The sequence below is a fragment of the Pantherophis guttatus genome, chromosome 3 (assembly GCF_059756535.1).
Source record: "Pantherophis guttatus breed Tessera chromosome 3, ASM5975653v1, whole genome shotgun sequence".
NCBI lineage: Eukaryota > Metazoa > Chordata > Lepidosauria > Squamata > Colubridae > Pantherophis > Pantherophis guttatus.
The window spans coordinates 161655290-161716237 of record NC_142065.1 but is presented as its reverse complement, the minus strand read 5'-3'; the positions used below and the strand labels follow the sequence as shown (position 1 = coordinate 161716237).

At 37.1% G+C, this 60948-nt stretch overlaps 2 protein-coding genes across 2 annotated transcripts; one reads left to right on the top strand and one right to left on the bottom strand.

Annotated features, from left to right (window-relative positions):
• The first annotated feature begins 522 nt into the window (after nucleotides 1-522).
• MC5R (melanocortin 5 receptor) lies at nucleotides 523-3919 on the top strand. Its single transcript, XM_034429396.3, has 2 exons — nucleotides 523-749; nucleotides 1450-3919. The coding sequence occupies exon 2, from the start codon at nucleotides 1550-1552 to the stop codon at nucleotides 2525-2527; it is 978 nt and encodes a 325-aa protein (XP_034285287.1). The 5' UTR covers nucleotides 523-749; nucleotides 1450-1549; the 3' UTR covers nucleotides 2528-3919.
• Nucleotides 3920-16073: 12154 nt separating this feature from the next.
• MC2R (melanocortin 2 receptor) lies at nucleotides 16074-38947 on the bottom strand. The gene is made up of 3 exons (XM_034429390.3): nucleotides 38720-38947; nucleotides 35201-35375; nucleotides 16074-20031 (listed from the first exon to the last, which is right to left on the bottom strand). The coding sequence occupies exons 2-3, from the start codon at nucleotides 35219-35221 to the stop codon at nucleotides 19084-19086; spliced, it is 969 nt and encodes a 322-aa protein (XP_034285281.1). The 5' UTR covers nucleotides 35222-35375; nucleotides 38720-38947; the 3' UTR covers nucleotides 16074-19083.
• Between the last annotated feature and the right edge of the window lie 22001 nt (nucleotides 38948-60948).

The window sequence follows — 60948 nt, the reverse complement described above, 5'->3', positions numbered from 1 at the left end:
TTGTACATGGTCCACTCCAACGCAGCATCAGATCAGCGTAGTAAAATTGGAGCACTCTAGCTTAGTCATTAATATATGCTAAATTCCAGGGTTTTCCTTATTAAAGACAGCAAACAAAGCTCAGCCTGCACTGAGGTTGATCAGGAGGCATCTTGTGTATGCTCAGAAGCTGACACTCTGTTATGTGATGTCAGAAAAGTGCCTCGATGCTGTCAAACATGCTAGATCTAAAGGTTTGAGATCTCTGATTCAGATTAAACCCCTGCAGAGTATATATGAGAAAGGCTGTTTTTAAAAACAGAAAACCCAGTTCATTAAAAAAAAATGTTTACAGTTCGGGATAGGAAAAATGGGAACAATATTATAGGGATGCTTTCTAATAACAAAGCAGGCCTGGGAGAAGAAGGGGGTGCATCACCAGTAGCTGCCATGAGGTGGCACTAAGCATTCAAGTCTGCATCTTTGGGAAGTCTTTGCGAAGTTAGGTGAAAGGAGGAGTATAGGAGGAGCTGAAGCATTGAAATCATTTTACTCTTGAGACTATAAAAAGGAGGACCTCAGTAACTAATTTATAACAGCAGCAGCCCTGTCCTTTTGGATATGCATTTCTCTTGACATGGCACTTACACCTGCAAATAACCTAAGAAGCTTTGATGATGTAAGAAACAGGGCAAGAGAAACTTCTGACATCCTGATGAAAACATACGAAATCTGAAGAGAAACAGGATCAGAACAAATAACAGGACTTGGTAAATAGCTAAAATTCTTATCTACTCGCAAATTAAGCCTTTGGGGAATACTGGGATTCTTTGAATATTATTGCTTAGACTAAGAATATAAATATGTTGTCAACCTGAATGGTCTGCGCTGTTTTTGATAATATTGCTGCTGTGTCAAAGAAATTTGAGCTCAAACATCCATAGTGAGGCTAAAATTCTGATGAAACTGATGCATTGTGTTAAAGAATAAGAAAAGCTATATAATACACATTTGAATATCAATATATTATTAAAAGATATGCTGCGAGGAAGCTGACATACAAGTATCATTCTTTCATAGACTGAAAGATCGAGGAAAATATTTAAACCTTTTGCTTTATGGTTTAGTAGACAATTAAAAAGAAAATCACGCTGTGTATAATTTAGAATAGCGAGGCTGATCCATTATGCAGTATTATTTGCTAATCTAGCAATGTTAGCATATTAATATTTCCTCAGATCCATAAAAAAAAACCATCCATCAGTTGAAAGTAGTTGGATTTAGGGGAAAGGAAGGAAATCTTTTTTTGGGGGGATAGACGAGTGGGAGATATATTGATCACCATCATTGCCTTTGGATTCTTGTATTCCATATTTATTCCTTTCTTCCTAACCTTAAGCTCAGAAACAATGTCTTGAGATTCTACTTCCTCTCTTGGTATCAGATTACTTTTGGTCCTTCTCTTTGCAGGAACTTCCGCATTTCTGGAAATTGCCTTTCCAAGGTTATGTTCTGACAAGCCTCTCAGATGGAAAAGACCATCTTAAAAAAGGCATAATTGCTAACAGAGATGAATTTGTCCAACCATCCCAACACGTTAGACTCTAACTTCACTGCTCTTGGGAACAATTTGGCCATTCCCAGCACCGGGACCAATCCATCAACATGTGACCAGGTGGTTATAGCAGCTGAAGTATTTCTCATGCTTGGCATTGTAAGCCTTCTTGAAAACATCCTTGTCATCTGTGCCATATTTAAGAATAAGAACTTACATTCTCCTATGTATTTCTTTGTATGTAGCTTAGCAGTTGCTGACATGTTGGTCAGTGTGTCAAATGCCTGGGAGACGATAACTATATATTTGCTAAACAACAGGCATCTTATTATCGAAGATGTTTTTGTACGTCACATAGATAATGTTTTTGATTCAATGATCTGCATATCTGTGGTGGCTTCCATGTGCAGTTTGCTAGCTATCGCCGTTGACAGGTACATCACCATCTTTTATGCCCTCCGTTATCATAATATCATGACTGTGAGAAGATCGGGACTCATCATTGCATGCATATGGATTTTCTGCACTGGCTGTGGAATCATCTTCATCCTTTATTATGAATCAAAGTACGTAATCATGTGTCTCATCACAATGTTTTTCATAATGTTGTTTCTCATGGTTTCTCTCTATATACACATGTTTCTTTTGGCTCGTACTCATGTTAAGAGGATAGCAGCTTTGCCAGGATATAATTCTGTCCATCAAAGGACTAGCATGAAAGGAGCTATCACTTTGACAATACTACTGGGCATCTTCATTGTATGCTGGGCTCCCTTTTTCCTCCACCTCATCCTGATGATCTCCTGCCCTCAGAATCTCTACTGTGTTTGCTTCATGTCTCATTTCAACATGTACCTCATTCTCATAATGTGCAATTCAGTGATTGATCCCTTGATCTATGCTTTTCGGAGCCAGGAAATGTGGAAGACTTTTAAGGAGATCATATGCTGCTATAGCATAAACATGGTCTGTGGATTACCCAGCAAGTATTAGAAAACAGATATGGATCCCATACTGTAAGAACTTTTGAGAAATAACACTTAGCCTAAATGCAGTTACCTGAAAGCTCATTCAGTGATGCTTATTTGTGAGTAAACATGCATAGGATTGTTAGTTTACAAACTAAATTATTGATTTTATCTTGTTCCTTATGAACTGCTACACTTCTAACTTGTGATCCTTGTTGACAGTCTGTGTGGGAAACGAGCATTTTTTTCGTGTTTGTATTGCCATTTTTGGATGATTTTATCTTCCTTGAGCAAGCATGAATATGGTATGTGTTAATTATTTATAAAGATGCAAACAGTTGTTTGGTTTGGTGGGTATATAGAGTAAATTGTCTTTGTACTGCTAGCAATCCAGATAAGTCTTTTAAACAACCAATACTTAAGAATCACAAAATGTCTTTGCTGAACTCTATGTACAAATGCAATTTGCATATAATTTATAAAGAACTCAGTTATTCATGGGAAAAGAAGCCAAAGTATTAAGAAAAGCACAATAGATTACTCAATGTAAGTACAATAATTTAATATTTGTTTAACATTTTTAAAGATACCTAACTCTATGACTATGGGTCATATAAATTATTTCATATTTACTGATATCTCTTCTATTGTGTCCTTTTCTTTTTCTTTGAAAAATAGCTAAGAATAACTTGCCCTCTGATATTTATAGGATAGGTGTGTCTTAATTGAATAGTGAGGGTTAAATGGGAATGAATGCTGCAGGTGGTCAGTGGTCTTTGGCTTGATTGTATGTATTTACACCCATTGCTGCTATACTGCTGTTTCTCCTGAATGAACCCTGATGGCGCAGTGGTTAGAATGCAGTATAGCAGGCTAATTCAGCTCACTGCCATGAGTTTGATCTTGACCGACTCAAGGTTGACTCAGCCTTCCATCCTTCAGAGGTTGGTAAAATGAGGACCCAGATTGTTGGGGGCAATATGCTGACTCTGTAAACTGCCTAGAGAGGGCTGTAAAGCACCGTGAAGCAGTATATAAATCTAAGTGCTATTGCTAAGTGCTATGTCATATGTCTGGGATAGACAGCATAGGACAGAATTCATCAAAGTCAATTGAGGCATCTTAAAGCTTCTTCATTGCTTTAGCAAGGAACATCAGATTATTTAGATGCTGCTGTTTATTCGTGGTAAATCCCTATTATTACTACTATTTTTAAAAGCAACAATTTATAATTGTGCTAAAATAAGATGCACCTTTTATTTATCATTCAACAGTCAATTTAAGCATACTTGGCCCAATGACGACCTACTACTTTTAAGTGTGCATTTCCTATTAATTTGAATGTGGGCTTCTTGAGCCAGCATTTACAAAAATGAATTGATTTTCTTTGAAAATAAAGATATTTTGAATATACAAAGTGTTGAACTTTGTCCAACTTTATACATACACTAGAAACAGAGATAGATATGAAGTGTGCCAAAATCAGAAAGGGAAGTAGACTATATTGGGAAAAGTGCTAACATTGGAAGCAAGTCTTTGATTGCAAAAACTATACATTTTATTGGAGATGATGGCGAAGTCTGAATGATGCTGAGATCCAAGCATGATTTATATTGTTTCCCCTAAAAACATATACATATACATATACATATACATATACATATACATATACATATACATATACACATACATACACATACACATACACATACACATACACATACACATATACATATACATATACATATACATATACATATACATATACACATACACACACATACACATACACATACACATACACATACACATACACATATACATATACATATACATATACATATACATATACATATACATACAGTGTTTTTCTATCGAGACACCTGGTCTATCCCAGCATGTGGGAGGGAGCAGCGAAATATAAATTTGATATAATGTCACATTTAGAATATCTACGTTATGATTAAAGTGAAGCATTTTTATAGTTCTACTGATTTCAGTGATAAAATTAAACACATGGTGATTTCGGTAACAAATTTGATTGGATTTAATGTTGGCTGGATTAATATCCCAGATTTTTAATTGCTCAAGGAAGACAATTTTAAAATCCATTTTCCTATTCATCAGCATGCATTTCACAGTCAGCTTAACTGACTAGGATGTTGCTAGATTTGCAGTTGTTCCAAGGTCAATGTTCAGAAATAAGTTCTATTTTCTTCTAAGAAATGTACAGCAAGTTCCACTGTTATCCTTGGATGTCATTTCAGAAAAATGTGGATCAACAACTTGTAGAATTAATACACTTATTGTAGAATAAGTCACAAATGTTTTTCCTTAAAAACAATGTAGTAATTGCCAGATGTTGGCATGGAAAATAAGTGTTATCTAATAATTGCTTAGTAGGTTGTGGGAATGTGTAGCTATAACACATGTTGGTTATAGTATTCCAAGACACTAATTAGCAAGCTAATTAAATATGGGATAATATGACAATAAATGAATGCCTTCACTGGTCATGTTCAAACAGCAGCTAGACATTAATACATTCTTCTTCTTCTTGTGCCATATCTGACATCAGACGTTGATGATCATGTTGGCAATCCTATTTTTATCAAGAGCCGCATGAAAAAGTGCTGTTGAGTTTTGTCCAAACCAGTCCCTGATAATACATTGGTCTGTTTTAATTCTGGTTCCTATTCTAAGCAGAGGGCAATATACGATAGAGGGTCACCCAAGTCTATGATTCCATTTTTTGTTGAAAATACACCAAGTCCTGTAGGAAATGTAATACATCTGTAAGATATTTTTCTGATTATAAATTTTAATGTAACAAATTACCTATTTTATAATTTGCATTTGAAATATTCTTTTAGTTTTAATGCAGAAAGGTAAGGTAAATTTAGAAGAAAGTTTTGCAACTCTACAGAAGTTCTTATTGGAAACTGTTTTATTCAAATCTCCTTTCAATGAAACATTTGGTTGAAAACAAAAAATATGAACGAAGTATTACCAAAAAGTACAATTAAAAATTTAATTGTACTTAAATGAGCAAAGAAATACAATGTTTTAACAGTATATATAACATATATAGGTTCACTCAGATTCAGTAACTTTTTATGTACTGTATATCTCCTAATGTGTTTGTGATACTGAAATGCAATAGAAGCAGGTGGATTACAGTCTATTCATATTTTCAGCCTTAAGACCATATGTAATAATATTATTTTTTTTCCCGATGGTACCCCAAGATTATGAATGAAATACATTCCCATAAAAGCAGAATTATCCTACAATGTTCAGCATGGCTGGAAATTTGAGGAATAGCAGTTCCAACTTATTTGCCTAGGAAAAGCTGCTATAAGTGATTCTTCAGATTCAGTTTGCTTTTAAATAGATTACCATATCCAATTACTGACTTAATGAAGGATTTTGAATAGTCTTGTTTTGTTGAAATGTAACTCTTATTGAAATGATTGCATTATCTCAAGCCCTACTCTGAAAAGGAAATTATATACTGCTATGCAAATAAATACTTTGTGTTGTAGTAAATTTCATTATAGGATGAAGATTGAAGAATTTATAATAATACAGTAATGTCTCAAACAGAAGGCATTATTTGAGTTGTTGTAAAAGGAAACCATGCATACTCAAAGGCTATTCAATTTTCATGTGATATGGACTATGTTGTAAATTGGAATTGCCACATGGGAAATGTGAAGCTGTATAAATTTGCTGAATGTATGTTGGTTAATTTTTTTGGAATTTTACTTGAAATAAACATGCAGGCATTTGAGCTAATAATTAAAATAATTGGAATGGAATTACTTCTGATTTGCATTATTTTGCCTGATCAAGGATGGCTCCTCTTAAAGTCACTGGTAAACAAGTTTTTAAAATTTCATTTTCAAATTTTAGTAAAATGTCTGTGAGGAGTAAAATTTCAAACTTTCTTGGTTCAATTTAAATACATGCGGTAAATGGATCCATTGATTTTGGGTTTCATTCCTGAATACAAAGAAATAATTATTAAAAATCACATAACAAATTAGAAATCAGAAAGTATAAATTGACCAAAGATTGGTTAACAATAACAATAGAACTTAAACACATGGAAATATAGGTACTCCTGGTCAAACTGTATGCTTTACCGAATCCCTAAATGAACAGAACACTCCCTGCCTAAATCTTAAATGCAAAATTTTCTTGCAGTTTTGAATGCAGATTCACTATTTACGTGCACTTGACTTCTTAACGACTTCACAATTAAAAAAAATGCAAATATAGAAAGCAGAATCTGGGATACTATTTTTAGTTAGGGGTAGTCCTCAATTAATGCTGGCAATTGGGACCAGAATTATCATTGCTAAGTGATGTGGTTGTAAAAACAATGTCATGTGACAACACCAGTTAGCAATAGCACTTCCAGCACTTCCAGTTGCTGTTAAGTGAATCACTGTGGGTTGTTAAGTGAGGATGTCACATGGTTGCCATTTATAACCTTCTACCGTCTTCCTCATTGACTTTGCTTGTGGGAAGCTGGCGGCGGGGGGGGTTTGCAAATGGTGATCATGGGTTCCTTTAACCATTGTAAGTGTGAGCCAGTTGCCAAATGCCCAGATTATAATCATGTGACTGCAGGGGTACTGCAATAGCCAAAACCACAAGGAGTAGTCGTAAATACCACATGTTCCACATTGTTATAAGTTCGAATGGCTGCTGAATGAGTGATCAGTAAGCAAGGAGTGTCTGAAGTACAAGTAAGCCTCGTCTTATGACCACAACTGAGCCCAAAATTTCTGTCGCTAAGTGAGACAGTTGTTAAGTGAATTTCTTCCCATTCCCCCTACCTTTCTTGCCACAGTTGTTAAGTGAATTATTGCAGTTGCTAAGTTACTAACAGGGTTGTTGAGCAAATCTGGCTTCCCCATTGATTTTGCTTTCAGAAGGTCACAAAAGGCCCTGAAGGTCACATGACCCCGGGACATAGCAACTGTCATAAATATGAACCAGGTGCCAGCATCCAAATTTTCACCAAGTGACCATGGGGATGCTGCAATGGTCATAAGTGTGGAAAACAATCATAAGTCACATTTTTCAGTGATCTAACTTTGAACGGTCACTAAAGGAACAGTTGTAAGTCAAGGACTACTTATACTTTCTAAAAGCTTCACTGTTTGAGATTTCCTCACAAATGTTATTTGCAACTGGGATCTACAAAGGCCATTTACAAACCTCTCCTTTTCTTCCTGTAAGTATTTCAAGGCTGATTTGGAAGTAGGTTTTAGATTGCGTATTGCTGAACTATTTAGCCTCTTTCCAGCTTCAGTTCCTTCTCTGAGTAGAACAGGGGTGTGAAACTTGTTGCCTGTGGGCTGGATGCGTCATGCACTAGCCACCCCCACCCCCATTTTAATAAAGAGGAAAAAAGTCACAATACGTCATATGACGACAACCTGATGATGCAAGTTTGACACCCCCGGACTAGAAGATTAGCTTTGAGAATATGTTGGTATTTAGTTGAAATCATGTAGTTTTTGCACCCATACAAAATGCTTTTAATGTTATTGACTGCCACATAACCACCAACATAATAGAGCCCCATCAAAATTTTAAAATATTCTACTCGTTGAATGCTACTTTTTTTGTCTCCAAAAAAATTGATGATCTTTTGCAGAGGTCATCAATTTAATTTTTGCTTTATAAGTCTACAGTACTTTATCCCAAAACATTTCAGGCTTATCAAAGTGATATTTGTGGGACTTAAATGATGACCTGTGATGAGGTTGTTAAAAAGTTTGTGTCTGAAATTTTCCTATGTAGATTGTTGGGTATGCAATGCTGCCTTGTAGATCTGCGACCAGCTACCCTAATCTCAGCTAAATTTTTCATCAGGGTGTTGGAAGAAAACAATGGATTCAGATCTAAGCAGGTTTCACCAACTCTAACAGATATTTTTCTTGATGGCATACATCAGGGGTGTCAAACTGGTGGCCCACGGGTGCAGGCCACGCCCACCCCAGCTCCATGAAGGGGAAAAGTGTCACAATACATCATGTGATGGCAATGTGACGCCACGAGTTTGACACCAGTGGTATAGATCTTGCTCTGACTCAAGCTGTTTCAAGTAACTTCAGTTTTTAAGAATGCTTATCACAATTTAAATGCCTAGTTGGGAACAATTAGAGAATTTCTTTTATAACCTTTCCTTGTTGTGTGAGAGTTAATTAACTTCACGTTCAAATGCTCTGACAGCTGCTTAGAGGAGTCCACAGTGGTTGAAAGCAGACAGAATAATAATCACAACCTGAGAGATTAGAAGGGTCAGAGAATTTGTTCACCTGTGAAATTATCTTCATCTGACTAATTATAGGCCTAACAAGTTAATTACCATTTTGGGTCTTTTTAAAATTTTACATATGCCAAAATATCACTACACCAACTGGAAGCATGTTCAAACATCTACACCATATTCATCATTTTCTTATTTTGAATTAATAAACAGATGCCAATACATAAAGGATGCATTCACATTTGCAGAAATATGTCATGTGTAACTTTGTTTTTTATCATGCAGCAGTTACATTAGCTTTTATTTACTTATGTATTCATTGAAACTTAGATTTTGACCAGGGACTTCTACATTTTTGCAGGTAATTCAAGATTCTAAGGATAAATTAAAAAGCTAAACACAAACAGATTCTGAATTTTGGAAATAAACTACAGATAAAGAAACCGCTTGATATTTCTGGTTAATACTCTTGTTTAAGCAAAATAATAAATTGGTAGTTTGTAATATATTTAGCTACATCATATTGAAGGGTTAAATTCAATGTACTTTGGTACCACTTTATCGACCATAAGAGGACAGTACAGTAGGGAGAAAATAGAATGTTAAGAATTTACTTTGTGTACTTTCTATTTCTACTATTGTGCCTACTCTTTGTCTGAAGATTGCTAAAGTGAGGCTGCTTCCTTTTCTTTGTAGGTGTGTGTGCACACGTACATACACAGAACTCTTCTGCATAATATACAAAGGTAGCTTGATGCTAGGCTTTGTGTATGTTGATGTTTACGCCTTGTAAATAAATATGCTTTCTGTTATAGCTATAAAATCTCTTTCACTAATCATTGTTCAGGTCAGATTCTCACTTCTCGGGAACACTCATGTGCACAAAGAATGTGTCGACTATCAGTATATTAGTGTTTCAAAAATAATATTAAAATAAAGAAAGTTGATCCGATGCTCATGCTGCTGCATTCTTTGATCAGTAATGTACATATTGATAGGAATCAATGCCATGAAGAGTAGCCTATTTTTATTACAGGTAAAAAATTACAGATCAGAGCAAAATGCAACGTTTCATCCATTTTTAATGCTGCTCCCCCTGTGTGAGTCAATACATAGCATATAGCTTACTATAGGTAACATAAGTACTATAGGTACTATTATGAAGTCCACTCCCAGTCATGAAGTTTTCTTGACTGACTTAGGGCTGCTCATTCTCCTTTAGCACAACTCACAGGGAGGTTGCAGGAAAGGATTTGGAGGAAGAGCTGTGTGCATTGTCATGTGCTCCCGGATGGATATAATACCAATGAAATCATGTATTTTGAAAGTATAATGAAAGACTTTAAGACCAATCTGCTGTCCCTGCAGGACTCCATAAAGAAACATCCAAATACAATAAAATCTGTAACAAACTATAATGAGATCAAAATAACACATGCATCCTGACATCATCATTCCCAAATAGTATTTATTTTTCATATCTTTGAACTATCCATCTCCTGCAGAGAGGCATTCTGGATGGTGTACAATAAAACATTAAAATATAACAACAGCATTAAAAAATATAAAATTTAGAAGAAGGCTGGGATGTTTAAATGCATCTGCTTTTAAGTTAAATATGCTTATGTAACAGCGAGCATGTGTGCATGGATGGCTATCTCGCTTTTGTTTGACCACGTCCAGCAAAAAGAGGTCAGTCACTTCTGAGTAACTGATTTAATTGTGAAACTAATGAAGCCATTTTCCCCAACTTTCAACAGGAATTTGCTTTCTTCTTGGTACAATTCATTATTTTGTATCCTAATTTCTGGGGTGATATTTACAAAGCTGGATAATCATTTTGATTTCCTATTTAATACCTGGATTTCAAAGACAGCACACTTGGCTACGGAAACTCTTTGTGAGGCTAATGGGATTTAGTCTGATCAATTTAAAGGTTTGACAACATGTTACAATATAGTTGCCAACACTTCAGAATCAGAAATAGGGACATGATTATTTCAACACTTTTCCTTTTCTTTCCTCCCTGCATCTGTGCAAATTCCCACTGTCTCAAGCACTATGTTGATACAGAGCCAACCAAATGAGTGATACAATTAATTATTTTATTATGGAAAAGCCTTGAGGACATTAGAGTTTTCATGGTACCAAAATTAAAGTGTATATAGAAAAAGAAAAAAAATAAAGAGCATCAGTTACAATACATATGCTTTTATATATACATCGGTTATATGCTTCTCCCTGCATGGCTACTTAGAAGCAAGACCATCAGCTGAAAAAGCTACAATTCTGCTTTTTTGGCCTTTTATGTTTAGAAGTAATTATGTAGACAAGTCCATGTGCCTTTCTAGACAGAATTTTAGAAGGTAACTCTTAGGCAACCCGGTCCCAAGCCATGTAGGGCAGTGATGGCTAACCTTTTTGCCAGGAGGGGGGCGGGGGAGGTTCATGCGCATGGGTGCCCATAATTCTATGTGTCCTGCCCCACACATGCACGTGTGACCCCCCTTCCCCCCCGCTCCTGGCATGCGATGGCCCAGTAGGCCCATTTTTCTTTCTCACCTAGCTTCAGATCCTCTCTATGCATCTGGGGAGGGCAAAAACAGCCTTCCCCACCCCCTCGGAGGTCCTCCAGAGGCCCAAAATGGTTCGTTTCCCAATTTCCGGTTGGACAAGAAATGACTTTTTTGCTGTACCCAGCTTCCAGAGCCTCTCTAGGAGTCTCTGGAGGCTGGGGACAGCAAAAAACATCACTTCCTGTCCAACCGGAAGTTGGGAAACGGGCCGTTTTGGGCCTCCAGAGGACCTGGGGAAGGCTGTTTTCGCCCTTCCCAGATGCATAGAGAGGATCTGGAGCCAGGTGAGAAAGAAAAACAGGCCTTCCCCACCCATCCCAGGCCTTCCAGAGGCAGGAAACAGCCTGTTTCTCTACTTCTGGTGGGCCCAGAAGGCCCAAAAATCAGCTGGCCGGCATGCACATGCGCACCGGAGCTGAGCTGGCATGCCCACTGATATGGCTATGCGTGCCACCTGTGGGGATTTTCCCCCACCCTAAGGCCAGCTGCTGTTGGTGTAAAAGTGGCCTCTGGAGTTGTCTGGGGCAATCTCTCAACGAAGCCATAGGTTTGCCATCACAGATGTAGGGTTTTAAAGATGAAACCAGTGTCTTGAATTGCATCCAGAAACAATATCTTCCTTTGCTGGCCGCGTTCTATTAAGGCTATGCTGAAGAGGCATTCTGCTTATATTTGTTTGCATGTGAGTAACCTGTCATTGTGATTCAAAAGACTGCTTGATTGGGGTCATTGGGAAGAGCTAGTTCACACTCAGATGAATGAAATCAGAATTTAAAGTTGATACTACAATCAATTACTTATAGACTCCTCTGTACTAGATGTGTTGAAACAGAGAATAAACAGCCATATTTCAAAAATACTTTTAGCAGGATATATACATTGATTCAGATTTCTGTTCTGTTCGATTCAGTGTCCTAAAACTGCTTTGGTTTTGTGTCCTCCTTATGGTTTGGTTCTCTGAGTCCTCAAGAGATAAAAGGGCTGCAGCTGAGGTGGTGAGATGGGTTTCCAAACAAGAACAAATGGTATGAGGCCAACATGAATGACCTTGCTGCCCTGTCCAATTTGTAACTTGCTTAGCATCCTCTTCAGTGTCCAACATGAGATTCCATACAGAGTCCGTACCGAGCAACGCCTCTGTATTTGCATAATGCCATTACCTTTTCATTTTATCCCACATTATACCTCTTAATATAAACAATTAACTATAAACAATTTCAGTCTCTCTGAAGTCTCTGCAGCCTTTTGCCCATTTGGAAATTTTGATAGAATATTATGGGCATTCTCGGAAAAAGAGCATCAGGTTTGATATGGTCTCTCAGGAAACACCTACTGTATTTTCTAGTAGTCAAACTAGTGATGTTTTACTGTCTCACTCTTTCTCAACTCCCAGGATGGTCTCTACAATCCACATTTCTTCTTGCCTTTTTTCTGGACAGATAGGGACCCATCTAAAGAAAGCACTGGCTTGTAATCATGTCAATTTCTTAAGAAATCTTGCAGTGCCCAGAAACTTAGAGCTGGCATTGATTATACAGCATAACCCATTAAAAAAAAAAAGTGAAAGGACTTAAAAAAAATGTCAAGCATGTGCTAGGGAAAATGTCATTAGTGCATTGACCTATTAACATTAGTTCTTCCAATCACTGAAAATCTTGTCATTCTGCACTCTTTTATGTAACTATTCTTATAATAGTCAAATCTGTGAAAAAGTAGATAGTACTGTACTTCTCTATTGATGGCTTTACAGGGAATAGGACAATTATGTGAATTAAAGAAGTGTCTACTGCAATCACACCAATTGCTAATATCGACACAGCTTATTCTCAGTAGATGACATATTGTGTTTGAATACTGTTCAGAGTTTTGAAAGAAAAATATAGTGATGATTTCCATGAAATATCTTGGTAAGATTAATTAGAAGGGTTCAGGGAAGTTTCACAGGAGATAATCCATTCATTTAGAGCTTGATGACGTAATTAAACATGTATTTTTGTTAATAACAAACTCAAATCAGTCCAAGCAGAAAGGAAAGAAGGAAAGAAAGAAAGAAAGGTGCTAAAGATAACTTCATTGCCTGAATATTGATCTTATGATTTCAGATAATGTTACTTCAGTGATTGCCTCCAATTTGCAACATAATAGAAGGCAAATCTTATTCATCTAAAATTGCATCTAGAAAGTATCATCACAGTAAAGCTTACCAAGACATTTGACATTAATGGTTCAAGGAACCTCAAGATAGCCAGCTCTTTTGGCATTAAAAACCTCACTCCAGTAGGACCCACCATCTTTAACACATAGGCCAACATTTGAAGGAAAGACCAAAAAAAGAAAGAAAGAAAGAAAGAAAGAAAGAAAGAAAGAAAAAGAAAGGGACTAGTTGTTTAATTGATTTGGAAAACAATTTTTGATCCCAATGAAAACAAAACCTCTCAAACTGGAAGTTGTTAGCCTATTAGCTTGGAAGACTTCTTTGCTAAAAATCTTCAAAACCTCAATATTACTCATGGGTGTATAATTTCTCAGTTAGGAGCTGTTACCTTATTATACTTTATACATTTATGTGACAGAACCCTTGGAATTAAAACAAAATTTGCTCTCACAAACAAGTGTAGATCCTTGTGGTGGAAATGTGTCTTTTGATAAAGGTGTGTTTATCTAATACAGACATATTTTTTTAAATACAAATTTCTGAAACTATTAAGAATGGATTTTCATTGAGTGCAGACAGCAAATTCTAAATTTAGTTTTTACCGCCAAATCAATGTAATAGATTTTGAATTGCTACTCACAATTGGATTGGATAAACTATTCTTTTATTGGATAGGTATAATAAAAGATTAATGACCTTTTACTTTGGAGAAGGAAATTCTTAATAAATTGAAAATACCAATTCCTGAAACTCAACCAATAGAGTTCCTTTCCAGTCTCTGTAATCTCACTCTCAAAAAGCTGCATAAGAGCTTTCTTTTATACAAAGCATTGTCTCTTACATGCAGTCCTCTTTTCAAAAGATTGTGCTCTCTTTCCTGATTTTACATTTGTTTTTGGCTCAGCCAATATAAAACTGTCATTTTTCCCCAGGTGAACCAGGCAAGAGCAACCAAAAGAATATATTTATCCCAGAAAGCAATACAGAGAGTAGTCTATTGTACATAAGCATTGGAATGCATACACCTTTACTCAACCAGCAGATGTTTTCCACAATGGATGCTTACATTTAACTAATTGAAATGTTTGCCAATTGATTAATTACTTTGATTGGTGTACTTCTGCTTCAAAGCAGGCAGAGGTTAATTACTCGGAGTAGTCCATAAGGAGAGTTTCCAGAACTCTGTGTAGACACAATTTAATTATGCAGTCTATGAGGCATGGTCAACAATTGCTGAAGAACTTCACAAATGATGGTCATGGTACATAAAAGAATAATGCCTGAATTTTGAGGTACAAACTGGATGTTGTTATAATGAATCGCTGTCCATGCTCTATAAAAATCTATACTCTGTGGTGTTAGAAAAGTAATTTCTGAGGAGCACTGTAATAAATGGCCTGATAGCAATTTAGTAAATACTTTCATAGCCCGTAATCTGCAGGAAAGCAAATAGCAGTTTACTGACCTTTCCATTATATTTTTTCACCCACAGATACAGTTGAAAGAATTTTATTTATCTCTGAGGAATATAATACAGAACTTACAGCCTTTTTATTTTCTTTCTGCTGTATCTGGTCTCAACCTCAAATAATGGTTAGGTACATATGTCTTTCTAAAATATGAATGGACAATAGAGATTTTTTAAAATGAATACTTTTCTATTGCCCTTTGTCAGCTTCAGCCTCCAGATGCTGTTTATAAGAAATCAACTCCAGAATTATGTTCTCCATGAATAAAAGAGTAAGTCCTGCTGAGAAATAGGCGGCTTTTGGAGTTAGAAGCAGGGCGGGTTTCAAAACCCGTTGCTACTGGTTTGCTCATGGGCGCTCACGCACTCATGCGCTTGCCGCTTCTGCGCATGCCAGGTGGTTCATCCAGGTGGCTGGGCGGAGCCTCCCGCCGATGCCGCTAGTGGTTTGCCTGATCCAGTGTGAACCAATAGCAACCCACCACTGGTTAGAAGGATATGACCTGAAATTTGGGTGGCATAGATAATTGTGGTATGATAAAGGTTAATGTGAATTATAAAAATCATTATGTTAGATGTATCATATTGAGAATATGTAATAAATAACAACCTAGGTTGTGCCTGAAAACAACTTTTTTGGATCTCAGCACAAGAAGCAGTTTGGATGAGAAAAACCTAAAATAACCAAGAACATTTTTATCTGGGCACATTTTTGTCTCTGCTTGGGTTCTTTTCTTCCAGATATTCAAGATGAATACAGCAGGTAGTTTGTCAAATGTTTTGCTATATTTACAGTTCATCTAAGAACAGTATATTACAATATCACAAATATTATTAAAAGTGTGAAATTTGTTTTATTAATTGATAACAATTTTATTGATGTTTATTGACTATTTTGTTCATTTTAATAATCCTCTTATCAAGCTTGTGATATTTTAATTAAGAGATAACACAAATAGTGTGATAATGGTGATCATGATAATGAGATGAAATGATGATGACAACAACAGTACTTGGGTCAGAGTCAGATAATTAAGGTGCTAATTTCTTTTTAAAGAAAAAAAAAACCCACAACACATATAATGTATGTCACTTTGCAGCCACCTTTTTATGGAAAAACATCATTATCTGGGATAACAAGTTTATCTAGTTGTTCTTTGAAAACATTTCACTTCTCATCCAGGAAGCTTCTTCAGCTCTGGATCATGACCTGGATGACTGAGAATATCCCTAGACAGGTTTATCTAGTCCATTGACTTGTTTCCTTAGTGACTTCTTCGGTATCTATGGCACATCACCCAGGACATGAATGTAGTAACATTTCCCAAGTGTTCCCAAAAAATTGATAGTGAGGAAAGGGATACCTTTGTATATGGAGGTAAAATATATTAGTCATGACTGTTAGTCAGTATATTTTGAAGATATTTCTTATGTTTCCTGAATGTTGATCCTAAATTATAACATCCTCTAAGGGTCTGAAACCTGGCTATTCTTTAGCAGTATTCAGACTATTTTCTTTGATTCTGCACATCATTTATGCACATTGTTTTTATCAGAAGAAGATGGACTAGACCTAAAGCAAAGGGGACCAAAACCACATTTTACAATCCGATTCTTCTTTAACAGCTGCAGCATAGAGATTTGAGCAAAATCCTATTATCATGTGGAAAAAATAAAAGATAAATATGTTAATTAGCTCAAAGAATTTCTTAGTTGGTTAGAGAAAACATATCCATTGATCAGCAGTAAATAATATAGCAACCTCAGCTGTAATGCCCTATTTTGGAGAGTCTTTTGGGAAATTCTTTTTTTGAAAAGTTTTTTATTTTTTATTTTTCTGAATATAAATATTCCATCTTTCCTTAAATAGTGTGTCATCTGGGGTCAAATATCTCTTTGCAACAAACTTCAACATTTACAACATCATTCACATTAACATTAATTATCTGATCTTAAAACTATAGTATGTTAAACAGTTAAACATTAGAAGCCTATTCATTTTTCTGTTAATATGTCTTCTAGTGTAAATACAATAATAATAACATTACACATAATTATCCTCGTTTTCATAATACTAACAATTATCACCTTATTTATACATCTATCTTAACATATTTTCTATTCTTCTTTAATCTTCTCTTTTTAGTTCCAGTTTTCCTTTTTAATACTAATACATAATACTAATACATAATACTAACAATTATCATTATTTATTACCTCTATCTTAACATATTTTCTATTCTTCTCCTTTTATTTCCAGTTTCCCTTTTTACTCTCTAACCATATCATATAATATTCAGTTTATTCTTTCTCTGAAGTTTTTTATTTTTTATTTTTCTGAATATAAACATTCCATCTTTCCTTAAACAGTGTGTCATCTGGGGTCAAATATCTCTGTGCAACAACCTTCAACATGTACAACATCATTCACATTAACATTAATTATCTGATCTTAAAACTATAGTATGTTAAACAGTTAAACATTAGAAGGCTATTCATTTTTCTGTTAACATGTGTTCCAGTGTAAATACAATAATAATAACATTACACATAATTATCCTCATTTTCATAATACTAACAATTATCACCTTATTTATACATTTATCTTAACATATTTTCTATTCTTCTTTAATCTCTTTTTATTTCCAGTTTTCCTTTTTACTCTCTAACCATATCATATAATATTCAGTTTATTCTTTCTACCTAATTGCTAGTGTTAATCTGTTCATTTCTCCATATTCTAATATTTTCCTAACCACTTTCTCATCAATAGGAATCTCTTCTCTTTTACAAAGTTGTGCAAATACAATTCTAGCTGAAGTTAAAACATGGATAAATAAATAAGTATTCTCTTTATTATAACTTTCGGATAAAATCCCCAGCAAAAATATTTCTGGCTTTAGCTCAATGTGTTGTTTTATCATCTTTCCCAACCATGTCTTTATTTTTGTCCAATATTTTTTGGCTTCTACACATGTCCACCACATATGATAGTAAGATCCAGATATCTGGTGGCACTTCCAACATTTAGCTGACTTATCTTTAAACATCTTTGCCAACCTCGCCAGTGCAAGGTGCCATCTATAAAACATCTTATACAAGTTCTCTTTATATGCAGTCAACATCGTTAATTTATAATTCCTATCCCACAGTTTCTGCCACTTATCTAATTGTATTGTGTAACCAAAATTTTTTGCCCATGCTATCATTGTCTCCTTTACTTGTTCCTCTTCCAACTTTATACTCAGTAAGTAGCTATAAAATTTCTTTAGTAATCTTTCTTCTGTTCCTGTTAGTATTTTATCTAATTCTGTTAATTCTTTATAGAAACCATGTAATTTGGCACCTTTCTCGTATCTAGAATGTATCTGCACTTGTGAATACCACGTTATATCGATCCCTTGCTCACTCATTTCTTTAGTCTTCAGTTCCCCCTTTTCATTCAAAATATCTTTATATCTAACAATATTTCCCACATTAATAACATTTGGGTGAATCAATGCTTCCATTGTTGAAAGCCAAACTGGTATCCTCAAATAATGCTGTTCTTTAATTTTCTCCCATATTAATATTAATGCATTCCTTATGTAATGTCTTTGAAAGTATCCATGTATCTTATTTTTCCCCATACCACAAAAAAGCATGACAACCCAATTGTAAATCATGCCCTTCCAATGTCAATAATCTTGTATTCCTCAATACAATCCATTCTTTCATCCACATTAATACAGCAGCCTGGTAATACAATTCCCAAATTCTAATGAAAGTCATTATCTATGTACAAAGTTCTGAGTGAGGCCTATATCTGATGGTGGTCTAATTACAGATATTAAACTTGGTGGAGCAGCACTGATAATCGACATGTTTAGATCCTTTAGAATAGGGTTTTCCAACCATGGCAACTTTAAGACTTGGGCACTTCAACTCTCAGAATTCCCCAGCCAAGCTGGGAGTTGAAGTTCCCAAGTCTTAAAGTTGCCAAGGTTGGAGAACCCTACTTTAGAATCCTTGAGATCCTATATGATAAATTGGTAAAATGATAAAACTCACTGGAGTTTTGAATTTCTAGTAGCTAAGTCCAGCTTGGCTGCCATCAGCAGAACAATCTTTTAAAAGTACTTCTCAGTTCTGGACTTCGAAATGCATAAATCATGGGATCAATGACAGAATTGAACATGATTAATATACCATTGACATGGAAGATGGACAAATAGCAAATGCAGTAAGGGTTTTCGGGGCAAAACCGTACCAGAAGCATGTGAAGAACAAAGGGAGCCCAGCAGCAGAGAAAAACACCAAGTAACACTGTTAACGTAATGGTTCCTTTCATGTTAGCTCTCTGTTGGACAGAAGTTGCAGGCATCAAGGCAATCTTTATGGCATGGGAACGGGCAAGCAGAAACATATGGATGTAAAGGCAGAGGATAAAAATGAGCATGAAAGTAAACAGAGCCGAGAAAGATACAATAGTGGGGGTCTCGTGGGAGAAAATCACCACTACTATGCCGCTCCCTGCACAGAAAGCCCAAATCACCAACAAAATCAGTAAAGCCCGCTTTTGAGTCATGATGTTATGATAACGCAGCGCATAGAATATAGTTATATATCGGTCAGCGGCAATGGCTGAAAGGCTGAAAATCGATCCCAGTAGAGATAAAATAAACATGAAATCTATAATATCATCCAGAATTGTTTCCATCTTTCCATGACATGGAAGGGGTCTCATTTTGCAAAATATGATATAGAAGATATTTTCCAGCGTCTTGGACAAGCTTCCTAACATGTCTGAAACAGCTAAGCTGCAAATGAAAATGTACATGGGGGAATGCAGATTCTTATTCCTCCCTACTGCAATGAGCACCAGCAGGTTCTCCAGGATTCCTACTGTAGCAATGGTGAAGAAGATTTCCTCTGGCACAACAATTGTCATACAGTTGGAGACGTTGAGTGATTGTTCACTGTGGTTTTCAAATACGTGAATGCTTCTCTGCTCCAGAAGTCTTATTATTTCAGAATCTGTGTCGGCCTTCATCTCCTTCACCTTTTTGATTTGAGGATGGGGGAGAGGATAAGGGTGGGTAGAGAGAAATGCAGGATTGTTACTTTGACCTGATTATGAAACTGCAACTATATCAAGTTGAACATCTGATTATGATATCTATGGAGATTCTCAGTCATCCAGATCATAGTTGTCCCAAAGGTGCTTTTTCAAGAGTCAACTTGTTTTTCTTTGAAGTCCACATTTTGGACAGAGAGGACTGCTGGTTTGAAAGAGGGGTCAAAGGGGCTATCTATGTCAAAATCAAACAGCCTTCTCTCAACAGAGGGGAGGGATATGACATCATCTATCTCCAGCCTACAACACAGTCTTTTCAACAATTCCAAGAAGGCTCCACACCATTTGCACTACTCAGGTGACCCCGATGACACAGATAAACCTCCAGGTGGCCTCAACAACTCTCTAAAAGAATGCAAATGACCAGCTGTTTGCAAGGAGTATAAATCCTTCCATTCCCCTCCATCCAGTCACAGCTGAAGAAGCTTCTTGGATGAGAAATGAAATGTCTTCAAAGAAAAACAAGAAATTCCAGTTGCCTCTTGAAAAACCACCTTTATGACATCTGATTATGATGAAACTGCTTCAGCTAGATTGATCAGTCATAGTTCTTTTCATATATCATTCTTGAATAGAAAATTGCAAGACAAGCGTGCTTTATGGACTGTCTGCACCAGTTTCATCCCCAAAAGTGACATGAGATGCACATACATAATTGCAATAGCTTGCCCACTTGACCCACTTTCCTATATAAACAAAAGGATTGAATATTTTATCTGAATTCCAAATTCCTTGGATTCTTTTATGAGCCTTCAGACAAATGCTCACATGAACTCCTTTCAGATCTTCCTGTGCTATCTATAGTAGTGGCCAAAATTGTGGAAATCTTTTGGGAAAAGTGTATTTTTGAGGTTTGATGGCTAATAACACCACTTTTTTTTTTGGAGTTTCAAGATAATCATATTCCACTATTGGAATGGCCTGGGAATAGCCCAGAACTTAACCCAATTGAAAATCTATGGAGCCAACTAAAGAAACTTGTTAGTCAGAAGCGACCCAGCAATAAAACTCAGTTAATAGAAGCAATCATTCAATCTTGGTTTCACATTATAACAGCTGCAGAACTAAAAGACTTGGTTCACTCCATGCTAAAGGTTACCCAACTAAGTATTAACTGACATGGTGATAATTTTTGTATATCTCGTGTTTCACTTTTCTTCTTTATATCTGTAACTGCTATTCTAATAGCAAATCCTTCATAAAAGTTATTGCATTACATTCTTGATTAAATTATTTTTCCATTGATATATAGTTTTATGGTACTACTACTAAAAAAAGTGGTGTTATTAGCTAGTTTTAGAAAATACACTTTTCCCAAAAGGTTTCCACAATTTTGGCCACTACTGTAGAAAGATCAGAGTAGAAAGTAGACTTTCTAGTTATAGTTGTCCCACTTTACTCAGATTCAATCAGAGTCATTCAGCTAAGTATATTTATGATGAAATGGCAAGGGAATAGTGCCTAAGTTAGAGTCTAACATAATTTTTCTGTGCAAAACCGTCATGTGTATTATTATTTATTTAATTTATTATTATTTATTTAATTGCCGTCGGCCAAACAATGTCGGCTGGCGGTCCCCACGGGGAGAGCCTTCTCTGTGGGGGCACCTAATATCTGGAACGAGCTCCCCGCGGAGATACGGAGGATCCCGGATCTACACACCTTCCGCCGCGCTCTCGAGACCTTTTTATTTCACCAGGCTGGTCTGGCCTAACCTCTCCCATTCTCTTTTTAATGTAAATTTTAATGTAAATTTTAATTTGTTCTTAACCTGGGGTTTAAAATTTATCTTGGTCTAAATTGATTTAATTCAATTTTACTTCCGCTCTTAAATTTTTGTATTTTATGTGTTTTATCTTGTGCCTGTTCACCGCCCTGAGTCCTTCGGGAGTAGGGCGGTATATAAATCAAATCAAATGAAAATGAAAATGAAATAAAAGACACAGGCAGTTGTCCATATTGTAACACCATAGCTAAGTGGTGCACAAAACAATAAAAACAACAGAAGCCTCCAAATCATAAAGGAAAACATTTATGCTATTAGAATCCTAGATGGGAGGGGAAGGAGGAATTGCAATGAAGAATAATAAAAATATATTTTCTTGTTCCTTCTCTCTCCGGAGGTCTATAGTAATAAAGCCCAACAAGCTATGGCAAGCCCCACACCACAACAATATCACTGCACAAATCCCACCCCCCACTTTACTTCTTTGCATGGTAATACTCCCACCATGCGGAGCTTGGGTTTTGTTGTACTGCACCTGCTCAGATATGGGGAAAGCGCATCATATTAATTGCTTGTTGACAAAAAACAGGCCTGACACTCTCTTCCCTGCCTTCCTATCACATGGCTTTTCCCATGAACAGGTCAAGGACCTCTTAATAATGGTGCCAGTTGGACAACAAGCTACTTTGGAAGCCAGCTTGACTTAGGTATAATAAAGCTGTTTTCAGTAAACAAACAGTAAACAATAAAACTTAATCCTAGTAGAAGAACATGATCTAATGGCCCACCCATTCTGATCCATCCGAGATGTGGTTGCTTAATAACATCACAGCCTCCAGGTAACTGAGGAATTTGCCAGAGATGGAACAGTAGAGTAGAAGGGAGCAAAGAAAAGTGGAACATTTTCCCCATCTGGCATTTCTAAACAATGTATGGGAATGAATTGTGACAGGAAAATATTTTTTCTCCTGTGGGTTGGGAAAAGGAGAGAAGCAGGGATTAGAATCCTGACTATCTTCTGCCTTTTCTGATCTGCCCGGGTTTTGCTTCTCCATTCATATTTGTCAACTTCAAAATAGAAAAGTCTCCAAAAAGAATGCCATTGTAAGAATTAAGGGAGGAATCTGGGAAGCATGGGGCTATAAGATCAAGAAACCATAACACTACAAAAAGGGGAAACTCTTTCAGAAATATTTTTGGTTGATCTTGAAAGACAATATTTATCTGTCTGAAAAAGAAAATGGAAAAGGCCTTTTCTTTGAGGCCAGGTCAGTTGGTGACTCAGAAAACCTTTTTGATGAAAAACCAGCAGACTTCAGGCCAAACAATTCAACAACTACTTGTTGGAATAAAGCTGGATGAAGCTGCAGTTCAGCTGGATTTAAAGAGGGCTACTCTATCAGGCAAGAGGTTAATTACTTTTCTCCCTCCCCCCCTTGCATAGGGATTCTTTTCCATAAATGCAATAGATATTTTTGTGCTCAATTCATATTAATGAGAAAAGAAAACATGAATTACAGAAAACAAATAGGTATTAAAAAGCAGACGATGGTAATTGTATGGCTGACAACTAGAAATATACACATTTCTTTATCATTCTAAATATTTTCATATCTCTAAGGAATGATTCCACTGGAAGCATTTAAAATAATGCCATACTATGTAAGAATCCTCAGAAAGGGATTGTCATTACAATAAAGGACAATTTGCAACTTAACTTATTAGTGTCCCTCATGAACAATGAGTTCATTATACCATGAACTATAGCAATATAGCATTGAAGCAGTTCATTTATGCCTCAAAATGGAGGCAGATAGAAATGAATATGGCATTCACACATCTTCTTTAGCAACTGTTTATATGAAGCCTATAGATGTTGCCCTTTTGAGTTCTCTGTAGTCTCCCTTGTGTGAATAATACACGTAAAGCAACCTGGGCTTCCTCTGATGTGTGAGTACAGGAAGTGGGAGATGTGAGAGTTGTAAAGTTAAGAACATCTTGGAAGTGCCAAGTTAGTGAGAGGTGGAGAACGCAATATATATAAAGATGGTTTTGAGCCTGAGCCTTAATCAAGATGAAACAAGATGGACATAATATACACTTTTAAGTCAATAAATACAGGGGTGATATCCAGCAGGTTCTGACAGGTTCTGGCATATGGCTCTGTTTGCTCCTTTGCCTGCAACACATTTGTCCAGTAACCTAGCATCTAGTTTCTCCAATGATTTTCCAGAGAAAGTTGGACCTGCTTAATATTTCTTCAGCAAGTACTAGGAAATAGGAAGCCAGAAAAGTAGATTGGGGTGTCAGAACAGCTTTCTGGAAGAAGAAAGCAATAGCATAATATTTCCATTTGGCTACCAGGAGAACTTAATGGACCTGTGTATAGAGTCCCTAGGAATTCAGCTGTCCTTAAGGGAATCCTTGTCCTTATCTTGTAAACTATCCACGTATTTGCTTGCCATTTTTTTTTTTTACTGACAGGATTTTATGCATGTATTCATGAACCATGTTTATACCTCATAATTCTTATGGCTGGCTTGATTTTATGTATGCAGTATAAGTCAAATTTTCTGAAATTTAGTGTCCTGTCCAAATGATCAACATGCTCTTTCTCCAATAAGATGATTTAAGATTAAAGTAAAATCTTATGAAATGAAGACTGCTTAGAAAGAATGGTAGCCATGACAACTAGCATATGCCTCTGTTTGCTCCTTTGCCTTCAACACATTTGTCCAGTCACCTAGCATCTAGTTTCTCCAATGATTTTCCAGTCCTCCCATCAGAGAAGCTCTCAAACACTTGATTCTCACTCTGCTATAAATCTTATATTGGTAACTCACCTCCATTTTTCAGAAAGGAAGAGTACACTTTGAGTGGTGAGAAGTGCTAATTTTTTAGTGCTAATTTTTAAAACAATTAATCAAATATACTCAATCCTTATGATAAACTTATTAACTTGTAAATAGATTCCAGGAATTTTCAGTTAAATTTGTCCAACTAGGTTTTAGTGAAGTTGGAACAAACTTATTAAGTGGAAGAAAGGGAAGAGAATCAAAAGTATTCCCTTCTTCCTTCTTCCTGAAGGTAACACACCTTTAGGAGACAATCCAAGAGTTTTTAAATCCAGAGAATCCTCTCTCTGAACACTGGGCTAAAAGTACTTTTTATTCTTTGGAGCTCTATGTTTACAACTTCCTTAACAATTTGCTTCTTTTAGTTTATCTGGCCTACATGGCCAGAATTCCTAATGTTACTATCCTGTTTCCCCCAAAATAAGACCTATCCCGAAAATAAGCCTAGCATGTTTTTTTATGTGTGTGCCTAATATAAGGCTTACCCCCAAAATAAGCCCTACTTAAGAGCCCACAAAGCCCCCTGCCTGCCCATTCCATTTGATTGCTCATGGTGCTGTGGCCATGAGGCGAGGAAGGATGGTGGTGGAACTGCTCCATCTGCCCTGCACCAGATTAGCTCAGGGCTCCTGCAGCCAGGCCATCCATGCTCCAACACCAGCACCAGCAACCCACATGGCCTCCAGCTCACTTCTTCTGCTTGCTCGTGGCTGCAATGGAGCAGGAGGCCGAGCAGCATGCTGGAGCCATGGCCACGAGTCATGGCAGATGTTGGGACATCGATGGCGTGGCTGCAGGATCCCTGAGGTAAACTGGTGCAAGGTGCGTGGGACAGTACCACCTCCCCTGCCTAGCTGCAGCGCTGGCACGCCATGCTGCCTCATGACCTGCCATGAGCAGGCAGAAGTGGGCCTCCTGTACATGGGGAAAAAAAAATAAGACACCCCCGAAAAATAAGCCCCAGTGCTTATTTTGGGGCGCAAAAGAAAATAAGACTCGGTCTTATTTTCTGGGAAACACAGTAGTGATATCATATAACTTACATATTATGACTACATTATACATTCCCACATAGGTATGACTAATGTATTAAAAAAATATTCGCTTCCTGAGGAGATCCATTCTAGCGATTTACAGAGTCACCTTGCCATTGATGTGGTGATATACGTTTATGTGGATAGACTTGATGTGAACAGAGGATGAGGTTATAAATTAATTAGTTTAGTGTGCATAATGCACTCCCTATACTTTTCCCCCAGGCAATACAGAACAGCAGTAGACTCACCTAGAATTGCAAGGATGAAATTTGTGTATGCAGCCTTTTTTCCCTCTAGCAACTAAGAATTGCAAAAAGCTCAATTTCCCATATGTCTGTGTCCTTCCAAGGACACTGAATGAATATCATTTTTATTTGTTTTCAGAGCATCACTGGAAATTCTTGCCCTACATGACATTGGAATAATCATCAGCATTGCAGTTTTGTTCCTTTATCCATTTCTTCTAAACATTTGCAAATTACATTATTTTTTCCATTAGATTTCTGTAAAATTTTCATAGTTGCAGATATTGTTATTGAAGAAACAGATTCAAGATTATAATTAAATTACAAGTTGGATTGTGTAAGCTTATTTTGATTGCTCTTTTAAAGTTGCTCAATGAAGGTCTTAATTTTTTGAAGATGTTAGTTCAACTTCCTTTGACCAGGATCCTAGGTTTGATTGCAGAAAAAATATGTGTCTATAAAATTTTAATTTTATTTTTCCTCAGTGATGGCAAATTTAAACTTTTAGTGCATCAGATGTGAGTCATACATCATATAGCTTTAGTCTATAACTAGTGGTCAAATATAAAATTTGTTACTACCGGTTCTGTGGGCGTGGCTTGGTGGTGGTGGTGGGGTAATGTGATTGGGTGTGTGTGTGTTAGGATATGGTTAACAAGTTTTCCAGGCAATATATGTGTTCTATAACTTTAAATGTATTCTGTAACTCTAAGATGTAATGCTGAGTAATTGTACTGCTGAGTCATTGTAATGACTAATGACTGCTAACTAACTGCTGACTGCAATTATCATAAATGTACTGTTGAGTCATTGCACTGCTGACTTCACTTATCTTAAGTGGATAATTACTAGTGTAAACTGTATATAAGAAGGAAGCCGAGCTATAGTCATTGTTGGACCTGCTCTCATCATTGCTTGACTTATTGCTTGACTTGTTGATTGGAACTGTTACTGTCATGTGTGAAGACGTGGATGGATATGCTACCATCGTGATTTGTTACCAGCATTGAATTGCTGTTTATTACTGACTGCTGTTTGTCTGGTAAGAAGATATCTGTAACTTCAGACTGATTTGAATGGCTAAAGACTATGCAATTGTTTTTCACTACAAAGTAAATGCTTTGTTAAACCAGTTTGTATGTATTATATTCATTGCTCTCAGTACCGTTTCTCTGTGCACTTACTTTGCTGGTTGGTAACACAACAATATCCTTAACATTGGTTATGGGCCCAGAGCCAACCAGAACTAACTAGGATTGTTCAGAGTAAAACTGAGAGTTAATGTGAATACTACAGAAAACTGTGTTTGTGAAATATAATCCAAGTGAAGATGGCACAAGAACAGTTATCGAATATCTCCATGATAAACCGGCTGGATGGAACAAACTATGTATCCTGGTCTACAAAATGTAATCTACTTCTGTGTAGAGAAGGCTGGCGTAACCGGTAGGTTATTGGAAGAATCCAGAAGAAGACAAGAAAGGGATCAGTTGAGAGTAAACCAACCAAAAGAAGACAAAATGTATTCAACTGCCTATGTTGTAAAACGATGTTTTGCTTGTGGGGCTAAAGGGCATATAGCTAAATATTGTAAGAATAAGAAAATGTCTGTTAGGGATAATAATAGACCCAAGAAGGGTTGTAATTTAGCTATATCCAGTTCAACAACTAATGTTAATCAGGATTGGTGGGTTGTTGATAGTGGTGCTTCTCAATCTATTACTAAGAATAGAAACAACTTTGTGAAAATGAATAAGAGTAATCAACATGCTAGATTAGCAAACGGTTGGAAAGTTAAGGTACTGGGGAGGGTGTTGCACGTTGGTCATTTAGTAATGAACCATTGCCTATGTTATATATTCCTGGATTAAAGTATAATTTGCTATCTGTTAAATCATTATTGCAAGTTGGGTTTAAGGTAACGTTTAAAAATGATAAATGTATAATTGAAAAAGATGGAAAGGTTGTTACTGCAATATTAGAAAATGATTTATTTATTTTAAGAGAGAACCCAGCATTAGTGGCAAATCCTAAATCGATGTACAGGAATGATAAACCACATGATGGTATAGAAATCTAATAAAATGAAAATGAAATGAATGTATTCATCTGTTACATCAGAGACTAGGGCATATAAATTTCAGATCGTTAAAGAAAACAGTTCAGCTACCTGAAAATATAAAACTACAATCATGTAGTAAGTATTTGAATTGTAATGCCTGTAATCAGCAAAAGAGTAAGGTAACACCAGCAAATCGTAATAATGATTTTAAAACTAAAAAGCCATTAGAAGTAGTGTTTGTAGATTTGATTGGACCCAAGAAACCCAGTATTGGAGGTGCCTGCTATATTCTAAGCATAGTAGACCATTATTCGAGGTACGGATTCTGTTATCTTATGAAAACGAAATGTGAAACATTCCAGCATATAAATAACTGGCTGAGATTTGTTGAAAGGAAACAGAAGTATAAAGTAATGTGCTTAGTAACAGATAACGGTACAGAATTCACTAACCAAAGGTTAGAGAAGTTTTTGCAAGAGGCAGGTATACAGCATAAACGGTCTGCTCTGTATAGACCACAACTCAACGCTTATGTAGAGAAAAGGGGTCAAACATTACACGCCATGACTAGAACAATGTTGGCAGATTCTGGTTTGCCTGAAACATTATGGGGTGAGGCTGTTATGTGTGCTAACCATGTATTAAACAATGTGGTACATTCATCTACTGGTGAAATACCATTCACATTATGGCATGGGAGGAAACCAAATCTTAGTTACCTACACACATTTGGAGCCCCAGCTTGGGTGCATATTCCATCAAATGTGAGAAGGAAGGAACAACAAAGTGTCAGAAAAATGTTTTTCATTGGCTCAAACCATAGGCCTTTTAGATTTTGGGCACAGGGAACTACTAGTGTTTACTGTAGTGCTAATGCAAAATTTCTAGAGCACGAAGGATGGGAGAAACTTGAGCGTGCAGATTATAGACAGATGATAATACTGTTAGCATCAGATGAGTAACAATACCCCTGATGAGGATATAGGTAATGTAGATTCTTCTATTAAGGTTGAAGAAGAGGAGGTAGTTTTAGGGGAGGATAAAATTGAATCATCTGCAATGAGTCCTGTATTGCCTAGGAGATCCAGTAGGGAAAGACATCCACCTGATAGATATAAAGCAACTTTAGTTTGTCAGGTTAACATAGAACCTTCAAGTTATGAGGATATCAGGATGTATCCTGAAAAAGAACAGAATGCATGGAAGGAGGCAATGAGTAGAGAAATCAACTCATTAACTAAATTGGGTGTTTATGAGGATGTTAAATTGCCACCTGGAGAAAAATTGATTGGTTGTTGATGGGTTTATAAAGTAAAGAAAAGTATAGATGGGACAGTAATCCATAAAGCTCGCCTTGTAGTTCAAGGTTTCGCTCAAATGGAGAAAGATTTCGATGAGGTGTTTGCTCCAAGTTTAAGAGCTAGCACGTTAAGAACTATGCTAGTGTGGGCGGCAAAGAATAAGTATATTATTAATCATATAGATGTGGAGACAGCATACTTGCATGATCCATTAAGACATACTATTTATATGAGGAAGCCGTTAGGAGTTAAAACAAATGATCAAACTGATTGTTGGAAATTAAATAAAAGCCTATATGGTTTAAAACAATCAGGGTTTGAATGGAACCAGTGTATAGTTAAAGAGCTGAATAATATTGGTTTTAAGGAAGGTGTAGCAGACAAATGTCTCTTTAAAAGAGAGAATAATGGAATAGTATCATTTTTGCTATTGTTCACGGACGATATAGCAATTGTAACTAAAACTGACAAGGAAGCAATGGATATTGTTAGACAGTTACAAGAGAAATTCAAAATTAGAAATTTAGGACATATTAGACATTATTTAGGTCTTGATATTGTTCAAACAGCTAGAGGGTATAAACTGTCACAGGCTAGCAAAATAAGCCAGATGTTGAAACGTTACAGCATGGAGCTATGTAAGCCAGCTAAAACACCAATGGCACAGGATTTTCAACATGAAGAAATCCAAAGTTCTTGATTTAGTAAGGAGATCTATCAATCGCTGATAGGGAGTCTCTCGTATCTTAGCAATTGGTTGAGACCTGATATTTCGTATAGCGTAAACCAATTAGCAAGGTATAATGCAGAGCAAACAGATAGGCATTGGCAGGCCGCCAATAGTGGATATTGAGATATTTAAAGATGACAATGCATTATGCATTATATTTAGAACCTAAACATGATCTTACATTGAGCGCATATGCTGATGCTAGTTTCGCTACTGATTTGACCACCAGAAAGTCTACATCAGGTATTGCGATAATGTTAGGTAATTGTTTAATAGGATGGAAGTCAATAAGGCAGAAACATGTTAGTTTATCCACTATGGAAGCAGAATTTTCATGTTTGTCACTAGTATGTACTGATTTGATTTACTATAAACAGTTAATGATTGATGTAGGATTAAAAGTAGATTATCCTATTGTAATTTATGAGGATAACCAAGCTGCTATAAAAATGGCAACAAATTTAGCAGTTAAGACAAGATCAAAATATACTGATATTTGTTATTTGAATGTTCGTCAGAGTATTCAAAGTGATATGGTTAAATTGGAATATTGTATTCTGAAAACAATATTGCTGATAATTTCACCAAAGCGCAGGGTGCAATTAAACATAAAATGTGTTGCGAAAGCTATGGCTTGAGAATTTGAACAGGGATATATTAGCCTGTCCAAAGGGGAGAATGTTAGGATATGGTGTAAATCTAACAAGTTGTCCAGGCAATATATGTGTTCTATAACTTTAAATGTATTCTGTAACTCTAAGATGTAATGCTGAGTAATTGTACTGCTGAGTCATTGTAATGACTAATGACTACTGACTAACTGCTGACTGCAATTATCATAATTGTACTGTTGAGTCATTGCACTGCTGACTTCACTTATCTTAAGTGGATAATTACTAGTGTAAACTGTATATAAGAAGGAAGCCGAGTTATAGTCATTGTTGGACCTGCTCTCATCATTGCTTGACTTGTTGATTGGAACTGTTACTGTCGTGTGTGAAGACGTGGATGGATATGCTACCATCGTGATTTGTTACCAGCATTGAATTGCTGTTTATTACCGACTGCTGTTTGTCTGGTAAGAAGATATCTGTAACTTCAGACTGATTTGAATGGCTAAAGACTTGGATTGACTAAAAGACTATGCAATTGTTTTTCACTACAAAGTAAAAGCTTTGTTAAACCAGTTTGTATGTATTATATTCATTGTTCTCAGTACCGTTTCTCTGTGCACTTACTCTGCTGGTTGGTAACACAACAATATCCTTTACAGTGTGGTCAACTTTTTTTTTTTACTTTTAAAAGCATTTTTTCTACTCTTTGGCTGAAGAGGTTGTAGAAAAAATGCTTTCAAAAGGCTCTGATGATCCCAGCTGAGCCGCGCGATATCAGAGACCTTTTAAAAAAACTTTTAAAAGCATTTTTTCGGCCGAAGAAAAATGCTTTTAAAAATTAAAAAAAAGCCTCTGATGATCGCGTGGCTCAGCTGGGCATGGGGGGGCCCAGGGATTTTTGCTACCAGTTCTCCAAGTTCACCCGCCACCATTGCTATTGGATAGGCTGATCTGATCCAAACCGGGAGCATTTCACCCGTCTATAACCTAAATATGAAGAATGTATGTATGTAACAAGGCTGTACTTGTATTTTAGTCTTACAAAAATAATCACACCTTCATTGACGTGAGCATGAAAACAAGTAACATCTGAAATATATATATGATTCTTCTAGTATTTTTATGGTCACTTTGGTATTATTTCATGAGTACTAGGACTGAGGAGTTGCTTTTTGTTCAAAAGGTGAAGTGAGGTAAATATGTGCAAAGTGCATTTATATCCCTATTGAAAACTTTTATTGAAATGGAAAACTAATAAGAGAAAGTGTTGGTAATTTACCTTCACATAATTAAACTTTCTGAGCTTTTATTTAATTTAAAAATGACTTGTACTGCCTTGGTAGTAATAGTTTTTCAATCTAAAGACTGAATCATAATCATTTATCCACCTTATTTCAGAGGGACTATTAACTAAAATAGGGACAAGATGAGCTTTTGCTATACACATTACATATGCTATCAGTCTGTTGTATGCTGAATTCTGTATAGGGCTTTATGGATTAAAATGCATTATGTTCAGTAATGAGTCCTGTTCCTGGATTAGGAACATGCTGTTAAAATGGACAGTAACAAAGAGCTGAAAATATTGAGAGAGCTCTAGCAAACAGTTTGAATTCTATGCAAGATCTTGGATAAAGAACAGCTTCAGAGGTGGGTTTCAGCAGGTTCTGACCAATTCAGAAGCGGAAATTTTGAGTATTTCGGAGAACCAGTAAATACCATCTCTGACTGGTCCCGCCCCCATCTATTCTCTGCCTCCTGAGTCTCAGCTAATCGGGAGGAAATGGGGATTTTGCAGTAACCTTCCCCTGGAGTGGGGACGGGATGGAGATTTTACAGTATCCTTCCCCTGCCACGCCTACCAAGCCATGCCCACCAAGCCATGCCACGGCCACTAAACCACGCCCACAGAACTGGTAGTAAAAAATTTTGAATCCCACCACTGAACAGCTTGTAAGTCCAGGATGACTTACACTTTAGTTTGTTACTCCAAAGAAACAGAAAAGACATAATTCTTTAAGTATAGAGCTTAAAGAATATATTCAGGGCTTGTGAGTACATAAGATACTATGATATTCCAGGGTTTCAGGGGCACAGCCTGAGTTTCCATAGTTGTTTGGCATTTGAAGGTCCTGCAATATATGCTTATCAACCCACCAGACTCCGTTTTACTGGACTGTTAAAGTCCTCTGTTGCAGGGCTATACAGTATTGTTTTCTCAGTACTGAATTTGAAGGGCATTGCCCCATTGCTGAGTTGAATTATTATCTGCTTATCCTTGATCTGGGAGAAAAAAAAATCACCAAGACTGTTACTATTTTCTGTTGCTGATTTCTATCTTGCCTTTGCTGCCAGTCATCTGACTACTCTCCAACCCAGCAGAAATAATAATTTACAAAGGCTGACCTTAGAGCAGGGCTGTCAAATTCCCGGCCTGGCACGTGCTGGCCATGCCCACGTCTAGTTTAGCAAAGGGGAAAAAAGTCCCGATACGTCATGTGACATGCCACGACAATGTGAGTTTGACACCCCTGTCTTAAACGTTCTTGAAATGAAAGGGAAAATTCTAGTACTAGTAACTGGGGATATCAGTAGGAAAAAGATACTAGCAGAGCATTTTTGTACTGCGGTTAGAGGTTGGGGGTGGGAGGCACCGTGTTGCGGTGGTTCTCTTCCTTTCTCTCCGACCTGTCGCAGTCTGTGTTGGCAGGGGGGCAGAGGTCGACCCCGAGGCGCCTCATGTGTGGGGTGCCACAAGGGTCGGTCCTCTCGCCCCTTCTGTTCAACATTTATGTAAAGCCGCTGGGTGAGATCATCCATGGTTTTGGGGTGAAGTACCATCAGTACGCTGACGATACTCAGCTGTACATCTCCACCCTGGACTACCTCAACGATGCCCTTGAAGTGATGTCCCGGTGCCTGGAGGCCGTGCGGATCTGGATGGGAAGGAACAGGCTCAGGCTCAACCCATCCAAGACTGAGTGGCTGTGGTTTCCGACATCCTGATATAGTCAGTTGACGCCATTACTGACTATTGGGGGCGAATCGCTGGCCCCCACGGAGAGGGCTTGCAACTTGGGCGTCCTCCTGGATTCACGGCTGTCTTTAGAAGAGCACTTGACGGCCGTGACCGGGAGAATTTTTCATCAGGTTCGCCTGATTCGCCAGTTGCGTCCCTTTCTGGATCGGGACTCCTTAAACACGGTCACTCATGCCCTCGTCACTTCCCGCCTGGACTACTGCAATGCTCTCTACATGGGGGTCCCCTTGAGGAGCACCTGGAGGCTCCAACTGGTCCAGAATGCGGCCGCGCGGGTGATTATGGGAGCGTCATGGCGCTCCCATGTAACACCTCTCCTGCGCGAGCTGCACTGGCTCCCGCTGGTCTTCTGGGTGCACTTCAAGGTTTTGGTTACCACCTTTAGAGCGCTCCATGGCTTAGGGCCTGGTTATTTACGGGACCACCTGCTGCTGCAAACGGCCTCCCACCGGTCAGTACGCTCTCACAGAGAGGGACTCCTCCGGGTGCCATCGGCCAAACAATGTCGGCTGGCGGCCCCCAGGGGGAGAGCCTTCTCTGTGGGGCACCTACTATCTGGAACGAGCTCCCCCCTGGAGATACGGAGGATCCCGGATCTACGCACCTTCCACCACGCTCTTAAGACCTTTTTATTTCACCAGGCTGGTCTGGCCTAACCTTTCCCATTCTTTTTTAATGTAAATTTTAATGTAAATTTTAATTTGTTCTTAACCTGGGATTTTAAAGTTGTCTTGGGCTAAATTGATTTAATTCGATTTTACTTCTGCTCTTAATTTTTGTATTTTATGTGTTTTATTCTGTGCCTGTTCACTGCCCTGAGTCCTTCGGGAGTAGGGCGGTATACAAATTAAATAAAATGAAATGAAAATGAAATGTAAATGGTGGTGCAATTTGCCAGGTCTCCGAACTGCTCAAAATTTCCACTACCGGTTCTCCGGTCTGAACCGGCTGAATATCACCTCTAATTCATTGCTCCAAAATCCCTTGATCCTGAATCTGGAACACAGGTTCTAACTCTAGTTATTAATAAACAGATTGCTACTCTGCTGTCATTTAAACTTAGAAATATTTAAATTCTTAGCTGTAGTTCTGGCTTTATCTTGTTTAATCTTATTTCTAATATGCTTGCTTTTTCAAAAAATATTTCATTTTACTGTTTTACTATTCTTCTGTTATTTTATGATATGTAATAGGTGATAAGCAGTAGTTACAACAACAAACTTACTGATTTACCTAACTTTAATGGGTATAGAATTTTAGAAATAGGACAGCTATTTTGATCACTCTTTATTATGACTTTATTATGTTTTTCATCTTCATTGCAAAGACAGCCACATCCTTCCCCTGTGGTCATCTTTTACCTGAGAGCAGCACTAAGTAAACTACAGGCATTTGTGTTCACATAGCCACAAAACTTTTCAATTAAACAAATTCACCAAACACTTTCATATTCTTAACTGGAACCATGTGTTCTCACTACTCACAGAATTTGTTTGAAGAATCATCTGCAACTCAATGATGATTGTTCTCTGTTGGGCATTCTACAGTCCTCTTGGAATATACCTTATTAATGGCATAACAAACATTATTCTTGTTGCTGATTAACTTCAAACTAACCAGTTACAGCAATTCCTTAATTTAGTTCACTTCTGACACCTGCTAAGAAAGAAATAGAAAAAGAACATATTTATGATCATTGATTATATATTCCATGTCATATACAATTTACATATATCTCAAGAATATTGCTTCCTTTTTCAAAATTATTCTACAATTATAAAAAACGTACTGATGAATATAAATTTTTTTTATATCTTGATATAAAAAGATAAAAGATATAAATAAGAGTAAAAATAGAAAAGTAATTTCTTAAAACTACCACCTCCTGTGATGTAAGCATAATACCATATACCTTTCTAATTATGACATATTCATGCAAACACTATACAAATGCATATTTCCTAAAAATGTGTTATTATTTGTTTATCTGACTCCAGGAACAGGGGGACTACAATAGTTATTGATCATTAAATCCTTCATAACTCCTTTTAATAATATAATTTGATAGCAGAAGAGCATATTAACATTTCCCACTAAGGATGTTGAATCAGATGAACCAAATTTAAATATTTACTCAATACATTGAGTAAATAAACAATATAGTTTATATACATTGAATTAAAAATAGAGTAGATTACATTCAATCTATATCAGATGTTTTTCTGAATATAATTATTTCACATTTCATGAAAGTAGATCTATAAGGAAGAAAAGTTGGTGACTTAAGAGTTTTTTCACTGACTGTAGCAGAATTAATTCTGTGAGCTCAAACTTTCCTGAAGTTTAACAAGTGCAGTTCAGCACCCAAATTTTGCTGAAATTGACAAAACGTATGGGTTAGAAGTCACTAGAAAAAATGAAAGCTATGATCACTGAATAGATTTCCTGTTGTTAGGAATTTTTTTGTGTGGTATCCTGGATCCTTAACCAGATCTATCAAATCCCTATGTAAAAAAGGATCACTTGCACTTATAGGGTTTCACAAAATAGGCCCATAACAAACTTTGTTGACGTTTTGAATTGTCAGCTATTTCTAGCTCTAATCTCTTCATCAAAGAATGTTTCTGTCTGATATTTATCTGTAGAACCTATGAACTTAAGATCTGCTTTGACATTTTCATTTAACTATGGTGCAAGAGAGAAGAAAAACAGCTTCAGTGTGGTTGGTACAAAGAGTCCCTTGAGCTCACCAAAGAGATAAATCAGAAATCCTTCAGTTGCCAGTTTTATTTGCAGAATATTTGCTCTATTCCGTTATAAATAGTCTTTAACTAATGAAGTACAGAAGCTGACAGAAATCAGCTCTATTTCAAGCCTTAAGTGCAAAGAATATTGCCAGGGAATTGTCTGCAAGGGTTAAAAATTATTTCTTGACTTCTTAGAGAATTAAGCAGCTGCTGGTCATATCTGTAATAATGTAACACAGGAAACAGCGATAATGGAAATATTAAAACCATTTTAAACTTCTTTCTATAGAGAATGTCAGAGAGATAAGAATTTAGCATTATCCTACCATCATGAAATGTTTCCTGAAGTTACTTTTATATTCTATGACAAAAATAGTTTATGTTTGAACTGAGGTCTCCTACATTTCTTTATAATGTATGTTTTATTCAAATTTGGCATTACTAGATATCTGAGTACAAATATAGTGAATATAAGAATACAAATATTACATTCACATGCACAGAATTATTTAAGGTGCATTATAGAAAGGATAATTAACATAAATACAGAATTTAATATTTTGGAAATGGGTTCACACAAATAGTAATGTATATATTCCTTCCTTTAAATCAGGGTCTCCAACCTTTAAGACTTGTGGAAGAACCCATTCCCCAGTGGGATTTTACACATAAAATTACTATTTGCAAGGATGGTCAGATGTAAATCTTCGCCTACGGTCTGACCTAAGCTTAGTACACAAAATTGTCTGCTACAACGTCCTACCTGTCAATGACTACTTCAGCTTCAACCACAATAATACATGGGCAAACAATAGAGACTAACTCATAATAAGTGGCTCCAAACTCGATTGCAGAAAATACAACTTCAGCAACAGAGTGACCAATGCCTGGAATGCACTACCTGACTCTGTTGTTACATCCTCAAACCCCCACAACTTTAACTTTAAACTGACTACCGTGGATCTTACCCCATTCCTAAGAGGTCTATAAGGGTGCGTGCATAAGCGCACCAGCGTGCCTACCCTCCCTGTCCTACTATCCCCATTTATTCGTACTCATTTCTTATGTTTATACTTATACCTGTTTCTACTTACATATTTATATGTTATGTGTATATTTGTATATTTGACAAATAAATAAATAAAATAAATAAAAATAGGCTTTAGTCTATATAGGTCTCATTTCTACCTGTGTGATGTTGCAATAGAGCAACACAGATATCTTAGAGTGAATGAATAAGTGAAGAAGTAATCCAACATATTGTACATACAAATGTCCAGCTGCAAACTTAGTACACAATGCATGAGATGTGAAAAGCATTTGATTCATTGACTGGTTCTAGAAACAGAGTCACAAAAGACAGGACTGATATACACCTTCAGGAGAAAATGTTACCTGGAGTTTCCCTAGCCATACAGTATATCAAGTAATTTCTTACAAGGCTGGAAAAATTATTAAATCCCAAAGGAAGATTTCATTGTTGTGAGTGATTTAAACATCTTGCTGTGTCAAACCAGAAGTGAAAGTACTATGTTTGCTACTGAATAGACTTTCCCATTTCTAGCCATTATTATTTAATGTCACACAATAATTACTACTTATTTCCAATCTCTTCCTTCAGTCTTTCAAACTAATGCGATCAGACAATTTCTAAGATAGGAAGGTTTGAAATTGAGATGAGGAACTCTCTTTCGTTTCCCAGTTGAAGATTTTTGCTTCAAAGACTTTTTCGCAGGGATGTAGAAATTACATGTAACCACTCTTGGAATCTTAAAGTGGGTTAGACAAAAGTTGAGTTCTTTTATTTTGCGTGTTTGGAGATTTTAGTGGAAAACAGATTCATTAAGCAACTGTTTCTCACATCTCTAAAGTAAAAAACATCTTTTCCTTTGAAAGTCTATTTGACTTTCAAGAAAAAGTTAAAAGAAATAGATACACCTGCATTCCTAGGTCAGCTGGAGAGCTACCACAGCTCTCTTGCACCCAAACAAAAATAATACATTAATTCCATGGAAAGGAATTGCTATACCAATTAGAGCCAGACCCTGCAAAAGGTCATACAAGCAGCCTTTTGCTCCAATTTCACATTCAGAAAGATAATTGACCAGCTAGAAATATTGAAAAAAAAAAGGGAACAAATGATAGCTGTAACTATAGGCATATAAAGAAAATAGAAATGAAGGTACCTAACAAACAAAAGAGTTCAGAGAAAGAAATTCGAAACACATTTCTAGTTATATACATATATATACATACCTACATGCCATGCCAGGCCACAGATGTTCTATATTAAGCCTTCTTTGGAAAGAAGTCTTTCCCCCAACTTTTCCTTTTGTGGCTTATTTCTTCTTTGTTTCCCATACAAAAGAAATAACAGATCAAGTTAGTATGATGGCAAACCCTGGGAGAGAGTCTGCTTTTAAAGCAATGAATAAAGCCATTGCTGAAGAAGCAGACAAAAATACACCAGAGAGGAGGGGGAAAAAACACACCCAGCACTGATGTTATTGCAACCTTGAGGGACATCACTTTGAAATGAATCTGTTTTGTGTCAGAGGGAATAATAAAAAAGCTATGGAAATTTTTCTCTCTCTCAACGTTGTGATAAATAATAGGAGAAAATCCATTCAATTTTTGTATATATCTGGAATTAGAAAAATAGAAAAGGTGAGAACCTATCATTATACGACAGTCTTCAAAACAGACAAAAGTTAGACAAGTGAAATAAAAAAAAAATAACAACTTAGCAGCAATTTCTTGTAAAGAAGCAATTTCAGCATTTGGATTAAAGTATTTTGTTTCTAAATCTTTTATAGTTTTTATAAAGGTATGGACAAACTGGGATTGTTGGGCTGCCCCTCTGCCCCACAGTAGCATCCCTTCCCAAGTTGCTGGATAATGCCACATGATTTGCAATTATCATATTCAGCGGCATTAATTTCCCTTCTCCAGGGTTTGTCCAAGATCATCAGGGGCCCAACTCATGTTGGAAGACATATATTATATTTAGATTTTGTCTTGGAGTACTATGGAATACACTTTGGAATACTATGGAATTGATTGGTAGTATTAATTTCCATAGGAAGATGAACTTAATTATTCTGCTCCTATCTACTAAGTAGATAGGAGCAGGAGCAGGACTTAGTAGATCCTTTTGGTTTCCATATGGCATGTAGGGATTTTCCTGAGGCCGATCTTTCTAAGGTTGTAGTCATGTCTTATAACAGGGGTGTCAAACTCAATTTCATTGAGGGCTGCATCAGGGTTGTGTTTGATGTCAGGGGGCTGGGGTGGGCATGGCCAGGGTGGGCGTTATTATAAACTCGGTGAAGGTTATCATGAATGAGAGACGGCTTGTAACACAATCCGTTTATTGACAACAAAGGCAACTGCTGAATCAATATTAGAAAGAATTAGAAAGAATTGACAGCTCTTATATACTGAGCTGTCAAAAACAACAACTAATAGCGAAGCCTTAATTTTCCTGCCTGAAGGGAATTGAAATCAACCAATCAGATCGCATCGGGTCAGCATGCTCTATGTTCCTTCGGCAGCTCCGCAGACACAACAGGCATGGCCAGCTCAACCTCATTAGTGTCGGTGCCTGTGGTGGCCCGAACACTCTGCCATTGAAAACGGGCTCTCGAGCTCCATTTTTGGCTGCGACAGCCTCCTGCAACCCTCTGCCAGTGAAAACAGAGCTCGGGCAGCCCTCCTGAGCTCCGTTTTCACTGGCAGAGGGTTGCAGGAGGCTGTTGCAGCTGAAAATGGAGCTCAGGAGCCCATTTTTGCTTGCAGAGGCACCATGGGCTAGTCCTTCACTGTTTCCAGGTTGGCCGCATGGGCTGGATCTAAGCACCCCATAGCTGGATCAGGCCTGCAGGCCTTGAGTTTGACACCCCTGTCTTAGAATACAGAGGCAGCAGTGGCCTTGGACAAGATTGTAACTAAGTGGCCTGTCCCTATTAATCAATCCACAGAGCGTTTTGGTTCCAGGAGATGAAGCAACAGAAAAGACTCTCATCTCCTTCGGGTAAAAGAGAAGGAATGAGTTCAGCTGAATACCGGGAAGAACTCAGATTCCCATCTATACTATGATGATAAGATCTCCTTGAATCATTGTTAGCAAAAGTATTTGATATGTCGGTAAGGGAAAAAGCATTTTCTCTATTGCTCTCCCCTTGTGAAATATCACCCAACAATTAGGATGGGAACCAATACTACAATTTTTTATTTTTCATTTGTCCAATACACATAACATAATCTATTAACTCTTAATTTTGAGAATTTGGTGAGAAAGAGAGAGAGAGAGTGAGGGAAAATACATTGTCTGATATAACTATACCATTCCTTAGAAATTCTGCGGGCGAGAAAAGGCAATCATATAATATATTTGAAGGAAAATGGCCTGGTGTTGGGAGAGTTGATGAAGACATGCAGAGAAATGAAATAGATTTAATTATGAATGAAAAGGTTAAAATATACACCAGAAGCTATGAATTAGTATCAATTGCTTTGTTGTGTGAATGAAAGTAGGACAGTTAGTGATATTTTTATGTTGTGCTCCAGTATTTGATAATAATGAAAGAACTAAATATGAATTTTGGAAAAAAAATGTGCAACATTCTGCATAACTGTTATCCAGGAAAAAAATATATGGGTAGGTAATGTCAATGGACTAATGGGAAGAAAATAAGAGAGTATAGCCAATTTGACTGGTCCATTTGGAAATCCAAGAATAAATGAGAATGGTAAGTGATCGGTGAGGAATAGTTAAGGAAAATATCCATTTCAAATACCTGCTTTAAACCTAAAGGAAAAGGGAAACAACTGTCCAGTTGTGTCTTACTCTAGAGGGCAGAGTTCATCTCCATTTCTTACCAGAGCCAGCATTGTATGAAGATATTTCTGTGGTCATGTGGCCAGCATGACTATATGCAGAGGGGCATGGAACGCTGTTATTTTCCCACTGAAATGGTACCTATTTATCTATTTGCCTTTGCATGCTTTTGGTCTGCTAGATGGGCAGGAGCTCGGTCAAGGACAGGAGTTCACCCCATCACGCAGTGCTTGACTCTCGAAACCAGGCTGTCAGCTGGAAAAGCTGAAAAGCTCAGCTTCTTTAACCACTGAGCCATTGTGTACCCTGCTTTAAACATATTTTTTTTATAAAGGGAGAATATTCATGTCCTGGAAATATGGTTTGGTTAATGACTGCATTCATCAGTCTGATGGATCACAAGTTTTCGTGACTTGTTTTATGAATCTCTACCACATAATTAAACCTTCTGTTTATCTATATATAATTTTCATAGTTTAGAGTTCATATTTATATTTTCAGTTCTTTCTAATACTTTAGGAGAAAAGAAATAGAAATGGGTCCCATTTTATCTAGAATTATGGTTAGCTGTCATTTCTGCCTTATCTAAATGTATCTGCAAAACAGATGAGCTTGGAGCTTAATCATCTTTGATTACTTGTAATTAAGATTCCAATTAGCAAACTTTCTTATACTGCCAGTACTCATTTCATAACTCATTTGTCAATACTGACAAGTGAATTGTATACTAGTCTTTAATTTGGAAGAGGACACCTGTGTTTTCAGAATCCCATTTAACTTTCAGGATCCCTTAATTTTTAATGTGAAGGATCTTTTAAATGATTTAAACGGGATTTAATTAATTGAAATTGTAATCTAAATTAAAATAGATTCTTTTTTATCTTGGATAAAACTATTATTTAATTTAGACATTAGCCTTTTCTTAGTATACATCTACTGCTTTATACGTCTATAGCTTCTAACATCTCCACCATTAGCTATGCTTGAAGGAGTATTGAATTACAGTTTGGCAACAATTGGAGGGCTACAGATTGTCAATTGTACAGTCAAAGTTTACAGTGACAGGTATGTACCAGAGCATTTTCTGAGTTTAGATGAATACAGTGATTATATTTAATGGTTTACTGTTCTTAAAAGGAAATTTACATTTTATAATTCTAGGTATGTTCGTGTTTTTCTGCTTCCAAATACGTTCAATTGACATTGTCACCATATAACAACAGTAGGAAAGAAAGTATGAGGCAGAAAAAGATGAATTTCAAAACAATCTGATTTAAAACAAATATTTTACATTTTCTTTTATTTCTTAGAAATTTAATTATTTCAGTCAACGTTTAAGTTGTCTTGATTTTTAGTAAAGACTATTCACAAGCACCTTTTGCAATTAACAGGGCCATTTAAAAGCTGAGTTTTGAAAGCAGGTTTGGAAGGGAAATTTTAAGAGGCAGCTCTAGTACAACTGGTAATCAAGTGTGAAGTTTTATATCATTGCTGAGCATTATTAATTGTCAGAAGGTTATTTTGCTTCTAATGCTTGAAAAATTATACTTGATATTTGATAGAAGACATAATCTATGAGTCATACTGGATGTGGGATTCCTAATTATCTAGAATGTTCTTAGATAACACTTCTCAAGTGATTTCTGGCATAAAATGCCACATGGTATTTTTGGGCCTATATTTATATTAATTACCCCTGTTGTGCAATTATGATACTAGTAGCCCTCATTGGTAAAATGTCTGGTATATGAGTATGTCTGAAATTAGAAATTAGAGAAGAATTGTATATTCTGTGGTATCACAGTGGCTACACTTATATTACCCCTTGAGATACAAAATTAATCAACTACATTTTAGACTAGCATGTGGTAGAAACAGCCTATGTGATCAGTGTGGTATAGCATGTGAATCCAGAAAAGTTGGTTAACTAAGTGAAAAGTAATTAGGTAAGCCATTGTTATATGTGTGAAGTTAGCATAGACACTACAGTTTAATTTTATTTACAGTTATAACCAATCTTTCTGCCTGAAGGACAAGACAAAACAGTTGCTCCTCAAAACAAATTTTGTCATAGGTTAGGGTTAGGAGACAATATACTTACAAAAAAAGCAATTGTCAAGACCAATTTGTGATCTCTAGCTATAAAATCCTTCAGAAAGTCTGGATGAAGAAAAACTGATGTGCATAATAAAACTGTTGAGAACATGTTGGAACAAATAATTCAATGATATATTCCACTCCTCACTGGGATCACTAATAATGAAGCTATAACTTAAATATTGTGGAGACATAATATAAACACAAGAGTCATGGCGAAGACCTTGGTGTGTGTACAAAATGAAGGCAATTGAAAAAGACTCTGACAGTAAGTTCAACACAACCATGAACTTAAAATAAGTCTAAGAAGTTACCAACAGACAATCTGGACAAAATTGTCAATCAGGATATGGAGAATTGGAAGTGACTGAACAACTGAATAACAAAAGGTGCTGGGAACAGATGGATCAAAGAAGGATTAGAAACTATTGATGAATAGAAGTTGACCATTGAAATATTGGTACCAAGAGTTAGGAAATTAGCAAAGAGATGAGAATAAAAAGTTAAATATACTATGTTGTGCATACTTAAAGCCAGGTTATTTTTGGAAATGTAGGATATTGTTGCCCTGAGAAATTATTTCTTCAAAAAATGAAACCCTTTGCTACTGAAATTTCTATTCAAAATCATTATATTGTTCTCTAGATGTTATCTACTGTGGAAAATTATAGTTCTTCGTTATATGTACAGGCTATTTTGATTTGATTATTACATTTTATGTGTTTTTTGTTTTTTTTAAATTTTATTTTGAATTTGTATACCGCCCTTCTCCCTGAGGACTCAGGGCGGTGAACAGCCAAGTAAAAACATCAAGTACAAATATTAAAATACAGTTAAAATATATATATATAAATTTGGCCCCATTAATTAAAAACAATAAACAAAACACTTAAAAACACTTAAAAAATTAGGCCAGCCCGGCTTGCTGGAAAAGGAAGGTTTTAAGGGCACGGCGGAAGGCACTGAGGTCTTGGATTCTCCTTATCTCTGGAGGCAATTGATTCCAGAGGGTAGGTGCCCCCACAGAGAAGGCCCTCCCCCTCGGGGTCACCAGCCTGCACTGTTTGGCTGATGGCACCCCGAGGAGGCCCTCTCTGTGGGAGTGCACGGGTCGATGGGAGGTCGTCGGTGGCAGCAGGCGGTCTCGAAGATAGCTAGGCCCTATGCCATGGAGCACTTTAAAGGTGATAACCAACACCTTGAAGCGCACCCGGAAGACCCCTGGGAGCCAGTGCAGCTCACGCAGGAGCGGTGTTACATGGGAGCGCCATGCTGCTCCCGTCACTACCCGCGCTGCTGCATTCTGGACCAGTTGGAGCCTCCGGGTGCTCCTCAAGGGGAGCCCCATGTAGAGAGCATTGCAGTAGTCAAGGCGAGAGGTGACGAGGGCATGAGTGACTGTGCACAGGGTATCCCGATCAAGAAAGGGCCGCAACTGGCGGATCAGGCGAACCTGACAAAAGGTCCCCCTGGTTACAGCCGTCAGATGTTCCTCCAAGGACAGCTGCATATCCAGGAGGACTCCCAGATTGCAAGCCCTCTCAGTGGGGGCCAACGACTCGCCCCCAATAGTCAGTGATGGAGTCAACTGACTATATCGGGATGCCGGGAGCCACAGCCACTCAGTCTTGGAAGGGTTGAGCCTGAGCCTGTTCCTCCCCATCCAGATCCGCACAGCCTCCAGGCACTGGGACATCACTTCAAGGGCATCGTTGGGGTGGCCTGGGGTGGAGATGTACAGCTGGGTACTGGTGGTATCTCACCCCAAAGCCACGGATGATCTCGCCCAGCGGCTTCACATAAATGTTGAACAGGAGGGGCGAGAGGACCGACCCCCGAGGCACTCCACATATAAGAGACCTTGAGGTCGACCTCTGCCCCCCTGCCAACACGAACTGCGACTGATCGGAGAGAAAGGAGGAGAACCACCGTAATACGGTGCCCCCCATCCCCAACTCTTCCAACCGGTGCAGCATGATACCATGGTCGATGGTATCAAAAGCCGCTGAGAGGTCTAACAGGACCAGAACAGAGGAACAACCCCTGTCCCGAGCCCTCCAGAGATCATCAACCAACGCAACCAATGCCGTTTCCGTGCTGTGTCCAGGCCTGAAACCCGACTGGAACGGATCTAGATAGGATGTTTCCTCCAAGAATTGTGGAAACTATCGCGCGACCACACTCTCAACAACCTTCGCCAGGAAGCGAAGGTTGGAGACAGGACGATAGTTGGCCAATATTGCCGGATCCAGGGACGGCTTCTTGAGGAGAGGCCTCACCACCGCTTCTTTCAAGGCAGCGGGGAAATGACCCTCACTCAACGAAGCGTTGATAACACCCTGGAGCCAGCCTCGTGTAACCTCCCGGGAGGCCAATACCAACCAGGAGGGACACGGGTCCAGTAAACATGTGGCCGCACTAAGTCTTCCCAAAATCCTGTCCACATCATCGGGAGTCACAGCATCAAACTCCTCCCAGGTAACATTCTCAAGACTATTCCTCGTCACCCTGCCCTGATCTACCCAGTCAGAGTCCAAATCCCCCCGGATCTGAGCGATTTTGTCATACAGATATTGTCCGAAATCCTCCGCCCTGCCTCCGTCCTACATAAGATTGTACTCAAAAGGCCAATTTCAGGAAGAAAATAATTTAAAACAGCTGATAAGAAATCCCATCAGTCTTCTGAAAATGTAGTAGTTTATAGTAATATTTTGCCATGAATGATTAACTTTAAAAAGACCCTAATCTATAAAAAAGATTTCTTGTTTGTCTTAAAACAATTCTTTGTGCAAAGATTTTGTAGATTCTGAAAGTTTATCTCTCTGTGAAGGGTTTATTTTTTTAATTATGTACATTGTTTTCCACTGTTGCATAAAATCATCAAGATAATTGGTGTTCAATATGTGCGAGATTCAGAAAATAGAACAGCATTGGCAAAAATCACTATCAGTCAATTGCAAAAGACAGTTTTACTTGGAACAGCTTGCATTCTGCAATGATAATTCAACACATTATAGATAAAAAATGACACAGATAAAAATTGACAAATCCAAACATCTTGGTGACTATGTGACTACCACCAACAACAAATAGTAATAATCCTCCCCCCCCAGATACCCCCCTGTTGTGGTAGAGGGGCTTCAATGCTCTGATAAGATTGAAATGTTAGCATTCCAAGTAATGCATCCATTTCAAAGCAGAACCCCAAGGCAAGTTAAGTCCTCAAAGAACAGTCTTTATTGGAATTAGCATCTTGGCACAAACTGGTGGAAAGGCAGTTCTAAATCTTCCTGGGCTTTCCACCGCCTTAAAAGAAAACATTTTTAGTCTTCTCAAAACATTAAATCACATTGCTCAATCTGGACACTCTGGACACCAAGAGAGTTGCACGGTTACAACTCTCCTCCCCCTCTGGCCAGCCAGCTGTTGAATGTCTCTGAGACACCAAGGAGTTATTCTGTTTTGTCTACACACCCCTTCTATCACTATCCCCCTTCGCTGTGTCAACCAGAAGCCCTGAGAAAAGAGCTATGCTGGCAATAAATGTATTCCTACCAAATGGGTCGCCCATGCCAGACAGGTCTTAGCGAAGAGTCAGACTAAGCATATCCATCAACCCATTTAATATGGTGAGAGGAAAAAAAAGGATCCTGTATTAGACCAGTTGTCACCTGGAACAACAAGGATCATATCAGATGTTAGAGTTCCTGTGCATCTGTCAACAATGGGCAATGTTGTGGCTCCGTTACCTGAGCCTGTGTCATCGGCAGGAGAGGAGTCCGAGAGTGAAGGAGAGGAGTTGGCAAGGCCTCCCCCTCCAGGACCCTCCTCTCTGGCAATGCCTTCGGTGTCCGCCAAAGGGCAAGAGATAGGGCCGGGGCCAAGCACGTCCACGCAGCCACAGGTGGACAGTGATGAGGCTAATGAGTCTTGGCTGGATCCTCGGCAGCATCGCAGAGATAAGCGCGCACAACAGAAGAAAAGGCATGCCAGAGATTAGGCTGAGTCACTGGACCACACCCCACAGGGTATAAAAGGGGGTGAGGTGGCCATTCAGACTCTGTGATGGACAAAACTAACTACTATTGAGTCACATTGCATCTTTGGAAACAACATTATTGGCCTTGGATTTATTTTACGAACTGGACAATTCTTGACTGTGTGTATTTTGTTTATTGAGTAAAGTTCTTGGCAAGCAGCTACTGGGTTGCTGCCAAGCGTCTTATCGGAAGAATTGGTTGTCTGCCAGTTTATTTAACCCCCGGCTGTCTTTTTGTGTGCATGTGTGAGACGGGGACAGAACAGGCAATGAGACTCAGGAGCAAACTGGTCTTAGCCCTGTAGGATTACTGAAAAAATAATAAGCACAAACAAGACAAAAGTACACTATATTTGGAAATAATATCATTATGGCTTGCTTTTATAAATCGGAACCAACAAAGCAGAAGGCTTAAAGTGAATATTTGAAATTGGAAAATCAAATATCACTGAACAATGATTAGCAGATCAAAGGAGATAGTTGTTGATATTTTTATTGCCAGAAATAAAATATTCAGGGATGTGGAACTGAAATTGAGAAAAATTGTAAAAAAGGAAAACCCAAGCATAATAGTAGAACTGTAGAACATACTCAGGTAACAACAATTGAAAATTTAAAGGAAACAGATGATAAGAAATGCAGAAGTGATAACTGAGACCAAGTAATAACAAGAGAGCCAGTACAGATCATCGTTGAAACAACCAATGAATTGATTGCCTGACAAGAAGAATAAAAAGAGAAAATTATAACACATGCAGATTTAGCAACAGAAAGACAGACTGCCAGCAGGGAAAATAGTGTCCGGAAAAGACCAGGCGCCTATAATGAAAGATGTAAATAAGGCACTTGCAAGGATTAAAATAGCATCTATCAAACAGACCAATCAGCTTGCCTATGGTATAGTAATGGTGGTAACAGAAGAACTGGCATCAAAATTAGGAAAAAAACGAAAGCGAAATCATATTCAATTACAAAGTAGAAGATCAGACTGGAGACCAAAATAAAGAAATTAAGATCAGATTTAAAGAACATGAGAACGTAAAAATTAAAGAATATAGGAATCATTACAAGACTAATTAAAAAAATATTGGCTTGGCACCAGAAAAATTGAAAATGCTTTGAAAATTATAAAGCAACAAATAACAGCCATAGCTGAGAAAATGTATGAGGCATGAGTCATCCAATTTAAGCAAAATCAGCTATTTCAAATAGATCAAAGGCAATTTAAAATTAATAGCTAGCAATAGAACAAACAACGTGGTGACATTTCAGTAATAACAGGGTTTTTTTTTTTTGAGTGATCAGTAAAAAGAAAAAGGCTGTTCAGGATAGTGATTAAGGCATCAGGTAGAAACTGTGAACTGTTCGTCAGTATTTTTATCTTTTAAAAATGTACTAAAATGATTTAGTTTTCAAATCATTCCCTCACGGTCCACTTTTATTGTATTTTAAAATCATTTGCTCATAGTTCATCCTTCACTTCTTTCAACATTTCAATGTTTTCATCTTCAATATTTCAACAGGGTTGTTGTGGGGAAAATAGAAAGAGCCATCGGAATCTAAGAATGTCTTTGTTGTGGTGCAAGAAGTTTCTTTGTCAACCTTGCTTACTTCTGTTTGTCTTCTAGTTTTAGCACCTCTAGAATTTTATCAAGCAGGACACAATTCGCAGGATCCAATTTGAATTGGTCATTGGGACCAAAGGTTTATTCTTCTAAGCTTTCGGGCTTGCATTGCAGCCCATCCTCAGGGAACATCTCTCTCTCCAGAATGTGTGCATTGGGCTGTTCTATGGGTTGTATTTATTTGATGGCCACCAACATTCTAATTAATAACTAAAAGCCACATACAACCAGGCACCATATAAATACAATGCACAGAACAGCCTAGTGTACACATTCTGGAGGGAGGAGGGGGAGGAAGGGAGGGAGGGAGGGAGAAAGAGAAAGAGAGAGGGAGAGGGAGGGAAAGGGAGGGAGGGAGGGAGGGAGGGAGGGAGGGAGGGAGAGAGAGAGAGAGAGAGAGAGAGAGAGAGAGAGAGAGAGAGAGAGAGAGAGAGAGAGAGAATAAATATATGGTTCTAGTCAGTCCTGGACTGACTCAGATTATATCCTGCAAAATTACTCTGGGACACATTTATTTGCCTTCATTTGCAGGGCACAATTCCTTGTAGGTAGAACTTAAAGAAAGGCCTTACTTCTGCTTTTAGAGAGCAAGTTAGCTATTAAGAAGTCAAGCATTGCCTATTCATAAAAATGTGATACTGTAGTTCACTATCTTCTTTCATCTTGGAATGTAATGGACATTTTCCACACTGGGTTTCTCTCTATCTTTTCAATACTTTTGCTTTATTCTTGACATTCCATCCACATTATTACTGTATTTCCGTAAGTACAAATTGTTCTTATTTCTATTGCAACTAGAGTTGATCCAGATTCTTAATGACTTACATTGGAAAGATTGACTGAACTGACAGAGGTATTAAAGTTGTAATTACCTTTTCAATGATAAATGAATTACTGTGTAGATATTATAGGGTAAACCCTTCTTCCTTAATGTAATTGACATTAAGTAGTAGTTAATAGCTCTAGTTTGAGGTACTGTGTCATTACCTTGCATCTTCTTTGCTTAAAGACTGACTTGGAATTCAGTGCTATACATTTTAAAGTGAGAGTCCCTTTAGTATGTATTGGTCTATTTATGATACTTCTCATATACCTTCAATGGCAGGTCTGGTGTTGAGATGGTGGCATTTAAAGGACAAAAAGTTGGTGTTACTATTCCATAAATATTTCCATAATTGTTCCATATAAGTTGTCGATTATAAAAGTTCAAACTAATTAGCACAGAATATTCACTACAAGTAATTGTGCATATCCCGATTATGTTCACATTGACGGATTGATATACTTATGGTTACAAACAGGAGTTAATTTCTAAATGTATAACACGAATTGAAAACAATGTAAAAAGCGCTAAATGTCTTTTCATTTAAATTTTGACAGCACTAATTAAAATTTTCTCTTGTAAGACAAGAGAAAAGAAAGATTTACTTTGATGTAGCAAATATCCATGAAAAATAAAAAAAATGTCAATTTGGAAATTGTACTTTATTAATTTTAACACCTGAATACTGGGAAAGAAAAAGAACACATTTTGAAAAGCGCTTTTTATATTTTTTCAAAAGAATGAATTGAATAAAATTGCTATATTTTAACAAAGATTTATCTGCACAGTTGACCAATTCAACTGCTGACTACCCTAGGATGTAAATACCAAGAGAAGCACACTGGGTCCATTCTCCATCGTATTTTCTTTGTGAGGAAATTATGATGGACAGAGAAGCAGCTGTTGCAAAATAACCCTCCCTTCCTCCCCAAATATAGTGCACTTCAATTATATTCCCAAGCTCTATCTATCTATCTATCTATCTATCTATCTATCTATCTATCTATCTATCTATCTACCTACCTATCATCTATCTATTCAATTCTGATCCTGTTACTCTACTGTTATTTTTCCACTAACTACTGAATGGCAATGGTCTAATTAGTACATGATTGTTGATTGCCCATCACATCACTTTCTCCATTCTGCACTGAGGCTATGCAAATTGTTTAAAAGAGGAGATTCATGCTGTATAGGACCTTGGACAAAGTATCCTTCCTTGAATCATGAAAGTTTTTAATCTTTTTCCCAAGCTCATAGTAGCTGCTTCACAAACAACTTTGTCTCTGGATGAATGTGAAATGCTTCCCCCACCCCTCTTCCAGTGAAGCACATCAGCTGTGCAGACATACAAACATGAAAGCAGTTTGAAGAGCTTTACAAACAGCTGTGTAAAGCTGGGGGGGAAAATGGCAAACTACTTCAGCAAAGTACCCTTTTCAAAGGATTTTGCCCAGTGCTATTCTGTTCAGAATGCTTTTAAATGGGAGTGTAAGTGTGTGGGAAGTCTTCCTGTAGAACCATATGGATGGAAGGCTTACTTTATGTTTATACCATTGCAGGATTCTCCTTTCATGCACTGAATTATTCATACAAAAGGCCCGTTTGTTGTTATTCTGATAGCATCAAACATTAAGCTAAATTTTGGGTTGTTCTGTTTTGGCTTGTAATCTGTGAACCAAGCTTTATGTTTGGAATGTAAAGATGACCATTCAGTAAATATACATAGTTTGGAGGTCAGTTTATTGCACCCCATCATGTATTCATTGAATTCATTGTGAAAAAAAGAGTTACTATCTGGGAATACCAGATTAAAATAATTCAATTATTATTAAATAGTATTAACAAGCATCCCCACTCTTTCAAAAAGTCAGAAATTTTAGGGTCAGGGCTAAAGGGTTTAATATTCTCCTGTAATTATGATACAAATCATTTCAGGCAAAGATTAATAGAACAGAAGTGGAAGGAAATAGGCATTCTCTGGGAATACAAGCTCACATAGAAAGAAGGATCTTTGGCAGCCTCCCAACTGTCAGGCCAGACATACAATAATTAAGTATAAATCAGTATCTTTCATAAGTTCAACCATGTGTTCAGGAACTCGATTGTCTTCAGAAGTTGCGGGTGCTCCATCAATGGAGGCTTTTAAGAAGAGACAGCCATTTGTCTGAATGGTATATGGTCTCCTGCTTGAGCAGGGGATTGGATTAGAAGACCTTCCAACTGTGTTATTCTGTTAGGCAGGTTGCTTTATTACAGGTAACAATGAATAATGTAATGGTGGGAAGAAGAATGGCCAGGATTCCATTGATATGAAAGGATGGAAGAAGAAGAGCTTACATTTAAGTCTCAGATCATATAGATAAGATTTGATGACTGTGTTACAAATTTTCTACCAGTAGCCAAAAACAGACTAGGGAACTGGTAATTTAAAACTCACAATTATTGCAAGCTGCTGGCTTTTAAGAATTCAGCTGCAGGATTGCCAAGAAAAGTCAGCGGGTTAAATACCAGTTATTCTACAGGAGCTGAGCCAAAGTGAAACTAAATCACAGAGCCTTAGAGGAAGAGGTCACAGGAACAGAGTTCAGAAAGCAGGAGAATTTTTCTAACAAGGAGAAGAAGTCTGACACATGCTGTTAAATAGCCAAAGTTCCTTGCTGTGCTTCATAAAAGGAATCATCATCTTTTCCTCTTGAGATGCCAAGATGACCTCTGCTGCTCAATTCTTTTTGCCTGGCAGTGTGATTTAGGGCTTTGTATTCTTGTTCAAGCTCAGACTTTGAATCAGCACCTACCTTAGCAGAATCATCCTCATCAATCACAGGTGACTGAAAGCTTGTTGCCTCCTGAACTGTAGGCTGAAAGTCTATAAGTTTTGAAATCAAAAGGGACTCGAACAACCTTAACAACTGGTAAGGTAGTATAATTAACACTTTCAAAGTTTTTAAAAAGTCATATAATCTACATCCAAAAGCCTTGATTCTGATGAATATTATAGAAATGATGATAAAACCAGTGGTGAAATCCAAATTTTTTACTACCGGTTCTGTGGGCATGGTGTGGCTTTGTGGACGTGGTGTGGCTTGGTGGGTGTGGCTTGGTCGGCCTGGCAGGGGAAGGATATTGCAAAATCTCCATTCCCATCCTACTCTGGGGCCAGCCAGAGGTGGTATTTGCCGGTTCTCCGAACTACTCAAAATTTCTGCTGCCGGTTCTCTGAACTGCTCAAAATGTCCGCTACCGGTTCTCCAGAACCTGTCAGAACCTGCTGGATTTCACCCCTGTTCTAGTAAGCTTCTATTTCTCATAAATGAAAGCAAATCCTTTTTCTGAACTGTTTATACACATCATCCCTCTTTCAAATTGTTTTCAATACAAGACAACTTACCAGATAAATAAACACAAAACATGCTGTAGGACCCTAAAAATCTATTCTTCCTTATAGAGCAGGGCTGTCAAACTGCTGGCCCACGAGCCGGATGCGCCACCCACTGGCCACCCACTGGCCATGCCCACATCCGCTATAGCAAAGGGGAAAAAAGTCCTGATACATCACGTGACGCGCTGTGACGATGCAAGTTTGACACCCCTGCTATACGAGCATAATACCATGCTTTGTGGACAAATTATGTTATGATTTTTTTTTATTAAAAATAATGACATATTAATTTTTAAAAAATAAGTGCATACAAATGAAAAACTATAAACAAGAAGGGACTTTCATCAGCCAGGACCTCTTGGCATATTTATTTCTATTTTGACTTACAAAGGACTTTTAATGAATGTGAAAGAGTTGTTTATTGGTGCTACCTACATTTACCTCCATGTTTATCACATAAGAGAGTGGATAGAGGAAATAATTGCATTGATGTAGTTGTTTGTTTGAATATTACTGGAAAAAAAAACCCATTAAAGCCATCCACGGTATGAATGAATTATGAGCAGCATTTTTCACTAGGGAGACAGCTTAACAGCAGGGTTCCCAATAGCAGCTGTCATTTCAAAGTCAGCTCTCTTTATTTTTCAAGGATTAACAGCATGATTCAGGTATTCTTTTCCTGAATTGTAGGAAATGAAAAAGGTAAAAAGAGTACATTTAAATCTGCTGCTGAACTGTTCCATAATTTCTCCAGTTTCTGAACTTTGGTGGTCTGGTGCTTATTTGTAAGACAGCAGGACATATCAGAATGATGATATCATCTTTACATACTCCTTAAATATTCAAGGAATAAAGATAAAAAAGCGTACTGAAATGACCCAATAAAGATTCCTAGCAGTAGATTCCAGGACTCATAAATATTGAGAACAATTGTATCTGAGAAACTGAACACTTTTGTGGCACTATTAAAGTCTAGCAAATTTTCTATTCAGTTAACATATGTGAAACACAGACCACTTCATCAGATATACAAAATAAAGTCTAGAGTGAACCCTAATTTCTTGTTTAACTCCCCAGATTCTGAGGAAATTAACTAATAGTAGTATGTATTCACACTTGTAGGTAAGGTAAAGGTAAAGAAAAAAGGTTCCCCTCTCACATATGAGCTAGTTGTTCCCAACTCTAGGGGGCGGTGCTCATCTCCGTTTCAAAGCCGAAGAGTCAGCACTGTCCGAAGATGTCTCCATGGTCATGTGGCTGGCATGACTAAATGTCAAAGGCGCACGGAACGCTGTTACCTTCCCACCAAAAGTGGTCCCTACTTTCTACTTACATTTTTTATGTGCTTTTGAACTGCTAGGTTGGCAGAAGCTGGGACAAGTAACGGGAGCTCACCCCATTACGTGGCACTAGGGATTCAAACCGTTGAACTGCCGACCTTTTGATCAACAAGTTCAGCGTCTTAGCCAACTGAGCCACCGGGTCCCCTACACTTGTAGGTACTCCTTGCTTAATGACTGGTTGCTTAGCAACTGTTTGAAGTTACAAACCAATTTCAAAGTTCCATTGACTGTACCTCTCTATGGTGACATGATCACATTTTGCATGATTGGCAACCAGCTTGCATTTATGGCCATTTGCAGCATTCCACGATCACATGACTGCCATTTTCGGCATTTTTTTTGCACGTTTTCAGTATTTACTTCTCGTTTCCAGCCCAAATGCCCATGGGATAAAATGGATTTGCTTAATGGTTGCAGCTTTCACTTAATGACTTCTGCAAAAAAAGGTCATAAAATCAGGCGTGGTCACCTACTGACCCACTTAACAACCACAATGAACTATGTCTGTAGTCCCAGGCTCAAATATGGCCGTAAATTGATCATTACTTATACGCCTGCAAAAACTACTTTAGTTTAATTTCATTAAAAAAAAAATTAACCTAAAGCAGCCATGCATTTTCATCAGCTGCCTAACTAACAAGACAATTCCAAGAAAGGATATGAGTTTTTTAAAGTGTTATTGATAGGTATTAAGCTTGATGCTCCTATAGTCTGGGAAGTGTTTTTTGGAAAGTGAATCAGAAATACTGCATGTGTATACAGTAAATAAACGGTACTGCAGTTTCTGTTTGCTTTTGACTCTGGATTCACTTCAAAAAATTCAAGCTCCAGTTAACCTTTTTCCCTCATGGGTGAACTGTCATCTTCAGTAGAAGAAGTTCTCTCCTTCTGCTATGACATTACTTTTTCATCTTTTTACATTCTCTAGAAATAAGCTCCTTGACATTAAGCAAGTGTTCAGTTTTGTGTGCTGGAAGAAGAACTGGAAAGCATAACAAGTTAAAATGTATTTCTCATCATTGGAAACGATGTACAAACACAGAGACTCTCATACATGTGTGCATTGAAATCTGACAGTCTGATCTGGGTTTAGATTGCCCAAGAGATACGTTATAGACTGTTGCTGTAGTAATAATTTAATCCAAGAGTATCTGTGGGTCCAAATCATCAAAACAAGCAAGCGAACAAATAACAAAATAGAGACCCTAATTTCGCTATTTTTTTTATAAAATAAATTTTATTAATTTTTTCAAATTGTAATCAACACAAGACAAAAACATTGTTTATACATACAAACAAAAACCATACATTCCCCTCCCTCCCTCCCCCATTCATAACACTAAATATATATATAAAAAAAACCATACAAACACGTCTATCCTGGCAGATATTGTTCCTGCCCTCATTGATAAATAATTATGCTCACAACCCAGAATAAGGTAAATAATCCCCAAATGTAATTTTTATACAATTATTTTTCAATCTAAATAAGTATACAGTATCTCTCTTCATATTAACATAGGCTCTCACTTCATCTCAATTCTTTTATTCAACCACCGATACCAACTGTCCCAACTTTGAAAAAATTCAGAATCCTCTTTTTCTTTCAACATATACGTCATTCTATCCACCTCAGCACACTCTAATACTTTGTTTATAATTTGGGCACTAGCTGGTTTCTCTTTTCCTTTCCACTGTTGGGCGAACACTATTCTAGCTGCGACTAAAATATGTAGAGTGAGATACCATTTTTTTCTTGCTCAGCCCCTTTGGGCAAATACCTAGTAAATATATCTCAGGTTTCCATTGGAGGTCCACATTAGAAATTTCCTTAATCCAATTCTTAATCCTTCTCCAATACTTCTTTGCCATTATACAAGTCCACCATTGGTGGAAATACATACAGTACCTCTGGTTTTCCCACATTTCCAGCATAACTCTGATGCACCCGGAAACATTTTAGCAATTCTTGCTGGTGGGAGGTGCCACCTATACAACATTTTATATGCATTTCCCTTGAAAGACGTTGCCATAATCATTTTAATATTTAAAATATTAAAATATTTCACTAATTTTTATAGCAGCAGTTACTATTTTCCAGTTTTAGATGTAAAGATAGTGTTTGCCTTTTGTGGCCATACTTTTCATTGCTTTAAACTCGTAACTATGTCAGGAAGATGCCACCAATAAAAGCTTATTTGTCCAGCTCAAATGGATTTTAGATAATGTGTTTGCTTATTAAATGGAATATCTTCATCTGAACTGACCAAGCAATGCCATGGAGGCTCTGACTTAATCTCTGGAGGCTGTTGGGGAGGGGGGGGCTCTGTATAGGGAAGAACAGGTATCTGCTTAAACCCTGTTTAGCTCTGGGTTTTAGGCCACCTTAACCAAAGAGAACTGGTGTGTAATTTGGGAAGTCCTCTTGGACTCATGGCTCCTGTTCAAAGAGCAGATGGCAGCTGTGCCCAGAAGGATCTTTATGCAATTTCATATTGTTTGTTGCACACTTTTCTGGACTGAGAGGCAATATGGACAGTCACTCATGTTTGAGCCATTTCCCATATAATTACTGCAAGTGAATTGAGCCTGTGAAATAAGTATATTTAAAGGACTTATACTTGGTTACTATCTATTTTTTTAATATTATTTTTTTATTATACAATTTTCTTTGTTATATATAAAATTTTCATATCCACAATGGCAGTGTACTGACTGGGTATAATATCTTTTAAATACAAATAATAAATCTTATACACACAATAGCTATAACTATTATTCTCAAAATCTATTCACCATATTCTTCACATATCCTTATTAAACATTTTCCATTATTTAATTAAATGCTCTGTTTGGTTTTATCTATAATTACTGGTAGTTAATATTAAACATTATAAACATCATACAACCATCACATTTATAAGCATTATAATCCAAGTCTAATAATCATAATGTTTACATTATCTTCCTTATTCAAAGTTCATTATAAAATTACACATTTACTTCAGTTTTATTTACATATCCTCCTTAATTCTAAATTTCTAACTTCTGCTTCTATTTTCTAACCATTGGTAAAATAATTACCAATTTATCTATTGCCTTCTTTTGTTACATGTTTTGGGGTTCAAAACTTATCATTTATACTGATCTTTTAAAAACATGTTGGCTACCCAGAATTACTTCACAACTATTTAAATTTTAGTCAATAAATAAATTTGGCTAATGGTAGCAAGTGCCAGAATTATATTTTAGCAGGATTTGATTGGCAACAGTTGTCCATTTCTAACATTTTGATCAAAACTAAGAGAGACACTGGATTGTAACATTAACTGAATTTGTAGAAACGTTGAAGTTGACCACTTTGGTCAGGGAAAAGTCATAAAGTGGTCACATTCTGCCTATCAGTAATGAACTCTGAAGCAGCTGTGACAACGGATTAGTGTAGCACGGTATCTTCTGGACCCAAAGCATTTTGGTTTTCTGATCTTTTAATTAAATGATTTGACGTCTTTTTAAAAAGATGTAGAAGCACCAAGCCACAGGAGAATTCTCACAAATCATTAGAATGGACTGCATTGTTTCATGTCTGATTGATAGTCTTGCATATGAAATATGATACCAGCACTGAAATTAAAATGAAGTGTGTGAAAGAATGGCTCCAGGTCATCAGTCACAGACACAGTATGTGTCTATCAATACAGTCTAACATAACCTGCATTTACATACTTAACCTTACATTATTATAGAAGTATAGTCAAATAACAAAACAAAGCTGAAAAAACAATTTGCAATAACAGAAAAAAAAAATAGAGGAAAAGAAGAGAAACAGATTTTAATAGCTGCAGTTCTCTATAAAGGTCAAAAGATATGAAGCACTTTATGGCAACCTGCCTTTATGCAGTGCAATAAATCCAATCATGACCGTGTCTTACAAGATAATTGAGTCTGAAAGGCAATGATTTGATCAAGTTCAGCCAATTTGTTCATGGTTGCTTTGAATTTTTTTTTTTATAATACACTACTTCACGAACTAGACCATTCTAAATGGTTTTGATTCAATATTCCTGCAGCACATTCCAATTTCTAAGCTGTTACATAAGAATATCTCATTAGAGATTTTGCCGTGATTGGTGGATGCTTCAATTATTTTCTTTGCATTTTTTGACTTAACTTAAGCTATTTTTTACTTCCAACATATTGTGATACTGCTCTCTGGATATCAGTTATCTAGCTCCTGATCATGGAAAAACATATATTCTTCACTGTAGTATACCGATTCCTCTTCATTTGTTTTATTTTCTTTATCAAAATTTATTAAATTTCTCTGGTGAACTTTTAAAGTATACTTTTAGATACAAATATCACTTTTCTCATCCAGCTATGCTTTGTATACCTTAATGAATAATAATTATACTGATCTGAAACACAATTTATGGACATTTAAGATCTTCCTAAACACTGGTCTGTAATCGCTGTGAAGGTTGATTCTAATTTTATTGCTTACATTTCAAGATTTGGGAGTGTAACCTACATTTATTTGCAAATTAAGTTCTATTAAACTCAATAAAATGTATATTAAATAAATATATTTAAGCTTTGGTTTGTAAGAATGCTCATTTACTTAAGAAAATGTTGTTATCGGTGTTATAGAGTTTTACATTGGTTAGAACAGGGGTGTCAAACTCACGGCCCACGGGTCAGATGTGTCACCTGCAGGCCACACCCACCCAGCTCCATGAAGGGGAAAAATGTTGCAAAACGTCACATGATGGCAACGTGATGCAACATGTTTGACACCCGTGGGTTAGAACATAGTGACATACAGAGGTGGTTCCAGCAGGTTCTGACCAGTTCTGGAGAACCAGTAGTAGAAATTTTGATTAGTTTGGAGAACTGGTAAATACCATCTCTGACTGGCCCTGCTCCCATCTATTCTCTGCCTCCTGAGTCCCAGCTAATCGGGAGAAAATGGGGATTTTGCAGTAACCTTCCCCTGGATTGGGGAGGGAATGGAGATTTTGCAGTATCCTTCCCCTGCCACACCTACCAAGCCATGCCCACCAAGTCATGCCATGCCCACCAAGCCACACCCACAGAACTTGTAGTAAAAAATTTTGAAACCCATCACTGGTGACATTAGGTTTTTGTGAAAGACTTATTTATTTTCACCATGCTATAGTTAACCTAAGTTTTTAACACTTTAACTTCAGTCTCCACACTTCATAATTTTAAATGTATTTGTATCTTAGTTTAGTGTTGCTTTATTTTACTTTATTTTCATTTTTCCTTTTCTGTTTGTTAGGATCTGTATTTCTTATTTGTTTTATGTCTGTAAATATAGTTACAGTCTACAATAATAAATGTATTAGAGAAAGTAGCATAACATGAATACTTTTTCAGTTGATAGCTATAAAGATTATTTGCATGAAGAAGGTTTAATTTTGTAAATCAAAGCAAGATATATCTCTATGGATCTATTTGCCTGAAAGGAGAAAATAGATATTGTTGAAATTCTTTGATAATATTGAGTATAATTATCCACTTGACTGATAGCTCTTTGGGATTGGATTTGTCCTTTATGAAGACTATTAGCATTAGCATTTTCTATTAACAAGCATATCTCTTAATAATGTCTATAGATGGCTGTTTTCCTAATGAGAAAGCAGTACTGACAGCTGTCCTCTGTCATATACCTGAAGATAATGAAGATACCTCTGAGGAATTGTTCTACCGAGATGAAACATATGCTGCTGTTAATTAGAGTTTGGAACGAGAATACTGATAATACCTAATTTGTGACAAAGATTTCAGTGAGACTTATATTTCTTCACTGACAGCTGAATATCATCTGAAGTCCTACTGCATAGCCAGTCTCCAGAAGAAAATCTGACCTTTGCAGATATTCAGTGGATGTTAGGCATTGAAGAAAGCTTGGGAGAAAGTGCTTTTTGAAGCTGCTTTGGGTTTCTACATATTTTTGCATGTGAAACAAAATGGCTGTCTTGTTTTCCTTCATCTGCTTTGACTGGCGGTAGCAATAGTTGGAAGATGTTTCTGTAATACAGTATATGCAAGAAGACTCCTCCATTTTTGTAAGTGATGATCAGAGCAGGTAAAGTACTGCCAAGCACTGTTATGGGATGTAAGAATAACCTTGGGAAACAGGAGAAAGAGCTGCACCAGTCTGATAACAGAAATCTGATCCAAAGGAATAGGGATGGAAAAAACATTTCAGAATCAACTCTTCCTAGTTTTCTGGAATGTAAAGGTGGTAGAGGAAAGCACTTTCAAGACTTGTAAGATTCTATTACTGTAACCTTATAATAAAATCAGTAT

Coding starts and splice junctions, on each gene's coding strand:
- MC2R (XM_034429390.3), bottom strand. CDS start 35,221: ATGATTCTTCAAACAAATTCT. Junction 20,032..35,200: donor TGATTCTTCAAACAAATTCT/GTGAGTAGTGAG, acceptor CAAATCAAAAAG/GTGAAGGAGATGAAGGCCGA.
- MC5R (XM_034429396.3), top strand. CDS start 1,550: ATGAATTTGTCCAACCATCCCAACACGTTAGACTCTAACTTCACTGCT.